This window comes from Crotalus tigris, unplaced genomic scaffold (genome assembly GCF_016545835.1).
Source record: "Crotalus tigris isolate CLP2741 ecotype Arizona unplaced genomic scaffold, ASM1654583v1 scf7180000021196.354758, whole genome shotgun sequence".
In the NCBI taxonomy this organism is placed as follows: domain Eukaryota; kingdom Metazoa; phylum Chordata; class Lepidosauria; order Squamata; family Viperidae; genus Crotalus; species Crotalus tigris.
This window is the reverse complement of record NW_024098392.1, coordinates 65,513-136,363: the sequence shown is the minus strand read 5'-3', so window position 1 is coordinate 136,363 and position 70,851 is coordinate 65,513. Positions and strand designations below refer to the sequence as shown.

At 43.8% G+C, this 70,851-nt stretch overlaps 4 protein-coding genes across 4 annotated transcripts in view; 3 read left to right on the top strand and 1 right to left on the bottom strand.

The window, feature by feature from the left end:
* The window catches only part of LOC120320174 (2-acylglycerol O-acyltransferase 2-A-like), a 24,850-nt gene extending 16,641 nt beyond the window's left edge, over nucleotides 1–8,209 (bottom strand). Inside the window, exon 1 of the mRNA XM_039369692.1 lies at nucleotides 7,861–8,209. Coding sequence (XP_039225626.1) covers nucleotides 7,861–7,954 — 94 coding nt within the window. The 5' untranslated portion in view covers nucleotides 7,955–8,209. The remainder of the gene's footprint in view (nucleotides 1–7,860) is intronic.
* Nucleotides 8,210–18,225: 10,016 nt separating this feature from the next.
* On the top strand, nucleotides 18,226–29,100 carry LOC120320173 (2-acylglycerol O-acyltransferase 2-A-like). The gene is made up of 6 exons (XM_039369691.1): nucleotides 18,226–18,391; nucleotides 19,207–19,385; nucleotides 23,786–23,990; nucleotides 25,913–26,087; nucleotides 26,430–26,629; nucleotides 28,365–29,100. The coding sequence occupies exons 1-6, from the start codon at nucleotides 18,298–18,300 to the stop codon at nucleotides 28,517–28,519; spliced, it is 1,008 nt and encodes a 335-aa protein (XP_039225625.1). The 5' UTR covers nucleotides 18,226–18,297; the 3' UTR covers nucleotides 28,520–29,100.
* A 2,900-nt stretch (nucleotides 29,101–32,000) lies between these two features.
* Nucleotides 32,001–46,414, top strand: LOC120320175 (2-acylglycerol O-acyltransferase 2-A-like). Its single transcript, XM_039369693.1, has 6 exons — nucleotides 32,001–32,232; nucleotides 34,641–34,819; nucleotides 41,821–42,025; nucleotides 43,059–43,233; nucleotides 43,578–43,777; nucleotides 45,630–46,414. The coding sequence occupies exons 1-6, from the start codon at nucleotides 32,139–32,141 to the stop codon at nucleotides 45,782–45,784; spliced, it is 1,008 nt and encodes a 335-aa protein (XP_039225627.1). The 5' UTR covers nucleotides 32,001–32,138; the 3' UTR covers nucleotides 45,785–46,414.
* Nucleotides 46,415–50,165: 3,751 nt separating this feature from the next.
* LOC120320167 (2-acylglycerol O-acyltransferase 2-A-like) lies at nucleotides 50,166–63,965 on the top strand. Its single transcript, XM_039369685.1, has 6 exons — nucleotides 50,166–50,259; nucleotides 52,780–52,958; nucleotides 59,983–60,187; nucleotides 61,221–61,395; nucleotides 61,740–61,939; nucleotides 63,796–63,965. Exons 1-6 carry the CDS (start codon nucleotides 50,166–50,168, stop codon nucleotides 63,948–63,950), a joined length of 1,008 nt encoding a protein of 335 aa, XP_039225619.1. The 3' UTR covers nucleotides 63,951–63,965.
* Nucleotides 63,966–70,851: the final 6,886 nt, after the last annotated feature.

Here is a 70,851-nt window from a genome sequence, read left to right as displayed (position 1 = left end):
CTCAAGGTTGACTCAGCCTTCCATCCTTCCGAGGTAGGTAAAATGAGGACCCAGATTGTTGGGGGCAATGTAAATATATATATATATTGCTTACTGGTGTACACCGCTTAGAGAGTGCTTGCACTTAAAGCGGTATATAAGTCTCATAAATAAATTAAGTGAATCTGGCTTCCCAAATTGACTTTGCTTATCAGAAGATTGCAAAAGGGGATCACGTGATCTCCCCAAGATGTTGCAATGAACCAGTTGCCAAGCGTCTGAATTTTGATCAGCTGACCGGGGGACTGCTGCGAAGTTGTCAGCTTGAAAAAACAGTCATAAGTAAGGTGAGCAACTTTTTTACAATGAAAAGGAGGACACAAATAAATTGAAGAAAAAATATTGTAAATAAAAGAAACATTTTATTCATTGCAACAATAATGCAGACTACTTGCACCTGCAAAGTTTGCCAGCCGGGTGTTTTGGCATGCTGAGCAGCAATTCCTATTGGCTTTCAAAAGCCAATAGCGGGAGTAGCAGAGCTCATGCAAAAGTTGAAAAAAAAACCATCAAAAAAATGTGCCGGAATGCTGTTCTGAGCATTCTATGAGGGAAAAAAAAAGCCCTGCAGATTAGTCTTCAAATATCGAAAAGGAGGACATGAAGGAGGACACTTTTTGAGGGAGGACAGAACTTACAAAAGGAGGACTATCCTCCGTAAAGGAGGATGGTTGGTCACCTTATCATAAGTCACTTTTTTCCAGTGCCCTTGTGACATTGGCCACTAAATGAATTGTTGTAAGTCGAGGCCAACAAAAAAGAAAGGCAGATCCCTGCCTGAAGGAGCTTGCAAAATGGATCCCTGTCCATGTCAGAGTCTTTTTTCTGCAAAATGTACCCCTAAGTTTTGCTGCGCAATGTAGCGACCGGTGAAGATTTTCCTGGCAACCCCTTAAAACAGGGGTCCCCAACCCCCGGTCTATGTGTTGGTAGAAATTCTAGCCCACTGAATAACACCAAACAGCAAGTTGAAATTAGACAGAGATTTATTGGCTACAAGGGTTTGCAAAGCGTGGTGGACTCCAAATAAATATTTGAGCCACACCTAGTCACAGCAAAAACACACATTATATACATTCTATCCCTACGCCTTGGCCCCTCCTCTGAGGTTACAATCTTATCAGGATCGCCTAAACAAAATACATTATCCCTGCCCCTTACTATTTTGCTTCACCTATTCCCTTATATGTACTTTATCATGAAATCCTATAGCTCAGTGTGGAAATCCTATAGCCTACGTGCAGAACTCTTCCAAGGTACGTGTACATGTAGAAATTGTGTAGAAATCTTGCAGTCTACGTGTAGAAATTTTTGTGAAGAAATCTTTCTGTCTGCGTGTAGAAATTTTACAGAGTATGTGTCATTTAACTTTACTTTTTATTCTAAAATTTTATTCCTAACAGATCCACCCTTTTTCTTTTCATACTTAATAAAATTTAGAATCTTCTTAAATTCATTTCAATCTCTTCTTTGTGTTTATTCTCTGTTATGTCTACTTTGTCTTTGATTTCCTTAAAAGCTAACAGTGTCTGTATCTTTTCCTCCCGTTTGATGCCATTCATTATACTTGTTACAGTTGTATGGACTAAATTTTTAATCATAGGAATTAGGCAGGGCAAACACATTAGTCCTAATAATATTATGCCCACCGTGAATAATGCTTGTTTCCAATTGCGAAAGATTCCTCCCAAAAATCCACCTTCATCTAAAAGACCAGTCCAAGTCTGGACTGGAACATGTACAAGTTGTCTCATTTCAGTGGTTAATTGCTTCACTTCTGCACCTGTTTCATCTATTTGTAAGCAAAAATTCGTTAAATTAAACTTCCCACATACCCCTCCTTCCTTAGCTAATATATCTTTTCTTTCTTTATAGTAATATAAGTTAATGGATCTGTTCCTGTTCCGTCTATCCCAAATCCATAACTTACTATATCAGAATGTGATTTCCAACTCCATCATATTAGTTCCATATATTCTTTTAAATTTGGTAATACCATTACATCCTGGATAACCTCCTCCAGTGTAATCACACACACAACTCCACCCTGAACATTTAATAGATCCCCCCACAAAGTAACCATTGATTGGGGTTTCCATGTGCAAAGTTCAAATTAGTGGAACAAATATATTTATGATTTTGTTTATAGGCTGAGATCCAACTAGAGTCTCCACACTTTGTGGCGAGATAAGATAAACTTAATACTGTGCATGCATCAAATTGTATCAAAGCTTTTTCTGTCCCTTTTTCTAATATTTTAGTAGAATTAATGTATTAATCTTTCTTCACCTTCAGGTCTCTGTCTCACTCCTACTTTAGCTAAACCCACATATATACTGAAATTCAAATATGTTGGCATCGATGGATCATAGCATTGTATCTCTTTTTGTCTCTTCCCTTACAAACTGAATATTGTGTTTTATTTAATTGACATATAGATTGAAATATACACCCCTTTGGTGGCATTGGTAATGCAGGCTTCACATCCTTCTGCTTCTGTTGCTCTTCTATATCACTCCCTAGAGAGGGAGAGATATACAGCCAGGGACAAATATTCACATTTTATATTAATTTATATTAATTATATTTTATATTAATCTTCTTCTAAACTGTGATATTTTATAAAGGCTTCTCGTTGTTCTTCCTGGACTAATTGGATTGAAGGAATATCTTTTAGAGTATATCTTACCACTCCAGTCAATGTCTCAGTATATTCTTCAAAAGGTTTCAATTTCTTTTCAATGAGTACTATATCGTATGGTCCAAAATGTTCTTCACATCCAGTACATCTTACACAGTCAATACAATGGAAACAACAACAATCAACATGGCATTTAAAGCACAGTACCAACACATTTAAACAGGAATTTTACAAAGTATCAATTTAAACGAGTTGTCACCCGGAACACAGGTCCACTGTCCTTTTGGTTCAGCTACTGGTCCCTTCACTCGTGTATAATGAGCCCACCCTTTTTCTTTCATCCGAACTGCAGTTTCAGAGGTCAGCAACACATGGAATGGTTCTTCCCACTTAGGTTGCAATTTCTCCTCCTTCCACATTCGGATCAGGATCCACTGTCCCACCTCAAACTTGTGGACAGGAAATTCCAAAGGGGGTGTTTGGATCAGCAAGCCTTGTTTCCTGCAATGATCAAGATACTGCGACAGTTTATGCACATAATGTCTTATTACTTTATCCCTTGTTACTAAAGAGTCCATGGAGATGTTTCCAGGCATAAATGACACACCATACAACTCATAAGGAGACAATCCTAAATCTTTCTGTGGTTGTGTTCTTATTTGCAACAATACTAAAGGTAAACATTTTATCCAAGTCATTTGAGTTTCATATTGTGGAATTTCCCACTTGAGGTAATTTAAAATCAACTTGAATACATTGAAATAGCCTCACCATTAGATGTTATAGAACAGTGGTTCTCAACCTGTGGGTCGGGACCCCATTTGGGGTCGAACGACCATTTCATGGGGGTCGCCAAACCATGCTGTCCACCATTTTGTTCCCTTTTCTCTAGCTGTCCTACTCCCTCTTATTGGTGGCCACACCCACTTGGGGGTCACCACAACATGGGGAACTGTATTATGGGGTCACGGCATTAGAAAGGTTGAGAACCACTGTTATAGAACATTATATATATTTGTCTACATATCATACTTATCGTATAACCAACCATATATTAACCATAGAAAAGTATCAATTATCCCTCCCCTAGCCATTCCTTTGTCCGTATGTATTTACAAACAGATTACTTAGTAAAGAGCCAACAAAGGAGCGCTCACCAAACTCTGCTTGAGTTTGTTTGCATACAAATCTTTATTCAAAACAACATAGCTCATTTATAATCCCAATTTTTTTTTCCTCAACTCCTTCATTTTAAACAAGGGTTGAATTATAATTCCTTCAATTCTCTTAGGTATTATTATTTTTTTTTTATCAGTGTGTCCTGCACAGAGATAAAAACATAAAAAAAAATAAATAAAACAACAACAACAAAAAGCAACTCCACAAAATAAATAAATAAACAAGCTTAATAAAATATTCTGAGTTACTGAAATAGTTTTGTATCAACTCTTTGGTTTTAATATAATTTTTGTCAAATTCCAATTTAATCAGATTCCATTCAGATGGAAACAAATTTCCATTAAATAGGTTAAATCATTTATAAATCTAAACAAATCAATTCAAAGTCATTTCTATTGGTTAATGGTTATATAGGTGTATTCCAGTTCTCATATTTCATTTATTTAAAAAAAATAACCTCATTTCTTACTGCAAGAATGGGTATTAAATTTCACATCCAGCTCACCTTCCTCAAACCAGAATTCTAAGCAGAAAAAAAAAGTTAAAAAGATCAGACCCCCCTTTTCTTTTCTGTCTTTCTCGCTCTTAAAGCAACACAGCCGGCTGGGGGTGGGAGGAAAGAGACAGGAAAAGAAGAAGAAATTATGCAACAATTTCACCACTAACAAAATAGTTTTCTCTTCACATGCATTTTCCATTTCACTTTTACAGTAACAAAAAAAAAAAAAAAATCTGCAGCTTACTGTTTCTTTCACAGTCTGGGATGGGGGAGAAATTCACACACACACACACACACACACACACACACACACACACACACACACACACAGGATCAGCATAACCACACATTCATTTCCATTCAAACTGCTTGTATAAGCACTTTCATATAGAGATATTTCATTTCATACTTTCTCCTGACAAACAAATAACTATTATTATAATTTCAAGGAACTGTTCAAAAGCCAATGAGCTCCTTTCCTCTCCCAATTTCCTTTGCTCTTAGAGCTTGCCTATTAACTTTCTTGCAAAATGAGACATCCGGCCGTTATGGTTTCACAACAGTGAAAACTCTCCTGTAGCCATACCTTTCAGAAACACGTCTTCTAAAACCCTCATGGAGTGTTTGGATTACTTCACGTGTTATGGCTTTATTCAACACCTGCTATCCATCAGGTAATATCCATTTTCCTTTTGTTTTATTACTTGGTTTATTGTGGCAACCATCATTTTATTCTGTTGCCTAAATTTCTCTACATATACCTTTGCACATATACCTTTTGTGCTGTCTTCAACAAGTCATCTATACTTTTCCCTGTCCATCCCTCCAACTTTTGTAACTTTTTACTTATATCCGGCCAAGATTTTACCACAAATTGTATTTTTACCAGAAGAGTATTTGCTGGGTCATCTGGATCAGTTCCAGAATACTTCCTCATTCCGTCTTTCAGTCTTTGGAGGAATGTAGCTGGAGATTCTTCTTTTTCTTGTTCTATCATTAAAGCTTTACTCATGTTCTGTGCTTTTGGGACAGCTTCTTTTATTCCTCTTATTAATAATACTCTCATATCTTCCATGTTTTGTCTATCTGCAACATTATTATTATCCCAATTTGGTCTTACTACAGGAAACTTTACATCTGCCAAAATTGCCCCCTGTGCTTGGGGATTATGTTCCCTAGTCCAGACCAAATGAGCTGCTCTTTGAATTAACTGTCTTTCTTCTGCTGTAAATAACGTGCTCTGTATCACTCCTAATTCATCCCATGTGTATATGTTTGCTCCTAACAACAGATCCACTTGCTCTGCTACCTCTATTGGATCTTCTATCATGCTTTTCATTTCTTTCTTAAAGGCGCGTAATTCAGATGCCTTTAAAGGCTCATGTACAAAACTGATATGGGCCTGTCCTTGGCCATCTACTCCATTGGGTACTTCTCTTAAAGCAGTGGTTCTCAACCTTTCTAATGCCGCGACCCCATAATACAGTTCCTCATGTTGTGGTGACCCCCAACCACTTATACATCACTGGATGCCAGGGGCGTGGCCAAAGAAAAGGGGGAAAATGGCGGACAGCCTTGTTTGGCGACCCCCCGTGAAATGGTCGTTCGACCCCAAATGGGGTCCCGACCCACAGGTTGAGAACCACTGTCTTAAAGGAAAAGCCTGTAGTGGTTTATCCTTAAAGGGAAAATTCTTTATATCTTTCTTCAATTGTTCCAATTCTTTTACTAATATCTTATAGGGTCCACCTCTCACAGCTCCCTGGGCTTGTGTTACAGGAGCTGGTAGGGGTGGTGGAATAGGTATTTGTACATTTGTTGGTTGTGGTAGATTAGTATTATAAGGTGGGGGTAAATATTTCATGGATTTTTCATCATCTTCTTCCTCCTCTATTTCATTCTTCTCTTCTTCTTGTAAATATATTGAAGTTACTTTATGAGGGCTAGGGCCACTCATAGTCAAGGTGACCCATTTACCTGGGTTCCAAATTAAAGCATAGTCTAACTCATTGACTAATGATTTACATGTTTTCCTTGACACATACTCATATAAATTCTGACAAGCAAAATAGTCATTTGTTCCTAATCTAGGCCACTCTACTTTTTCATCTTCCCACCAGACAAAACAACACAAATTGACCATATCTTCCTTGGTTATGTCTAATTTACTAATTATTTCATTATACGGAGGTTTTCCCCAATTACTCAACAAAATCCCTAATGGACTTTCTTTATCTATATTCAATTTGGAGTTTCTTCTTATTTTTCTCAAACACTTCTTTCCTGGAGTACTCCCTGTGTTGCCCATACTGGTTTACCGTCCTGTGTATTCTAATTGAGACTTCACGTAAATTCCTTAATTCACTCCCCCCTGATCCCCCTAGATATGCACTCGCATATCAGAGGTCCACTTTCGCTAAGTGGATACTTGGGATGTCACACACACACTGTCTCAAATTCACACAGGCCTACCCAGTCTTCCCACCGACTGCCTAGGCAGTGTATACTGGCCACCCCAGAACACTTACCTAGGTCCGTGCACGGAGTTGCCCAGTTCCCGGAAGTCAGCAACACACACACCGGTTCAATTTGTATCTCTGTCTAATATCAACTGTATGGGTTCACCGAGGAAAGCGTTGCTGCTCCTTTACCAACAAGATGAGATAGACTGTCGAAATCAACAGGGCATGCCTTCCACCTCACCTTCTGGATCTGGTGCAGACAAACGATCCCGGTCTCGAGCCCCATGTTGGGCACCAAAACTGTTGGTAGAAATTCTAGCCCACTGAATAACACCAAACAGCAAGTTGAAATTAGACAGAGATTTATTGGCTACAACGGTTTGCAAAGCGTGGTGGACTCCAAATAAATATTTGAGCCACACCTGGTCACAGCAAAAACACACATTATATACATTCTATCCCGACGCCTTGGCCCCTCCTCTGAGGTTACAATCTTATCAGGATCGCCTAAACAAAATACATTATCCCTGCCCCTTACTATTTTGCTTCACCTATTCCCTTATATGTACTTTATCATGAAATCCTATAGCTCAGTGTGGAAATCCTATAGCCTACGTGCAGAACTCTTCCAAGGTACGTGTACATGTAGAAATTGTGTAGAAATCTTGCAGTCTACCTGTAGAAATTTTTGTGAAGAAATCTTTCTGTCTGCGTGTAGAAATTTTACAGAGTATGTGTCATTTAACTTTACTTTTTATTCTAAAATTTTATTCCTAACATATGGACCGGTACCAGACTGCGGCATGCCAGCAAAAGGTCTCCACAAACAAGAAAAGCCCCATCCGCGGGATGCAGGCAGCACACAAAACCACACACCCTCCGGTCCATGGAAAAACCTCTTTCCACGGAATCGGTCCCTGGTGCCCAAAAGGTTGGGGACCTCTGCCTTAAAAGACAGCCCCCTCCCTTCCTTCCCCCCCAGCAACCTCCATATCTTTAAAAAGTCCCCTTAATTAGGAATAACCTTTTTTTTTTTTTACCCATGCACAAAAAACAGAAGAGCCATTGAAGCACCGAAGCCGTCTGAAGCCGTCTCTCCCACGGGATGTGGCGAGGAGCAAATTCAATCTTCATCCTAGCAGCCGAGCCCGTTCCACCCTCTTTGGACTGAAGACGCTGACCCAACGTTGTGGTGCTGGTTGCGGGAGGAAGGGGCAAAGTCTGTGGCCTCTGCCGGCCCAGGAGGAACACGGTGCTGGGTGCAATTACAGTAATTAATGTGGAAATCTGGAGGAAACTCAGCCCCTTTTGGCACTCTGGACCGGTTCAGTGTGTAGGGCTGGGTCATAAATTCTTGCTTCTCTGTTATGTCTCAGCCACCTCACCCAAAAGCAGCAGAAACGTTCAAGAGAAGTTGGAAGGGACCCATCTTCCTTCTGGTGCACCTTCTCCTCTTGGGAAAGACGCCAATGGAGCATTGGAAAGCACGCTGCATCCCTCTTCGTGGGTTTATGAGATTTTTTTATTATAAGTAATACAAAGTGGCAAACATGCATAATATTCCCTCTTCCTTCCCCCTGATAACAACGACCCTGTGAGGTGGGATAGGCTGGGAGACAGAAGGACTAGCTCAAAGTCTCCCAATTGGCTTTCATATCTCCTCAGGCAGGACTAGAACTCACCTTCTCCTGGTGGCTGGCTGAAATCACCCAGCTGGCTTCCATGCCTAAGGCTGTACTAGAACTCCCAGTCTCCTGGTGATTGGCCAAAGTCATCCAGCCAGCTTCCATGCCTAAGGCAGGACTAGAACTCCCTGACTCCCAATTTCTAGACCAGCCCCTTAACCACTAGACCAGACTCTTATGGCCTACTGGGATGCGTCACCCATTTAAGGAGTCATTCCTGGGTTAAAGTCTTCTGCTGAGTCGGCTCTCCCATTTTTCCAATGCTTCTTCCCGCCGTATGGTCAGAATCCTCAAATAATTTAAAATATTTGAATGCTGGTTTGAGAGCCTGCCTTATTAGGGGGACGGCAGAAACGCTGAAGCCAATATTTTTCCATTCGGCGTGTCTTTCTGCCACGAGGGACTGTTCCAGGTTTCCTGGTTTCCCAATCCGAAGACATCCAGCAGTGATGGGTGAAAGGCCATTCCTTGCACTCTGCAGAGAGAGAATTGTGCAAGGAGAGGTGGGGCTTTTACATACCCAGACACCCCTTAGTCCTACCTAAAAACGAAAACAAAACCCACCCACAGCAAACCTTTGCCATGTTTATTTCCTTCTTTACCTTTATTATTTATTATTTATTACCTTCTTTACCTAGAATTAAGGAGAAACTTCCTGACAGTCAGAACAATTAACCAGTGGAACCACCTGCCTCCAGAAACGGTGAATGCTCCAACACTGGAAGTTTTTAAGAAGAGACTGGACAGCCATTTGTCCGAAATGGTATAGGGTTTCCTGCCTGAGCAGGGGGTTGGACTAGATGACCTCCAAGGTCCCTTCCAACTTTATTATTATTATTATTATGGATCATCGTACAGTCAGCCAGATGTTCAGACTGGATTTGGCATTTTGTCTACCTATCGAGTCCTTACCCAGGACCTGGGATAGGCAGATGTGGATGTTTGATGGTATTACAGATATCGTCGCAGGATGGAAACAGTTCCTAGTAAGGCCGCCTTTTGCAATTGACTAATAGCGAATTTTTCAATGCCAATGGTATTCAAGTGGTGCTCCAGTTGTTTTGGGATTGCACCCAAGGAGCCTATGACTATTGGTACTACCCTTGCTTGCTTTTGCCATAGTCTTTCTATTTCTATTTGTAGGTCTTTGTATTTTGTTAACTTCTCCAGTTCTTTCTCGTCTATTCTGCTGTCTCCAGGCACTGCCACATGACTGGATAATCAAGTGCCTAGAAATAACAGGATTCAGTAGAAACATCAGAAAATTTGTGCAAAGATCGATGGCACGATGGAAGACACAGTTGCAGATCAATGGTGAGAGACTGGGAGAGGTTAATATCAAGAGAGGAATATTTCAAGGAGATTCATTATCACCATTACTATTTGTTATTGCACTGTTTCCTCTGTCAACAATACTGAATAACTCAGGACATGGCTATCAAACATCAAAAACATCTACCAGACTATCCCATCTCCTTTACATGGATGATCTGAAGCTGTATGGAAAAACATCATCTGAAATAGAATCGCTGCTCAACACTGTCCATATATATAGCCAAGATATTGTAATGGAGTTTGGCTTGGACAAATGTGCCACACTTGCTATCAAACAAGGAAAAATAGTGAAAACTGAAGGAATCAAGATGCCCCGCGAAAATAACATTAAGAGTCTGGATGAGGAAGAGTACTACAAATACTTGGGTATCCTTCAAGCTGACAACATCAAGCACACTGAAGTCAAGAAAAAGATTAGAGGTGAATACATCAAGAGAGTGAAGAAGATCTTAAAGTCCAAACTCAATGGAGGAAATACCAAAAAGGCAATCAACACCTGGGCAATCCCAGTCATTAGGTACACAGCTGGAATAGTGGACTGGACTCAAGCAGAACTAAAAGCAATGGATAGGCAGACCAGAAAAATAATGACAATGAATCACACCCTTCATCCACGCAGTGACATTGATAGACTTTATCTACCAAGGCAAATAGGTGGGCGTGGAATGCTACAAGTACATCAGATGGTTGAAGAAGAAGAAATGGCTTTGGAAGAATATCTGAAGAACAATGATGAAGATGCACTGAAATTAGTATATCAGGAAGGCTTACTGACTACTGGAGAGAAAAAACTGGCCTACAAGAAAGACCAAATGAAGAACAGAATAGAGGCATGGGAAGACAAAGCACTACATGGCCAGTACATTAGAAAAATAGCTGGGAAGGCAGATAATAAAAAGACTATTATTATTATTATTATTATTATTATTATTATTATTATTGTTGTTGTTGTTGTTGTTGTTGTTGTTGTTGTTGTTGTTGTTGTTGTTCTCTGCCCAATAGAGAATCAGAATGTTAGAAAAATTAATGTCCTTGACTTACAACCATTCGTTTACTGATTGACCAAAGTTACAACGGCACTGAAGTGACTTATGACCATTTTCCACACGTGACAATATTTTCAACAACCCCATGGTCACGTGATCAAAATTCGACCGCTTGGCCACTGACTCTTTTTTTTTTTGTAAAAATTTTTATTTTAAATTTTACAATACATAACAATCTTACAAATACTTCAGATAAAAAATAAAACAAATTGATACACACCACATTCGGTCTTGCCCGCCCATTTCCCCCCAAACCGCATCCCACCTCAAACCAACTTACTTCTTTCCCTCTTTTTCTTCACTCACCCCCCCCCCCTTCTCCTTCACCTCCACCTTCCTACCTACTTCTCACCTTCTTCTCCTCCCTCTTGATGCGGTCCAGGGGAAATGCCCGAGCAGCTCCTCTCTCAAAATTAAAACATTAATATTATATACAATAAGACTATTTCTACTTTATCTGAACTACTTAAACTTCAACCCATCCACCCCCCTCCCCCCACCCCCTCCCCCCCGACTTCCCAGAGCAAAATACAGGATTATGCAAACATATTAATCTATTTAAGTTTACTAATTATACAATGAACAAAATCATAAAAACCCTTAACTCTCTTCAAACTTTAACATCGTAAGTTTATAAACAAAATCATTACTCATAAAATAAGTGAAACTTTGTAGTTCCATATTTCTTCTGAACATATTCTATCCATCTTCTCCATACGTTAAAATATCTCTTGTGAATGGTCCTTTAAATAAGCAGAAATTTTAGCCATTTCTGCTAAATTAGAAACCTTAAATACCCATTCTTCTAAAGAAGGCAGAGTATCCTTCTTCCAATATTGACCCACCAGTAATCTTGCTGCTGTTATTAAATTCAACATTAAAATAGTTTCTTTAACATTAAAATCCACAAAAATTCCCAAAAGAAACAGTTGGGGAGTAAACTTAATCTTCCTTTTAAAAACCTTTTGAATGTTCCACCAAATCATAATCCAGAAGGCTTTAATAACTTTACAAGTCCACCAAACATGAAAATAGGTTGCATCCAAGCAACCACATCTCCAACATTTAGGTTGCAGGTTCGGGTACATACAGGACAGCTTTTTAGGATCCAGATGCCATCTATAAAACATTTTATAAAAATTTTCCCTCAAATTCTGGGCCTGCGTAAATTTAACATTTCTAGTCCATAAGTCCAACGAGATCGGTTCTTGAATATTCTGGGCCCATTTAATCATACAATCTTTAACTAACTCTGTTTCTGAATCCAATTTTATTAACTCATTATAAATTCTTTTAAGCTACTAACTATTATTTATGATGGTTTCGGAGTCCCCAGGGGTCACGTGGTCCCCATTTTGCGACCTTCTCACCAGCAAAATCAAGGGGAAAACCAGATTCACTGCAGAACCGTGTTACTAACTTAATAACTGCAAAGGTTCACAACAATTTTGGCAAGAAAAGTCCTAAAATGGGGCAAAATTCACTCAGCACCTGTTTCATTGAGCAACAGGAATTTTGAGCTCAATTGTGGTCTTATGTCGAGGACTACATCTATTGTAAAGCAAGAGAAGAATGGGGTGTGGTGTGGGGTGTGGGGTCCCCCAGCCTGTCCCTCGCACAACTTGGAAAAAGACACTGGAAGGATAAGCCAACAGCTAGCAAGTCTTCGTTCCAGTGTGGCTGTGACTGAACTGTCGCCATGCGTGCCTGGCTGAGGAATTCTGGGAGTTGAAGTCCACAAGTCATAAAAGGGCCATATTTGAAGACCCCTGCTGTATGATGAACGGAACAGCTGAGGCAACGAGCTATGTCTAGCTAGGAAGCCCCTTTGTGCACATCCTATCTATCACTATCTAATTTTCTGTTAACCAAAGCTCTGCTCCTATAGTTATTTCTGTATTTCTTCTGCTTGCGGTTCAGGTTAGCTAGCAACTTCGGCTTTTCTTATTTGTATATATGCTGGAATTGGGTCTGTCTAGTTTAATGAAGAGAAGGATGAGGAGGGACATGATAGCAGTGTCCCAATATCTCAGGGGCTGCCCCAAAGAAGAGGGAGTCAATCTATTCTCCAAAACACCCGAAGGCAGGACAAGAAGCAATGGATGGAAACTAATCAAGGAGAGAAACAACCTGGAACTAAGGAGAAACTTCCTGACAGTTAGAACAATTAACCAGTGGAACAACCTGCCTCCAGAAGCGGTGAATGCGCCAACACTGGAAGTTTTTAAGAAGAGACTGGACAGCCATTTGTCCGAGATGGTATAGGGTTTCCTGCCTGAGCAGGGGGTTGGACTAGATCAGTGGTTCTCAACATATTAATGCCACGACCCCAACCGGTCGTAAGTCGAGAACTACTCAACTGATCGTAAGTCGAGGACTACCCAACCGGTCGTAAGTTGAGGACTTTCCCTGCCCGGGAGCGCCGCACATGCATGGTGCTGCCCCCTGCACTGGCCGAGGCATAGCTGGGAAGGGGCAGCGACGGTGCAGGCCGACCACTGGCTGGGCCACCAGCTGGCCCAGCCCAAGGGAGGTAAGCCATCCGCCGGGCCCCACGCACGCCAGCAACCCTCCCTGCGCCCGCTGGCCTCCCACCTCCCACCCCTGGCCCTCTTTTACTTACATTTTTAGTAGTTGCTCAGCAGGGAGGGGTGGAAGCTTCCAGACAGCTCGCCTTCGCTGCAGACAACTTGCAGCACCGTTTGCAGAATGGGACTTTTGGCGGGCTCAGCAGGGCAGAGACAGAGAGTCTGTTCTATTGGCTTTCAAAAGCCAACAGAATAAAAGGGAGTAGCACAGCTAAGGAAAAGGGGGGGAAAAATGGCAGACTGCGTTGTTTGGCGACCCCCGTGAAATGGTCGTTCGACCCCAAATGGGGTCGCGACCCACAGGTTGAGAACCGCTGGACTAGATGACCTCCAAGGTCCCTTCCAACTTTACTATTATTATTATTATTATTAATTAACTTGTCTGACTTTATGACTTTCAGATGGCTTCTTCTATGAACCTTTAGATTCATTAGATTCATTAGAAATTTCTGATTAATAATCTACTCCTTTCAGCAGTACAGGCAGTCCTCGACTTACAGCTATTCGTTTAGTGACCGTTCAAAATTACAACCACCCTGAAAAGAGTAACTTAGGACCCTTTCTCAAACTTATGGCAGTTGCAGCCTCCCCTGTGGGTCACGTGATCAAAATTCAGAGGCTTGGCAACTGGCATGTACTTTTGACGGTTGCAGTGTCCCGGCGTCACCTGATCCCTTTTTGCAGCCTCCTGACAAGCAAAATCAGTTAGGGGGAAGCCAGGTTCATTTCACAACTGTCTTACTAATTTAAAAAGGGCAGTGATTCACTGAACAAAATCATTTAGCCCCCGGTCTCACTTAGCAACAGAATTTGTGGGCTCCATTGCAGTCGTAAGTTGAGGATTACCTAAGAGAGGGATCTCGGAGTCCTAGTGGGCAATCACCTAAATAGGAGCCAGCCGTGTGCTGCAGCCACCGAAAAAGCCAACATAGTGCTGGGCTGCATTAACAGAGGGATAGAATCAAGATCAAGTGAAGTGTTAATACCGTTTTACAAGGCCACACTTGGAATACGGCATCCAGTTTTGGTCACCATGATGTATTGCTGAATGAGACAGTTGTTAAGTGAGTTTTGCCCCATTTTACGACCTGTCTTGCCACACTTCGGGGAATCACTGCGTTTGTTAAGTTAGCAACACGGTTGTGAAGTGGCTTCCCCATTGACTTTACTTGTCACAACAGGGGATTGTGTGACGGCCGGGGACACTGAAACCGTCATAAATATGAGTCGGTTGCCAACCCTCTAAATTTGGATCCCGTGACTATGGGGATCCTGCAACCATCGTAAGGGTGAAAAACGGTCCTAAGTCCCTTTTGTAAAGTGCCACTGTAACTTGGAACGGTCACGAAATGCTCTGGGAAACAAATGAATTGTTTGGATTTCCCGCCTTTGTGCCTTTGGCTCCATTGCTTTGGGGTGTTTCTGCCTCCCAGCCTTTCCAGGCTCAGCTCCTTCTTCCAATCTGTAAAAAACGTCACGTGAGTCAACCTTCAGACTTTGTGATGTGGGTGCAATCGGCTTTTCTTATCCGATAATGCCGGAGTCAGAACTTGACCGCGATCACCACTTGCCATCAAAGGAGATGGCTATAAACCAGCTAATCAGACCGTTGGTGCAACTTGCACACTTGCCTGGAGGGATAAGAGTGTTCTTTCCTTATCAGGTGTTGTTCTTGCGGTGGGAAGCTGTGCTGGAGGGAGGGAGAGTGCGTGGAGAAGGAAAGGTTGAGTAATTCTTCTCACTGTCTGGAAATTTCTCCTTAGTTCCAGGTTGAATCTCTCCTTGATCAGTTTCCATCCGTTATTCCTTGTCCTGCCTTCAGGTGTTTTAGAGAATAGCTTGACTCCCTCTTCTTTGGGGCAACCCTTGAGATATTGGAAGACTGCTATCATGCCCCCCCTCGTCCTTCTCTTCATTAAACTGGACATATCCAATTCCTGCAACCGCTCTTCATGTGTTTTAGCCTCCAGTCCCCTGATCATCTTTGTTGCTCTTCTCTGCACTCTTTCCAGAGTCTCAACATCTGTTTTGTATCGTGGTGACTCTACTCCAGCCACATGTTGTTGGCATAGTCACCTCATCATCTCCAACAGGGCAACTATGGGCTCTGGGATCATCAGCCGATCCCCCCTTGGGCACTCTGGTTTTCAGTTCAGTTGTGTTTTAATTTTTAAACACAATTGCAAATGACACTTTGAGACTAGTTCAGTGGTGGCGAACCTATGGCACGGGTGCCAGAGGCGGCACTCAGAGCCCTCTCTGTGGGCACGCACGCTGTCGCCCCAGTCCTAGGTCTTCAGCTGGGTTTTATAAAACCTTTTCGCTTTAGGCCTCCGCCGCCGTGTGCAAAAAAAAAAAAAAAAGGTTCAATCAATCAGTCAATTTCAACTTCTCGCGGGAAAAAAAAGATCTTGCAGAGTTGGAATTGATTGACTGAACTTTTTAGTCCCACCCAGTCTGCCATTACCACAGCCACACCCACCCAATGGGCCACACCCACCCAGTGGGCCACGCCTACCCGGGACTCGACGATGCATAAGTGGGTTTTGGGTTGCAGTTTGGACACTCGGTCTCTAAAAGGTTCACCATCACTGGACTAGGAAGCTAATGACCAACCTCCAAGTTAGGCTAGACAGAGCTCGTTGCCTCAGCTGTTCCATTCATAGTACAGCAGGGGTCTTCAAACCTGGACCTTTTATGGCTTGTGGACTTAACTCCCAGAATTCCTCAGTCAGGCATGCTGGCTGAGGAATTCTGGGAGTTGAAGTCCACACCTCTTAAAATGGCCGAGATTGAGAAACACCGGTATAGCTCTTTCTAAGTTAGCATTATTTCCCCTCACAATATGTCAGGGGTCTTCAAACTTGGTCCTTTTATGACTTGTGGACTTCAACTCCCAGAATTCCTCAGCCAGGCACGCGTGGCGACAGTTCAGTCACAGCCACACTGGAGCGAAGACTTGCTAGCTGTTGGTTCGTCCCTCCGGTGTCTTTCTCCAAGCTGTGCGAGGGACAGGCTGGGGGACCCCACGCCCCACACCACACCCCATTCTTCTCTTGCTTTACAGTACATGTAGCCCTCGACATAAGACCACAATTGAGCTCAAAATTCCTGTTGTTCAATGAGACGGTTGCTAAGTGAATTTTGCCCCATTTTAGGACTTTTCTTGCGAAAATTGTTGTGAACCTTTGCAGTTATTAAGTTTGTAACACAGTTCTGCAGTGAATCTGGTTTTCCCCTTGACTTTGCTGGTCAGAAGGTTGCAAAATGGGGACCACGTGACCCCTGGGGACTCCGAAACCGTTATAAATAAGAGTCAGTGGCCAAGTGGTTGAATTTTGATCACGTGACCACGGGGTTGCTGCCACTATTGTCATGTGTGGAAAACGGTCATAAGTCACTTCAGCCATTGTAACTTTGGTCAGTCAGTAAACGAACGGTTGTAAGTCAAGGACACTAATTTTTCTAACATTCTGATTCTCTATCGGGCAGAGAACGTTAATAATAATAATAATAGTAATAAAGTTGGAAGGGACCTTGGAGGTCCAACCCCCTGCTCAGGCATGAAACCCTATTCCGTGTCAGACAAACGGCTGTCCAGTCTCTTCTTAAAAACTTCCAGTGTTGGAGCATTCACCGCTTCTGGAGGCAGGTAGTTCCACTGCTTAATTGTTCTAACTGTCAGGAAGTTTCTCCTTAATTCTAGGTAAAGAAGGTAATAAATAATAAAGATAAAGAAGGAAATAAACGTGGCAAAGGTTTCATGTGGGTGGGTTGGTTTTTTCTTTTTAGTAAAGACTAAGTGGTGTCTGGGTGTGTAAAAGCCCCACCTCTCCTTGCACAATTCTCTCTCTGCAGAGTGCAAGGAATGGCCTTTCACCCATCACCGCTGGACGTCTTCGAATTGGGAAACGAGGCAATCTGGAACATTCCCTCGTGGCAGAAAGACACGCCGGATGGAAAAAAATCGGCTTCAGCGTTTCTGCAGTCCCCCTAATAAGGCAGGCTCTCAAACCAGCATTCAAATATTTTAAATTATTCGAGGATTCTGACCATACGGCGGGAAGAAGCATTGGAAAAACGGGAGAGCCAGCACAGCAGAAGACTCTAACCCAGGAATGGCTCCTTAAATGGGTGACGCATCCCAGCAGGGCATAAGAGTCTGGTCTAGTGGTTAAGGGGCTGGTCTAGAAACTGGGAGTCAGGGAGTTCTAGTCCTGACTTAGGCATGAAAGCTGGCTGGGTGACTTTGGCCAGTCACCAGAAGGTGAGTTCTAGTCCTGCCTTAGGAGATATGAAAGCCAATTGGGAGACTTTGAGCTAGTCCTCTGTCTCCCAGCCTATCCCACCTCACAGGGTCGTTGTTTCGGGGGGGGAAGGAATATTCATGTTTACCATTTTGTATTACTTATAAACTAATAAAGCTGGGTTAAAAAACAATCTCATAAACCCACGCAGAGGGGTGCAGCGTGCTTTCCAATGCACCATTGGCGTCTTTCCCAAGAGGAGAAGGTGCACCAGAAGGAAGATGGGTCCCTTCCAACTTCTCTTAAACGTTTCTGCTGCTTTGGGGTGAGGTGGCTGAGACGTAACAGAGAAGCAAGGATTTATGACCCAGCCCTACACACTGAACCGGTTCAGAGTGCCAAAAGGGGCCGGGTTTCCTCCAGATTTCCACATTAATTACTGTAATTGCACCCAGCACCGTGTTCCTCCTGGGCGGGCAGAGGACACAGACTTTGCCCCTTCCTCCCGCAACCAGCACCACAACGTTGGGTCAGCGTCTTCAGTCCGAAGAGGGTGGAACGGGCTCGGCTGCTAGGATGAAGATTGAATTCGCTCCTCGCCACATCCCGTGGGAGAGACGGCTTCAGACGGCTTCGGTGCTTCAATGGGTCTTCACTTTTTTGTGCATGGGTAAAAATAAAAGATGGTTATTCCTAATTAAGGGGACTTTTTCCAGGATATGGAGGTTGCTGGCAGGGGGGAAAGGAAGGGAGGGGGATGTGAGATCGTGGAGTCTTAGTGGACCATCACTTAAATATGAGCCAGCCATGTGTTGCAGCTGCCAAAAAGGCCAAACGCTTTCCTACAGTACATTAACAGAGGGATAAAATCAAGATTATGTGAAGTGTTAACACTACTTTACAATGCCTTGGTAAGGCCACACTTGGAATACTGCATCCACTTTTTGGTCGCCACGATGTAAAAAGGATGTTGAGACTCTAGAAAGAGTACAGAGAAGAGCAACAAAGATGATTAGGGGACTGGAGGCTAAAACATAGAAGGAACGGCTGCTGGAATTAGGTATGTCTAGTTTAACAAAGAGAAGGACGAGGGGGGACATGATAGCAGTGTTCCAATATTTGAGGGGCTGCCACAAAGAAGTGGGAGTCAACCTATTTTCCAAAGCACCAGAAGGAAGACAGGGAGCAACGTATGGAAACTGAACAAAGGGAGAAGCAACCTTGAACTAAGGAGAAATTTGCTGAGAGTAAGAACAATCAGGCAGCGAAATGGCTTCTGTCGAGAAATTGTGGGTGCTCCAACACTGGAGGTTTTTAAGAAGAGACCGGACAGTCACTTGTCTGAAATGGAATAGGGTTTCCTGCTTGAGCAGGGGGCTGGACTAGAAGACCTCCAAGGTCCCTTCCAGCTCTGTTATTCCCGATTAGGGAAATGAATGCGTTAACATGAAAGACCCCTAACAATTCTCCCTTTTCTTCCTCCAGCTCAGTGCTCCATCGCCCTCTTCATCCTCCTCCTCTTCACACGCTTCTGGCTGATCAGCGCCCTCTATGCTGCCTGGTGGGCGTTTGACTGGGACACCCCGAGCAAAGGTGGGCGGAGCTCCCACCGGATGCGGAATTCGGTCGTCTGGCGATACATGAAAGATTATTTCCCGGTCTCGGTACGTGTCCCCCTAGAGGGAAGGAGTATAATGGCATGGGAGAAAGACCTTGGGAGACGGGGACAAAGAGATGCTGCTTAGGGAACGAGCGGATAAGAGGCAGCAGAGCCTCCAGCTGCATAATGGGTGGAGAAAGAGGCTGTCAAGGAGATGACGGGAGTTTTATACAAGCCGTCCTTGACTTACAACCATTCAGTTAGTGACCGTTTGAGGTTACAACGGGCTTGAAAAAAAGTGACTGATGAGTGCTTTTCACAGAGGTTGCAGCATCCCTGAGCTGATCAGATTGAAATTCAGATGCTTGGCAACTGGCATGTACTTAGGACGGTTGCAGTGTTTCCTTTTGCAACCTTCTGACAAGCAATGTCCGTGGGGAAGCCAGATTCACTTAACAACCGCGTTACTAAATTAACAGCTGCAGGGATTCACCTGACCACTGTGGCAAGAAAGGTCACAAAATGGGATAAAACTCACTGAATTACTGTCGTTTAATGGATAAATGATGATTGTATTTTAGGATTACGATCATGATTTATCGCTTGTTGCTTGCATGTGCACTGAGAGATGATGCAGCAGAGACAAATTCCTTGTGTTTCCCATTACACTTGGCCAATAAAAAAATTCTCTTCTCTTCTCTTCTCTTCTCTTCTCTTCTCTTCTCTTCTCTTCTCTTCTCTTCTCTTCTCTCCTCTCCTCTCCTCTCTTCTCTTCTTTCCTCCTCCTCCTCCTCCTCCTCCTCCTCCTCCTCCTCCTCCTCCTCCATCTCCTCTTTCCTTCCCTTCCCTTCCCTTCCATGCCATGCCATGCCATTCCATCACATTCTATTCCATTCCATTCTTTCTCATTATTCTGTATTCTATTCTATTCTGTTCCGTTCTGTTCTGTTCCAACACTGGAAGTTTTCAAAAAGAGATTGGACAGTCATTTGTCTGAAATGGTATAGGGCAAGGGTGTCAAACTGAATTTCATTGAGGGCTACATCAGCATTGTGGTTGCCCTTGGGGGGCCAGGTGGGTGTGGCTAGGGTAGGTGCGGATGTAGTGGGTGTGGCCTACTGGATGGGCATGGCCAGCTCTACATTGTTCGCGTCAAGGGTGCCTGTGGGGGCCTGGGTAGGAGTGGGACAGATCTGAGGGTCTCTGGCAGAAGGGGGTGGGACCGGGGCAAGCGCCAAGGCATGGTCCATTTCTTCACTCATCACAAAGGGGGGCACCTCCCCAACACGCACTCAGGGGCCGGGGCCAACACAGCAGGGGCTGGTTCCTCGCTGTTCCCAGACGGCCTTGTGGAGCTAAGACTGAATGCGTTTCAGCATAGATGGCCACCACAAAAATTGTACATTGGCTCCCGGCCGGCCTGGGCCAGGGCCAAGGCAGAGGGGGCCGTTCCCTCACTGTTTCCAGGATGGCTTCGCGGGCCACATGAAACCACTTTGCAGGCCACATCCAGCCCCCGGGCCTTGTGTTTGTCATGTCTGGCATAGGGTTTCCTGCCTGAGCAGGGGGGTTGGACTAGATGACCTGCAAGGTCCCTTCCAGCTCTATTATTCTATTCTGTTCTGTTCTGTTCTGTTCTATTTCTATTTCAATCCATATTTTCTATTCTATTCTATTCTATTCTATTCTATTCTATTCTATTCTATTCTATTCTATTCTATTCTATTCTATTCTATTCTATTCCTTATTCTTGCTTAGAATAAGGCTGAGGAATTCTGGGAGTTGAAGTCCACAAGTCATAAAAGGGCCAAGTTTGAAGACCTCTGCCATAAAAAGGAAGTAGTTGGTGATAGCAGCCTTGACCTTAATTAGCTTTTCAGTACAGGCAAAGTAGCCAGGTGCTGCCCCCTGGTGGCACAGTATGAAAAAAATCAGGAGTTTGGATGTCGTTTTTCCAGAGTAGGAAATTGTACAAATCAACAAAACAAACAACAATAGCTGCAAGGACCAATTCAGGCAGTTGTGAAGAGCCGAGACTGACCTGGAGTGACAAATCAATAAACGGGAAAGTTATGCTCATGAAAAGTTTTGCTGTTGGATACAGTAAATCGGGGGTATTCAAGCTTGGCAGCTTTAAGACTTGTGGACTTCAACTCCCAGAATTCCTGAGCCAGTATGGAGAACGATGGCCCCTTCATGACTCGGGGACTTCAACTCCCACAATTCCTGAGCCAGCATGGGGGAACTATGGCCCCTTCATGACTGGTGGACTTCAATTCCCAGAATTCCTCAGCCAGCATGCCTGGCTGAGGAATTCTGGGAATTGAAGTCTACAAGTCTTAAAGTTGCCAAGTTTGACGACCCCTGCAGTAAATGTTTAATTTCTCATGCTTGTAATATAGCTAGACTTAAAACAGTTCATTTAGTGTCCGTTTGAAGTTACAATGGCACTGGAAAAAAAAATGACTTATGATCATTTTTCACACTTATGACCGTTGCAGCCTCCCCATGGTCACGTGATCCAGACTGGTGCCATCTTCCTGTCAACATAACCCAGGTTGTTCCCACTTGACTGGGTTCAAAAGCCTCTTTGTGGCTGAGGGAAGAGGGCTAAAGAGAGATTTTTTTTAAAAAGAGAGATTGCTGGGGGTTCGTTTTCTCATACAATTATCTTTCTTTGACGTGGTTCTTTGGCCTACAGCCAAACAGGTGTTGCAGGCATTTGAAATACAACAAAGAGCTTTCTTTTTGGCCTGGGGTTTAAGATAGATAGATAGATAGATAGATAGATAGATAGATAGATAGATAGATAGATAGATAGATAGATAGATAGATAGATACAGACAGATAATTAGATAGATATAGATAGATAGATAGATAGATAGATAGATACAGATAGATAGATACAGATAGATAGATAGATAGATAAATAGATAGAGATAGATAGATAGATAGATAGATAGATAGATAGATAGAGATAGATAGACAGACAGACAGATATAGGGATACAGATAGATAGATATATAGTGATAGAGAGATAGAAAGATAGATAGATAGATAGATACAGACAGATAATTAGATAGAGATAGATAGATAGATAGATAGACAGACAGATAGATAGATAGATACAGATAGATAGATATATAGAGATAGATAGATAGATAAATAGATAGACAGATATAGGGACACAGATAGATATATAGCGATAGAGAGATAGAAAGATAGATAGATAGATAGATATGATATGATATATAATAGAGAAATAGAGATAGAAAGATAGATAGATAAACAGGTGAGAGAGAAAGAGACATAGATGGAAGAGAGAGAGAGAAGAGAGTGAATGAGAAAGAGAGAGGTGGGAGAGAGAGAGAGCGATAACCCTATTTCTAAAGAATTAACTTTGTGAGGATAAATGGGGGAACATGATGTACCCAACCAGGCCAGTTCATAGCCATGAGCTCCATAACAGCCTCATTAATCAGAAGGAACTGGGAAGACGCCCACTGTGAGTGGTTAGTAAACAGCTGGGATCTGCCTGCGCCTGATGCGCCTGGTGATAAATTGAATGCAGCGAGCAGAAGACGCCTGGAAGTTGAGGAAGAGAAAAGCCGTTAGGTTATTTAACAGTGTGCTCAGATCAATGAGTGTGGCGGGGGGGGGGGGAAATGGCAGGTGTGCTTTGAGAAACAAGGCGAACGGTCATTTTAGCCTCATAGAATGTAAGAGTCAGAAGGGACCTCAGAGGTCATACAATCCAGCCCACTATAACCCATCCTTTCACCGTCTTTCTTGCAAAAGAGAGCTGAGACAGCACAAGAGAGCCAGTTTGGCCTAGTGGTTAAGGCATCAGGCTAGAAAGCAGGAGATCAGAAGTTCTAGTCCCACCTTAGGCATGAAAGCCAGCTAGGTACTTTGAGCCAATCACCAGGAGACGCTGAGTTCTAGTCCTGCCTTAGGCATTGTTGAAAGAAAAATCTTCTTTCAGGGTCTAGTCCAAGCCGGGAATAAATAAAATGGAGGCTGCCATTCAAAGAAGGTTCTTGTTAATTGAAGAGCAGAAGTACAACAGCATGTGGCTCTGAGGCAGCTGACCACATGTTGCTGGGGGTGGTGGGTTTTATACCTTCTTGGGCTTTTGTGTTTGGACTTGTTCTTGTTCCCGTGGCATGAACTTTGACCTGAGGTTCAGTGGTGTCCTTTTGGCATCCTGATGGTGGTGGGTTAATCCTATTACATCCTAACAGTCATGTCTTGCTTCTCTGGGGCTGTGGCTGATGGCTATGTCCTGTGTTGGATTTTTGGGTGAGGGGTTGCTGGTTCTAGCGTTCTCTCTCTCTCTCTCTCTCTCTCTCTCTCTCTCTTTCTCTTTCTCTCTCTCTCTCTCTCTCCCTCCCTCCCTCCCCCCCTCTCTCTCATAAATAAATAAGAAATGGACAGGTATCCTAAATGCCTTTGGTCTTCCAGCTGGTGAAGACGGCAGATTTGGATCCATCCAAGAACTATATCTTCGGCTTCCATCCTCACGGTATCTTGGTGGCTGGCGCTACCATTAATTTCTGCACAGAAGCCACCGGCTTTTCCAAACACTTCCCAGGCTTGAAGCCTCACATGATGATGTTGAATATTTGGTTCCGAGCCCCCTTTTTCCGGGATTACTTGATGAGTGGAGGTAAGCTGACTTAGAAGGGATTTCTGATTCATTGGGAAACTTTTGGAAGACCAAAATCAATCAATCAATCAGAATAGAGCTAGAAGGGACCCTGGAGGTCTTCTAGTCCAGCCCCCTGCTCAAGCAGGAGACCCTATACCATTTAAGACAAATGGCTCTCCAGTCTATTCTTAAAAACCTCCTGGAGGCAGGTAGTTCCACTGGTTAATTGTTCTCACTATCAGGAAGTTTCTCCTTAGTTCTAGGTTGCTTTTCTCCTTGGTTAGTTTCCATCCGTTGCTTCTTGTCTTGCCTTCAGGCCCTTTGGAGAATAGCTTGACTCCTTCTTCTTTGGGGCAGCCCCTGAGATACTGGAACATAGAGCCGAGGTGGCGCAGCAGTTAGAGTGCAGTACTGCAGGCCACTTTAGCTGACGGTGTTCAGCAGGCCAGCGGTTCAAATCTCACCGGCTCAAGGTTGACTCAGCCTTCCATCCTTCCGAGGTAGGTAAAATGAGGACCCAGATTGTTGGGGGCAATGTAAATATATATATACATTGCTTACTGGTGTACACCGCTTAGAGAGTGCTTGCACTTAAAGCGGTATATAAGTCTCATAAATAAAGAAATAAATAAATAAATAAACAACAAACAAACATGGCTATCATGTCCCCCCCCCCAGTCCTTCTTTTCCCTAGACTGGCCATACTCATGAATCCTGAATCCATTCTTCATATGTTTTTCTTTCTAGGCCAGTGATGGCGAACCTTTTAGAGGCCGAGTGCCCAAACTGCAACCCCAGATCCATTTAAGTATCAACGGGTGCCGGGTGTGTGTGGCCCATTGGCTGGGTGTGGCCAATTGGGGGGGTGGCCCATTGGCTGGGCATGGCTGCAGTGGTATCGACAGACTGGGTGGGACTAAAAAGTTCAATCAATCAATTCCAACTTTGAGAGATCTTTTTTTCCCTGCGAGAAGTTGAAATTAACTGATTGATTGAACCTTTTTTTTTTTTTTTTTTGCACACAGCGGTGGAGGCCTAAAGCAAAAAGGTTTAGAAAACCCAGCTGAAGGCCTAGGACTGGGGCAACGGCACGCATGCCCACAGAGAGGGCTCTGAGTGCTGCCTCTGGCACCCGTGCCATAGGTTCGCCACCACAGTTCTAGGCCTTTAATCATCTTAGTTGCTCTTCTCTGTACTTTTTCCCAAAGTCTCAACATCTTTTTTGTAATGTGGTGTCCAAAACTGGATGCAGCATTCCCGCTGGGGCCTTACGAAGGCTTTATAAAGCGGTGCTAATAGTTCACCTGATTTTGATTCTATGCCTCCGTATGCACAACCCAGGATTGTATTAGCTTTTTCGGCTGCCGTCGCGCACAGTCGGTTCATGTTTAAGTGATCGTTCACTAGGACTTCAAGGACACTGAGCTTCTTGAAAGCTTTTTCCCATTGAGGGAATGCTGCAGATCCTTTGGGAATTTTGCCAGATTTTGCACTGGCGGAAAGGTGAATTGGTTTTCATGCCATTTACAGGTTGCCCTCGACTCCTTGCGATTCGCTTAACAAATGTGTCAAAAAGGTCATCAAATCACTTAACAACTGCCTGTCTTAGCAATGGAAATTTGGGGGCTCAGTTGTGGTCATAAGTTGAGGACTGGTGATCTGGATGGAGAAGAAGGAGGAAATTGAGTGGCTTGCCTCCAGAAGCAGTGAGTGCTCCAACACTGGAGGTTTTCAAGAAGAAACTGGACAGCCATTTGTCTGAAATGGTATGGTCTCCCACTTGAGCAGGGGGGTTGGACTAAATGAGCTCCAAGGTCCCTTCCAGCTCTGTTATTCTCTGTTAAGGCTATTTAATGTGTGTGTGTGTGTGCGTGTGTGCGTGTGTGTGTGTGTTGTACAGGGCTTTAATGTTCTTCTTTATCCTGCTTTGCTTCACCCAGGTTTAATTCCCTCGGACAAGGAATCTGCTTCCTATGTCTTGAGTAAGAAGGAAGGGGGGAATATCGTAGTCATAGCTGTGGGAGGGGCCAAGGAAGCCCTAGATGCCCATCCTGGAGCTTATACCCTCTTGTTAGAGAACCGCAAGGGCTTCGTTCGGCTGGCCATAGAGAACGGGTAAGTGGAAACAGCTTCTGGGGGGGTCCTGATCTTCTTGTACAATGTACATCACATGTAGTAGTGGGATTCAGCCGCTTTGCACCACTTCGGCAGAACCGGTCGCTAATTTTTTTGTTGCTCAGGCCCAGAGTGGACTTCCAGAAGCGGCATCAATGTAGAGAACTGGTTGTTCACCTATTTGATTCCCACCACTGATCACATGAATTATTATTGTGTTTCCCTTCAACGTGCAAAGTTGAGAAACAGTGCTCGAATCCATTATTTGCAGCCACCCAGCCTTCCTCGGTTATCTCAACCTGTTTGATTCCATCTCTCCTTCTGATTCTTCTCGGTTCCTAGCACGCCACTTGTCCCTGTGTTTTCTTTCGGAGAGAATGAGCTGTATGATCAGGTCGAAAACCCCAAAGGATCCTGGCTGAGGTGGACACAAGAGCGTTTGCAAAAGATCATGGGTATCTCCCTGCCTCTCTTCCATGCCAGAGGGGTCTTTCAGTACACCTTTGGGTTTATTCCATACCGGAAGCCAATCTTCACCGTGGGTAAGTCCATGTTTCTTCCATGGCGTCCAGAAATGAGAGGCAGGTGAAACAAGGAAGGCGAGTTGGCAAAGAAAGAAAGCTAGAATAAGGCTGAAGAAAATTGGGGTTTTGACTTATTAGTGAGAATTAAAATAGAACATACTCAAATAGACAAGCTGTGTACTTTGAATACTAGATTTTGTCATGAGCTGAGATAAAGAAAACTTTGGTCATTTAAAACTTGGAAGTACAGGCTTCCGGTTCCAGATCACGGTGCCTGCAGACGTGTGGAGAGAGCTCTCTCTCCGCCGCCTGGTTTCCCTTCGCCGAAAGACCCTGGAAAGGGTCGAAAGTCACCCTGGAGGGGCGACCAGCACTGAGGAGGAGCTTTGCTAGATCGCAGAAGGGCGGGAGCCCTTCCGTTTGACCCAAAGGAGTTCCTTTGGCTCGATGAAGATTGGCCACTAACATGGCCAATCCCTTAGCTGTTCCAGCCGAAAGCTAAAAGCACTACTAAGCACAACGAAGCACCTTGGAAGATCTGGGCGAGACCCTTACTTTCCTCTCTTTTACCCTAACCATTCTCCTATAAAAGTGTTTGCATACTCTGGGAATCTGAGTTTTGGAAAGTAAAGAAAATAACCAAATAACTGGATTTTTATTTCTCGGATACTTTGGGGTCCTAAAAGTTCCTATTATAGAGACTTATCATTCTATCTATTTATTAACTTTGAAAAATATCCTTCTGCTGTTTTTTGGTTAATTGGATTAAAGCATAATTATTGTCTGGAAAAAATTTTATAGCCTACTGGGGACACCTTATGGTAAAGCCTGGCACTGCAACTGAATTATTCTGATTGTGAGGCTTGCTGATATCCTAGATTTGACCTTCACATTATCAAAAGAAAAGATAAAGAATTGGAAACAACTAGGTGATGAAAACAACTTCTAGAAATTGTGAAGGTGGACACTGACTGACTCTTTCTAAATATAGCCTCCACTAAAAGACTATCTCTAATCACCATAGAAATGGAGAAACCTTACCCACAACTTAACTATAAACTTATACTTGAAAATTTTTTTGAAGCAACTGAGCTAATGAACTCCAGAGCGAAAGCCAAAGATGTTATCTCCAAACTATAAACTGAACTCCAGACTCCAATTGATCAACTTACAATCCAAAAAACAACAGAAGAGGAACAACCCAACATTAAAGAGATTCTGTACAACAATATACATTCTATTGAGGACTTTGATAATCAAATACTGACTTCAATTAAAATACCTGTAACTCCTAAAGTAATAGGAACTGAACAACAAATACAACATAGTGAGAACCTTGACAACTTAGACAAGCAAACAACGACAACACTGGATATGACCTTTTATTTTACTCAGATGAAACTGGAGGAGGAAGAAGAAGACCAGACTGAATTGATGACAACCATTTTAAACCAAACATAGAGATTTGATTTATTAGAGCAACAACGTAATAACTACAAAAGGGCCAGTTCCTTTGAAAAATTGATAACTGGATATTCTCCCTTGATTCAAACAGCATGTGTGGGAATGAAGGGAGACACATCTGAGGATTCAAAGGCACTGGTATGGAAGCTGACTTGGCACAAAAAGAAAGCCAGAGTTAGATTTAAAAATGGGATTTAAAATCTCACTCAGTGGGTTAAGCAGATTTTTAGAGATAAATTAAATTAAATTAAATTATTAAACTATTATTTCTCCTGTTTGATCCCTCCAGTGGGAAAACCCATTCAGGTGGGGAAGAAGCACAATCCCAGCCAAGACGAAGTTGATGAGCTCCATAAGAGATACCTGGAGGCGCTCTGCATGCTGTTTGAGGAGCATAAATTGAAGTACAACGTGCCAGAAGACACGCATCTCTCTTTCGTATGAGACACGAAAAACCACAAACTTTGACACCGGCGACAAAGATCTGAAAACATCGAAGCCGCAAGAGACAAGCAAATCTTCCATGGAGATATATTCCTTTTGGGGCCAATGGACAAATCATTGGAAAAAATAAAACCTCACAGGTTGAAATGAGGGTCTTTGGTGCTCTCTGAGCTTGGTGGTTTTCTTGCAAATATTTCATTACCCAACTAGGGAACATCGTCAGTGCTAATAGTGGGTGGGGCTGATGATATTACCTAGTTTGGTAATGAAGCATTTGGAAGAAAACCACTAAGCTTTGAAAGCACCTAGCAACCCACAATTTAAGTCTGAACTATAGATATTCTCGTCTATCAGTTACCAATGCACACATAACAACACTGGACCCAGCATGAGTAACAAGGTTATTGTAACCAGAGCTGATAAGGATTTGGTGTGCTGGAGAATGGGAGGGGAAGCCCCGTGCTTCAAGCTAATTGGGGAATGTGATTTATGACGGCTAATTGGAGGAGGGAATTGTGCTTGGATACTACGTGTTCAGGGGAGGGGAATTTACTTTTTGGCTTGATTATGCAATGCCGATGCTATGCTACTCAAAATAAAGATTCTTTAAGGTAAACAATGCCTCGTAGTTCTTTGAAGAGTTTCATCTGTTGGAACTGTGACCAAAGGATGGCAGAATCAATGGAACTGGCAGAGAAGGGAAAAATTGGCAGCTTTGGTTTTATCAGGGTGAGCAATGTGGCCCCTTAACGACCTGTGGACTTCAACTCCCAGAATTCCTGAGCCAGCCATGCTGAGGGGAAAGGGAGAGGTTTCCAAGCGGAGCCATGCTGGCTCAGGAATTCTGGGAGTTGAAGTCCGCCAGTCATAAAAGAGCCAAGGTTGCCTACCTACCCCTGGTCTTGCTGAATGTCATTTATTTACTTTATTTGAACTTTATTTATTTTTATTTATTTGAACTTTAGCTGCAATTAGTCTGGAGAGGGGGCTCAAGGGAGCTGTGGATTTTGTGTGTGGCTGGAGAGGGTGGGGGGAACCCCCCCCCCAGGGCTGATTGCTTGCTCTCTCAAGCAATCTTGATGCCTTTGCGGTCTGTCTTGCAGTCAGATTCTTTAGGCTAATTCATCCTAATTTTATAATCATAATGAATACTGATTCCCAAGGTCCCTTTTTTTCTCCCTCCTTGCGTGAAGAAGGGAAATTTGGCTGGAAACACGATTCCATCTTTCTATAGAAGGGGTCGACCTATTTTTCCAAAGCGTCTGAAGGCCGGACAAGAAGCAACGGATGGAAACTCATCAAGGAGAGAAGCAACCTAGAACTAAGGAGAAATTTCCTGACAGGGAGAAGAATTTAAGAAGAGATTGGACAATGATACAACAACAACAACAACAACAATAACATAAAGTGTGAAGATACCTTGGAGGTTATTTAGTCCAATTCCCTGCTCAGGAATACTATTTCAGACAAATGGCTGTCCAGTCTCTTCTTAAAAACTTCCAGTGTTGGAGCATTCACTGCTTCTGGAGGCAAGCAGTTCCACTGGTTAATTGTTCTAACTGTCAAGAAAATTCCTCCTTAATTCCAGGTTGCTTCTTCCCTTGATTAGTTTCCATCTATTGCTTCTTGTCCTGCCTTCAGGAGCTTTGGAGAATACCTTGACTCGCTCTTCTTTGGGGCAGCCCCTGAGATACTGGAACACTGCTATCATGTCCCCCCTCATCCTTCTCTTCATTAAACTGCACATCCCAAATTCCAGCAACCGTTCCTTATATGTTTTAGCCTCCAGTCCCCTAATCATCTTTGTTGCTCTTCTCTGCCCTCTTTCTAGAGTCTCTACATCTTTTTTACATCGTGGTGACCAAAACTGGATGCCGTATTCCAAGTGTGGCCTTAACAAGGCCTTGTAAAGTGGTATTAATACTTCACGTGATCTTGATTCTATCCCTCTGTTAATGCAGCCCAACACTGAGTTGGCCTTTTTGGCATCTGCGGCACACTGCTGGCTCCTATTTAAGTGATTGTCCACTGGGACTCTGAGGTCCTTCTCACAGTTGCTACTGTTGAGCAAGTTACCCCCTATACTATACCTGCACATTTCGCTTTTCTTGTCTAAATGTAGAACCTTTACTTTTTTCACCACTGAATTTCATTTTGTTAGATAGCGCCCACTGTTCAAGTCTGTCCAGATCCTCCTGTATCAGCTTGTCTTCTGTAGTGTTGGCTATTCCTGCTAGCTTGGTGTTGTCCATCTATCCCCTCATCCAAATCGTTGATGAAGATGTTGAAGAGCACTGGGCCCACAACAGAGCCCTGGGGCACCCCATTACACACTTCCCTCCATGTAGATGCGGTGACCACGGGGATGATGCAACTATTGTCATGTGTGAAAAATGGTCATAAGTCGCTTTGGTGCTGTTGTAACTTTGGATGGTCAGTAAACGAACTGTTGTAAGTCAAGGACGTTAATTTTTCTAATCCGGTTCTCCATCGGGCAGAGAACATCCTTCTGCAAGGTAAGGAAGGAAATAAATGTGGCAAAGGTTTCATGTGGGTGGGTTGTTGTTGTTTTTTTAGTAAGGACTAAGTGGTGTGGTGTGTAAAAGCCCCACCTCTCCTTGCACAATTCTCTCTGCAGAGTGCACGGAACGGCCTTTCACCCATCAATGCTGGATGTCTTCAGATTGGGAAACCAGGCAATCTGGAACATTCCCTCGTGGCAGAAAGACACGCCAGATGGAAAAAAATCGGCTTCAGAGTTTCTGCCGTCCCCCTAATAAGGCAGGCTCTCAAACCAGCATTCAAATATTTTAAATTATTTAAGGATTCTGACCATATGGCGGGAAGAAGCATTGGAAAAACGGGAGAGCCAGCACAGCAGAAGACTCTAACCCAGAAATGGCTCCTTAAATGGGTGACGCATCCCAGCAGGGCATAAGAGTCTGGTCTAGTGGTTAAGGGGCTGGTCTAGAAATTGGGAGTCAGGGAGTTCTAGTCCTGCCTTAGGCATGGAAGCCTGCTGGGTGACTTCAGCCAGTCACCAGGAGAAGGTGAGTTCTAGTCCTGCCTTAGGAGATATGAAAGCCAATTGGGAGACTTTGAGCTAGTCCTTCTGTCTCCCAGCCTATCCCACCTCACAGGGTCGTTGTTATCTGGGGGGGGAAGGAAGAAGGAATATTATGCATGTTGCCACTTTGTATTACTTATAAACTAATAAAGCTGGGTTAAAAAACAATCTCATAAACCCACGCAGAAGGGTGCAGCATGCTTTCCAATGCTCCATTGGCGTCTTTCCCAAGAGGAGGAGGTGCACCAGAAGGAAGATGGGTCCCTTCCAACATCTCTTGAACGTTTCTGCTGCTTTGGGGTGAGGTGGCTGAGACGTAACAGAGAAGCAAGGATTTATGACCCAGCCCTACACACTGAACCGGTTCAGAGTGCCAAAAGGGGCCGGGTTTCCTCCAGATTTCCACATTAATTACTGTAATTGCACCCAGCACCGTGTTCCTCCTGGGCGGGCAGAGGCCACAGACTTTGCCCCTTCCTCCCGCAACCAGCACCACAACGTTGGGTCAGCGTCTTCAGTCCGAAGAGGGTGGAAACGGGCTCGGCTGCTAGGATGAAGATTGAATTCGCTCCTCTCCACATCCCGTGGGAGAGACGGCTTCAGACGGCTTCCGTGCTTCAATGGTTCTTCTGTTTTTTTTGCATGGGTAAAAAAAAAAGATGGTTATTCCTAATTAAGGGGACTTTTTCAGGATATGGAGGTTGCTGGGGGGGGGAGGAAGGGAGGGGGCTGTCTTTTAAGGCAGAGGCCCCCAACCTTTTGGGCACCAGGGACTGATTCCGTGGAGAGATGTTTTTCCATTGAACAGAGGGTGTATGGTTTTGTGTGCTGCTTGTATCCCGCGGATAGGGCTTTGCTTGTTTGTGTGGACCTGTTGCTGGCATGCCGCGGTCCAATACCGGTCCATAGACCGGGGGTTGGGGACCCCTGTTTTAAGGGGTTGCCAGAAAAATCTCCACCTGTGGCTGCATTGCGCATCAAAACCGAGGGGTACATTTTGCAGAAATAAGACTCTGAGATGGACAGGGATCTGTTTTGCAAGCTCCTTCAGGCAGGGATCTGCCTTTCTTTTTTGTTGGCCTCGACTTACAACAATTCATTTAGTGACCAACGTCACAAGGGCACTGGAAAAAAGTGTCATGACTGTTTTTTCAAGCTGATAAGCGTCGCAGCAGGTGTCCCACGGTCAGGTGATCAAAATTCAGACACTTGGCAACTGGTTCATATTTATGACGGTCGCGGCGTCCTGGGGGGGGGGTGTCACGTGATCCCCTTTTGCGATCTTCTGACAAGCAAAGTCAATTTGGGAAGCTGGATTCACTTAACAACCATGTTACTAACTTAACTGCAGTAGTTCATTTGTGGCAAGAAAGGAATAAAACAGGGCAAAATTCACTTCATAGCACTCTCACTTAACGACAGGAATTTTGAGTTCAATTGGGTTCGTAAGCCAAGGACTACCTTTATAACATATCCTGGATGAAACAATCAAGGAGAGAAGCAATTTGGAACTAAGGAGAAATTTCCTGACAGTGAGAACAATTAATCAGCGGAATGACTTTTCTCTGGAAAATTGCCCCTTCATGACTTGCAGACTTCAACTCCCAGAACTCCTCAGCCAACATGGGGGAACTATGGCCCCTTCATGACTTGTGGACTTCAACTTCATCTTAAACAATCCTAAAGCAACACCTCCTCCCTCCCCCTTACTCTAATGGCAAGTTGGAACGAAGAGGCCTGTAGCTGCCAAAGTTTCATTCTTGACACACAGCTAAGGGGAAATCCTGTCCTTGGGAAAGTCATGCCCTTGTCTCCTCACGTCTGGACTACTGCAACGTGCTCTACATGGGGCTACCCTTGAAAACTATTCGGAGACTACAGTTGGTCCAGAATGCAGCCGCGCGAGTGATAGTGGGTGCTCCTCGATACACCCACGTTACACCTATCCTCCGTGAGCTGCACTGGTTGCCTATTGGTCTCCGCATCCAATTCAAGGTGTTGGTTATTACCTTTAAAGCCCTATGTGGCTCAGGGCCAGGCTATTTGCGAGACAGCCTACTACCTCATAGTTCCCTTCGTCCGGTTAGATCCCACAGGCTGGGCCTCCTTCAGGTCCCGTCGGCCAAGCAGTGCCATTTGGCGGGGCCGCGGAGGAGGGCTTTCTCTGTGATGGTGCCCACGTCTTGGAACCAGCTCCCCCCGGAGATTAGGACCGCTTCCACCCTGTTAGTTTTCCATAAGCTGCTTAAGACCTGGCTTTCCCGGCAGGTCTGGGGTTTATAAAACCTTACCCCTGGATGACTGTTATTGTACTGTTTGTTTTGTTATGTTTAATGGTGTTTTTATTGTTAGCCGCCCAGAGTCCTCCGGGAGTGGGGTGGCTTATAAATTTTAAAAATGAAAATAAAAAAAATAAAAAAATAAAGTGTACAAATTTCTCTTCCAGGAACACCGTGGAGAATTTTGATAGGTTACCATGCTGCTTTTATTTTGAAATAGAGCACTGAAATATTTTTCCATCGGAAAATGAACAGGGATCGGTTTGGAAGCGTAGATCAAGTGGGCACTTCTTGTCCCCAAATCTCTGCTATCTGTTGTGGAGGGAGATTCTCTCCTCCAGGTCATCACTGTCCCAAAGATGCTTTTTCAAGAGGCAACTGGACTTTCTTGTTTTTCCTGTGAAGACCTTTCACTTCTCCTCCAAGAAGCTTCTTCAGTTCTGACTGGATGGTGGGGAATGGAAGGATTTATACTCCTTGCAGAAAAACTGGTCATTTGCATCCTTTTTAGAGAGTCGTTGAGGCCACTTGGAGGTTTATCTATGTCTTCAGGGTCACCTGAGTGGTGCAAATGGGTGGGGAGCCTTCTTGGAGCTGCTGAAAGGACTGTGCTATAGACTGGAGAGAGATAGAATCCCACCACTGGTTCCCCTGTTCAAGCAGGGGGCTGGACTAGAAGACCTCCAAGGTCCCTTCCAGCTCTGTTATGCCCGATTAGGGAACCGAACGTGTTAACGTGAAAGACCCCTAACAATTCTCCCTTTTCTTCCTCCAGCTCAGTGCTCCATCGCCCTCTTCATCCTCCTCCTCTTCACACGCTTCTGGCTGATCAGCGCCCTCTATGCTGTCTGGTGGGCGTTGGACTGGGACACCCCGAGCAAAGGTGGGCGGCGCTCCCACCGGATGCAGAATTCGGTCGTCTGGCGATACATGAAAGATTATTTCCCGGTCTCGGTACGTGTCCCCCTAGAGGGAAGGAGTATAATGGCATGGGAGGAAGACCTTGGGAGACGGGGACAAAGAGATGCTGCTTAGGGAACGAGCGGATAAGAGGCAGCAGAGCCTCCAGCTGCATAATGGGTGGAGAAAGAGGCTGTCAAGGAGATGACGGGAGATTTATACAAGCCGTCCTTGACTTACAACCATTCAGTTAGTGACCGTTTGAGGTTACAACGGGCCTGAAAAAAGTGACCGATGAGTGCTTTTCACAGAGGCTGCAGCATCCCTGAGCTGGTCTGATTGAAATTCAGATGCTTGGCAACTGGCATGTACTTAGGACGGTTGCAGCGTTTCCTTTTGCAACCTTCTGACAAGCAACGTCCATGGGGAAGCCAGATTCACTTAACAACCACATTGCTAACTTAACAACTGCAGTGATTCACCTAATCTCTGTGGCAAGAAAGGTCACAAAATGGGGTAAAACTCACTGAATCACTGTCATTTAACGGATAAATGATGATTGTATTTTATGATTACGATCATGATTTATTGCTTGTTACTTGCATGTGCACTGAGAGATGATGCAGCAGAGACAAATTCCTTGTGTGTCCCATCACACTTGGCCAATAAAGAATTCTCTTCTCTTCTCTCTTCTCTTCTCTTCTCCTTCTCCTTCTCCTCCTCCTCCATCTCCTCTTCCCTTCCCTTTCCTCCCATGCCATGCCACCCCATGCCACCCCATGCCATCCCATGCCATCCCATGCCATGCCATGCCATGCCATCCCATCCCATCCCATCCCATTCTTTCCCATTATTCTGTATTCTATTCTATTCTGTTCTGTTCCAATACTGGAAGCTTTTAAGAAGAGATTGGGCAGCCATTTATCTGAAATGGTATAGGGTTACCTGCCTGAGCAGGGGGTTGGACTAGATGACCTCCAAGGTCCCTTCCAGCTCTATTATTATTATTATGGATCATCGCACAGTCAGCCAGATGTTCAGACTGGATTTGGCATTTTGTCTACCTATCGAGTCCTTACCCAGGACCTGGGATAGGCAGATGTGGATGTTTGATGGTATTACAGATATCGTCGCAGGATGGAAGCAGTTCCTAATAAGGCCGCCTTTTGCAATTGACTAATAGCGAATTTGTCAATGCCAATGGTGTTCAAGTGGTGCTCCAGTTGTTTTGGGATTGCACCCAAGGAGCCTATGACTATTGGTACTACCCTTGCTTGCTTTTGCCACAGTCTTTCTATTTCTATTTGTAGGTCTTTGTATTTTGTTATCTTCTCCAGTTCTTTCTCTTCTATTCTGCTATCTCCAGGCACTGCCACGTCCACTATCCAGACTTTTTTGTCTTTCTTATCGACAATTGTTAAGTCTGGGGTGTTATGTTGCAGGTGCTTGTCTGTTTGAATTCTGAAGTCCCAGAGCAGTTTAATTTTATCATTTTCTATGACTTTCTCTATTTTATGATCCCACCAGTTTTTGCTTACAGGCAAATGATATTTTTTGCAGATCTTCCAATGCACCATTGTTGCTACTTTGTCATGCCGCTGCTTGTAGTCAGTCTGTGCAATCTTCTTGCAACAGCTTACCAGTGGTCCACTGTTTCTTCAGCTTCTTTGCATAGGCGGCACTTACTGTCTGTTGCTGTCTTCTCAATTTTGACTTTGTATGCATTTGTCCTTAAGGCTTGGTCTTGTGCAGCCAGAATTAGTCCCTCGGTCTCTTTCTTCAATTTTCCTGCTCTTAGCCATTGCCAGGTTTTATTATTATCTGCTTTCCCAGCTATTTTTTTCATGTATTGGCCATGTAGTGCTTTGTCTTCCCATGCCTCTATTCTGTTCTTCATTTGGTCTTTCTTGTAGGCCAGTTTGGTCTCTCCAGTAGTCAGTAAGCCTTCCTGATATACTAATTTCAGTGCATCTTCATCATTGTTCTTCAGATATTCTTCCAAAGCCATTTTTTCTTCTTCAACCATCTGATGTACTTGTAGCATTCCACGCCCACCTATTTGCCTTGGTAGATAAAGTCTATCAATGTCACTGCGTGGATGAAGGGCATGATTCATTGTCATTATTTTTCTGGTCTGCCTATCCATTGCTTTTAGTTCTGCTTGAGTCCAGTCCACTATTCCAGCTGTGTACCTAATGACTGGGATTGCCCAGGTGTTGATTGCCTTTATGGTATTTCCTCCATTGAGTTTGGACTTTAAGATCTTCTTCACTCTCTTGATGTATTCACTTCTAATCTTTTTCTTGACTTCAGTGTGCTTGATGTTGTCAGCTTGAAGGATACCCAAGTATTTGTAGTACTCTTCCTCATCCAGATTCTTAATGTTATTTTCGTGGGGCATCTTGATTCCTTCAGTTTTCATTATTTTTCCTTGTTTGATAGTAAGTGTGGCACATTTGTCCAAGCCAAACTCCATTACAATATCTTGGCTATATATACGGACAGTGTTGAGCAGCGATTCTATTTCAGATGATGTTTTTTCCATACAGCTTCAGATCATCCATATAAAGGAGGTGGGATAGTCTGGCAGATGTTTTTGATGTTTGATAGCCATGTCCTGAGTTATTCAGTATTGTTGACAGAGGAAACAGTGCAATAACAAATAGTAATGGTGATAATGAATCTCCTTGAAATATTCCTCTCTTGATATTAACTCTCCCAGCCTCTCACCATTGATCTGCAACTGTGTCTTCCATTGTGCCATCGATCTTTGCACAAATTTTCTGATGTTTCTACTGACTCCTGTTATTTCTAGGCACTTTATTATCCAATCATGTGGCAGAGAGTCAAATGCCTTTTTGTAGTCAATCCATGCCACATTCAGGTTGGTCTTCCTTCTCTTGCAGTTTTCCAAGATCATTTTGTCTATTAGGAGTTGATCTTTTGTTCCTCTGCTATTGGGGCGGTTTCCTTTCTGCTCAGGTGGAAAGAGATTGTTTTCAACTAGATGCTGTTGCACTGCATCAGCTACTACACCAGTTAGTAATTTGAAAGTTGTTGGTAAGCAGGTAATTTGCCTGTAGTTACCTGGTGTTGCCCCTTTTGCTGGATTTTTCATTATTAGGTAGGTTTTCCCAGTTGTTAGCCACTTTTCAATTTCTCCTCCTTGTAGTATATTGTTGAACTGTTTGGCAATGAGTGGGTGTATAACAGTTAGATGTTTCAACCAAAACACATGCAGTTCATCTTCACCTGGTGCTGACCAATTTTTGATTTTCTTTGCTCTTTTTTCTACCATTTTTTGTTATTACTAGTTCTTTCATTTCAACTTCTGTTTTATTTGCCTCCACCTCTTTTAACCAAGCCGCATCCTTGTTGTATTTCTTTGGGTTATCCCATATCTGCTTCCAGAACTGTTTCTTCCTTGTCAGGTACTGACTGATTCCTTGCAGTTTCTCCATTGATGGATTGGTAGAAACATTTCTGATTGGATTGAAATTGGAGGTTCTGCCTATAGTTTGCAATTCGAGTTTCATATCTACTGATTTTCCTGGCTATAGCTGTTATTTGTTGCTTTATTATTTCCAGTGCTTCCTTGATCTTCCTTGTTTCTAAGTGGTATTTCTTGATTAGGTATTCTTTGGTCTTCTTGTTCTTCAGCTTCTTTTCTTTCATCTGTTCTAGCTTGCTTGCATGTGATCTTAACTTGCTGATCTTATTTTCTAGTCTAACCTTCCATTTTTCTGGTGCACTGTTTGTTTGTTTTTCTTCTTTGTTGATTTTGCATCCCAGGTATTCAGTTATAATTGCAGCTGTGCTGTACATTAGTTGGTTTGTTTCTTGCAGTGAATTGGTGCTTATACTTGCTATTGCAGTATTTGCATCTTTTAATGCTTGTGCTAGCTGTTTCTTTGAAACAAGCTTCAATGCAGGCAGCCTTATTCTGTTGTTTTTGTGCTGTTCTAGATGCTCAGTTATTCTTTGTTTCAATTCTTTTATTTCTTTAGTTAGAGGGTTTTGTTCTTCCTGAGGAAGAGGTGCCTGGTTTCCAAATGAGAACAGTTGTATATCTCTACTGGATTCTTTCACTGCCAACTCCCCCTGGTTTGCCTCTACATTCTGAATTACTTCTGGTAAGGCTTTGATTTCTTTGCCCTGGGTAAACCTTTGCAGTTCATCCAATTCTGTTTCTGTGAATACTTTATTTCGTATTATAAATCGGCGTTGATCTGCTAGTCTCTGTTCTGTTATTTCTGATTCTGGATGTTGTTCTTTCCAGAACTGGTGCATTCGTTTTAGATATCCTCGTCTTGTATTATTATTATTATTATTATTATTATTATTATTATTATTATTATTATTATTATATTATTATTATTATTATTATTATTTTTAATCGCAGTCAGCCAGATGTTCAGACTGGATTTGGCATTTTGTCTACCTATCGAGTCCTTACCCAGGACCTGCAATAGGCAGATGTGGATGTTTGATGGTATTACAGATATCGTCATGGGAATGCTGCTATGTGAACAAAATGTGATAGAGATAGATAGATACAGGGCTTTTTTTTATCATAGAACGCCCCAAACAGAGTTCTGGTACATTTTTTGGATAGAACCTTGTAGGGTAGGCATGGTAGGTGAGTGTGTGAGTTCCGGCACCTTTTTTTTTTTAGATAGATAGATAGATAGATAGATAGATAGATAGATAGATAGATAGATAGACGGACAGATAGATATAGAGACATGCATACATACAGACAGACAGACAGATATAAAGACAGACAGACAGACAGACAGACAGATAGATAGATAGACGGTATAGGGTTTCCTGCCTGAGCAGGGGGTTGAACTAGAAGACCTCCAAGGTCCCTTCCAGCTCTATTATTCTGTTCTATTAGGTTATTTAACAGCTCAGATGAATGAGTGTGGCAGGGGGAAAAATGGCAGGTGTGCTTTGAGAAACAAGGCAAGGGGTCATCTTAGCCTCATAGAATGTAAGAGTCAGAAGGGACCTCAGAGGTCATACAATCCAGCCCAGTATAACCCCACTTTGCATCTTAAGAAGACAGAACTCTTGGAATAATTCTTCCAACAGGCATCCTTTATTAAGAGAAAATGGTTGCAGGCGTTCTTGACAGGACTTGGGGTCCAAGCTCTCCCATTCAAGGTTTTAAGGGGTTTCCCAGTAGCCCCACCCAATCACCCCCTACTTCCAGCGACAGTCTCAGGCATTACACTCCCACCCCCTTTTCCTTACTGCCGGCTGGATGGAGACTTCAGAGAAAACTACATGAAAGGTAATGATCCCCTTTGTTATGATTAGGCCTTTTAGTGCTATCCACATTCAGTTCCTTTGAAGTTGTACTGAAGGAAGTGAGGGCCATAAAGCCCCTTTGTTCACCCCCTTCCCTTCATCGTATGACAGAATCTCGAGAAGGCAGAAATGGGGTTTTTTTTAGTTGATAACTAGAGATGAAATATAATTGGCTTCTGACACACCGTCTTTCTTACAAAAGAGAGCTGAGACAGCATAAGAGAGCCAGTTTGGTCTAGCGGTTAAGTCATCAGGCTAGAAAGCAGGAGATCAGGAGTTCTAGTCCCACCTTAGGCACGAAAGCCGGCTGCATACTTTGGGCCAATCACCAGGAGATGCTGAGTTCTAGTCCTGCCTTAGGTATTGTTGAAAGAAATATCTTCATCAGGGTCCCATCCACGACGGGAATAAATAAAATGGAGGCTGCCTTTGAAAGAAGGTTCTTGTTTATTGAAGAGCAGAACCACAATAGCATGTGGCTCTGGGGCAACTGACCACATGTTGCTGGGAATGGTGGGTTTTTATACCTTCTTGGGCTTTTGTTCCCGTGGCATGAACTTTGACCTGAGGTTCAGAGGTGCCCTTTTGGCATCCTGATGGTGGTGGGTTAATCCTATTACGTCCTAATGGTCATGTCCTGCTTCCCTGGGGTTGTGGCTGATGGCTATGTCCTGTGTTGGATTTTTGGGTGAGGGGTTGCTGGTTCTAGGGGTCTTTTTCTAATCCCATCATCTCCAAGCTTCCTGGCTCCGGTCTTTCTGAAAGTATTATCAAATCTGCATTTCTACAGAGCTGGTTTCTGCTTGGGGCAGAGAGACTTGGGGGGGAGTTGTTTCTGCCTGAGACAGTGATGGCGAACCTTTTAGAGACCGAGTGCCCAAAAACTGGCCCAGCCCCCGCTCCACCCCCTGCCCTGCCGATGCTCCACCCCCACACTGTCCCCCACCCTGCCTGCCTACAGGGCCACTCACCGCCTACAAGACCCACCAGCAGCGCCATGGCGGCCACGCATCTGCCCGCGCCCCGCAGCATCAACTGTGCGTGATGGGGCGTAAGGGCAGAGTCTTGTCTACACTGCCTGGCTGCCATGTCCTTGGCTGCGCTGCTCCGCATGGGCCATGCTCAGGGGCGACTCCTCCAGGGGGGCTGCTAGTGAGGGGGTTGTGGGGGGAGGCGAGGCTGGGGCAATGGCACGTATCCCCACAGAGAGGGCTCCGAGTGCTGCCTTTGGCACACGTGCTATAGGTTCGCCACCACTGGCCTAAGATTTTCTCCATTATTCCTTTGGGGAAATATAATATTCTGCCTTTTTAATATTCCCCCAAATGGCTGGGTGGGTGAATTTGCCCCCCCCTCTCTCCCTCCCTCCCTCCCTCCCTCTCTCTTCCTTCCTCCCACCCTTCCTCTCTCTGTCTCTCTTTCTCAGGGTTGTTGTTGTGGGGAAAATAGGAGGAGGAAAGTGGGGTTGGATATGTTCACCACCTTGAGTTATTTGCTAAAAATAAAGAAATTGGATTGGATTGGATTGGATTGAGCTGAATCCTTTATTTGGCCAAGTGTGATTAGACACACAAGCAAATTGTCCCCAGTGCAGAAGCACTCAGTGACATGCAAAGCAACAGAATCCTTATCATCATCATAACATCAGTAAAAGTGGGGGGGAAGTAATTAAGGCAGGATATAAATAAAATAAATAAATAAGAAATGGACAAGTATGCTAAATGCCTTTGATCTTCCAGCTGGTGAAGACGGCAGATTTGGATCCATCCAAGAACTACGTCTTCGGCTGTCATCCTCACGGCATCTTCCCGGCTGGTGGCTTCATTAATTTCGGCACCGAAGCCACCGCCTTTTCCAAACACTTCCCAGGTCTGAAGCCTCACCTGATGATGTTGAGTATGTTGTTTCGAGTCCCCTTTTTCCGGGATTACGTGATGAGTTTAGGTAAGCCGACTTGGAAGGGATTTCTGATTCATTGGGAAACTTTTGGAAGAGCCAAATCAATCAGTCAATCAGAATAGAGCTGGAAGGGACCCTGGAGGTCTTCTAGTCCAGCCCCATGCTCAAGCAGGAGACCCTATATACCATGTCAGATAGATGGCTGTCCAGTCTTTTCTTAAAAACCTCCAGTGATGGAGCACCCACAATTTCTGGAGGAAAGTCGTTCCACTGGTTGATTGTTCTCACTGTCAGGAAGTTTCTCCTTAATTCCAGGTTGCTTTTCTCCTTGATTAGTTTCCATCCATTGCTTCTTGTCTTGTCTTCTGGTGCCTTGGAAAATAAATTGACCCCCTCCTCCTTGTAGCAGCCCCTCAAGTACTGCAATGCTGCTGTCATGTCCCCCCCCCCAGTCCTTCTTTTCCCTAGACTAGCCATGCCCAAGTCCTGCATCCGTTCTTCACACTTACGACCCTTGCAGCATCCCCATGCGTCATGTGATCAAAATTCAGATGCTTGGCAACTGACTTATATTTACGACGGTTGCATTGTCCCAGGGTCCCTTTTGCGACCTACCCAGCCAAGCCCAGTCAAAGGGGGAAGCCAAATTGGAGCCCCTCAGAACTGCAGTGATTCGCTTAACAAATGTGGCAAAAAGGTCATCAAACCACTTAACAACTGCCTGGCTTAGAAATGGAAATTTGGGGGCTCAGTTGAGGTCATACGTTGAGGACTCTCTGTATTGGTGACCTGGATGGACAAGAAGGAGGAAATTGTGTGTCTTCCCTCCAGAAGTTGCGGGCGCTCCAACACTGGAGGTTTTCAAGAAGAGATTGGACAGCCATTTGTCTGAAATAGTAGGGTCCCCCGCTTGAGCAGAGGGATGGACTAGAAGACCTCCAAGGTCCCTTCCACTCTGTTATTCCCTGTTAAGGCTATTTAATGGCTCTGTGTGTGTGTGTGTGTGTGTGTGTGTGTGTGTGTGTGTGTGTTGTATGGGGCTTTAATGTTCTTCTTTTTCCTGCTTTGCTTCACCCAGGTTTTATTTCCTCGGACAAGGAATCTGTTTCCTACGTCTTGAGAAAGAAGGAAGGTGGGAATATCGTAATGATAGTTGTGGGAGGGGCCAAGGAAACCCTACACGCCCGTCCCGGAGCTTACACCCTGGTGTTAGAGAACCGCAAGGGCTTCGTTCGGCTGGCCATAGAGAACGGGTAAGTAGGAACAGCTTCTGGGGGGTGGTCCTGATCATCTTGTACAATGTACATGACATGCAGTGGTGGGATTCAGCTGGTTCGCACCACTTTGGCAGAACTGGTCGCTAATTTTTTGTGGCCCAGTCCCAGAAAGGACTTCCGGAAGGGGCATCCATGTAGAGAACCGGTTGTTCACCTATTTGAATCCCACCATTGATCAGATGAAGTATTCCCGTGTTTCTCTTCAACATGCAAAGCTTGAGAAACAGTGCTCAAATCCATTATTTGCAGCCACCCAGACTTCCTTGGTTATCTCAACCTGTTTGGTTCCATCTCTCCTTCTGGTTCCTCTCGGTTCCTAGCACGCCAATCGTCCCCGTGTTCTCTTTCGGAGAGAATGAGCTGTATGATCAGGTTGAAAACCCCAAAGGACCCTGGGTGAGGTGGACACAAGACTGTTTGCAGAAGATCATGGGATTCTCCCTGCCTCTCTTCTACGCCAGAGGGATCTTCCAGTACACCTTTGGGTTTATTCCATACCGGAAGCCACTCTTCACCGTGGGTGAGTCTGTGTTTCTTCTGTGGCATCCAGAAATGAGAGGCAGGTAAAACAAGGAAGGCGAGTTGGCAAAGAAAGAAAGTTAGAATAAGGCTGAAGAAAATGGGGTTTTTGACTTATTAGTGAGAATTAAAATAGAACATACTCAAATAGACAAGCTGTGTACTTTGAATACTAGATTTTGTCATGAGCTGAGATAAAGAAAACTTTGGTCATTTAAAATTTGGAAGTATAAATATTAAAAGTTAAATTTGAATATTGGTTTGCTTATAAAGGTTGAATGTAAAAATAATTAAGATATATGTAAGCTAAAACTCTGTTGATAAATGTAATAAATATGTTTTTACTTAGCTGCTATAATAAAAATTACTAGCTTAAATATGAGATAGTAGACACCAAGAGAAAAAGAAGTATTTAATGTTGACATAAGAGAAATTTTGATTACTAAATTTAAGACATTTGGAAATTAATAGAAAATAAGAATGTTATACTGTATTATTAATTAGTTGATGTAAGATGGTGAGAAATAAAATATATTCAAATGGATAAGACGTGTATCCTGAACATTAGCTTTTGGGATGAATTGGGATAAAGGGAACTGTGGTTATTTAAAACTTGGAAAGTATAAACATTAAATGTTAAATTTAAATATTAATGGGAAATTAAAAATTGGGAAAAAATAATTAGGACATTGATAGTCTATAAAGATTGAATGTTAAAATAACTAGGATAGGTATAAACTAAAAATATTGATAAATGTAAGAAAGTTATTTTTATTTACTTGATATAATAAGAATTGTATTAGTTTAAACATGAGACAGTAAACACAAAGGGGAAAAGAGAGGAAATATTTAATGTAATAGTTTGAGACGTGTACTAAAGATATTTGTGTGTTATTGAATTATCGATTAATTCAGCCGCCATGTTGCTTTTTAAATATTTAAATGCAAAACTAGAAAATCAATAAAACTTTAAAAAAAACAAAAAAACGAAGGATCTGCTGGACGCATTCTTCCTGCTTTGAGGATTGTTTGAGGTTTCCTCTTATTAGCCTTCCAAGAGAGGAAACACAACCGGATATGCTAAGGCGATGTTAAAGAAAGTCCTCGACTTATGACAATTGGGCCCGACATTTCTGTGGCTGGGACATTTGTTCAGTGAGCGTTGGCCCATTTTACAACATTTCTTACCACCCTCTTTAAGTGGATCACTGCAATTGTTAAGTTAAATCCCACGGTTGTTAAGTGGATCTGGCTTCCCCTTTGACTCTGCGTGTCAGAAGGTCGCAAAAAAAGGGATCACGTGTCACCCCGGGACGCTGCAACTGTCATAAGTACATGCCAGTTGCCAAGCCTCTGAATGTGGACCAGGTGACCGTGGGGAGGCTGCAACGGTCATAAGTGTGAAAAATGGTCCTAAGTCCCTTTTTTTAGTGCCGTTGTTAACTTTGAACGGTCACTAAACAAACTGTGTTTAGGCAGGACTATCTGTGTTTAGGCAGGACTATCTGTAGTGCATTTTAAACAATATCTGTAAATTGCCCTATGGTGAAATGGGTGGCACGCAAGTTTAAATAAAATAAAATAATAAAATGAAGTAATAAAATAAAATAAAGTCAAGTCAAATAAAATAAAGAATAGAGTAGAATAGAATAGAATAAAATAAAATCAAGTCAAATAAAGGAATAGAATAATAGAATAATAATAGAATGCAATAAAATAAAATCAAGTCAAATAAAGGAATAGAATAATAATAGAAAAATAATAGAATACAATAGAATAGTAATAGAATAGAATAGATAAATTAAATTAAATTAAATTATTAAGCTATTATTTCTCCTGTTTGATCCCTCCAGTGGGAAAACCCATTCAGGTGGGGAAGAAGCACAATCCCAGCCAAGACGAAGTTGATGAGCTCCATAAGAGATACCTGGAGGCGCTCTGCATGCTGTTTGAGGAGCATAAATTGAAGTACAACGTGCCAGAAGACACGCATCTCTCTTTCGTATGAGACACGAAAAACCACAAACTTTGGCACCAACGACAAAGATCTGAAAACATCGAAGCCGCAAGAGACAAGCGACTCTTCCATGGAGATATATTCCTTTTGGGGCCAATGGACAAATCGATGGAAAAAATAAAACCTCACAGGTTGAAACGAGGGTCTTTGGTGCTCTCTGAGCTTGGTGGTTTTCTTGCAAATATTTCATTACCCAACTAGGGAACATCGTCAGTGCTAATAGTGGGTGGGGCTGATGATATTACCTAGTTTGGCAATGAAACGTCTGGAAGAAAACCACTAAGCTTTCAAAGCACCAAGCAACCCACAATTTAACCCTGAGCTATAGATATTCTCGTCTATCAGTTACCAAATTATCCCAATGCACACATAACAACACTAGACCCAGCATGAGTAACAAGGTTATTGTAACCAGAGCTGATAAGGATTTGGTGTGCTGGAGAACGGGAGGGGAAGCCCGTGCTTCAAGCTAATTGGGGAATGTGATTTATGACGGCTAATTGGAGGAGGGAATTGTGCTTGGATACTATGTGCTCAGGGGAGGGGAATTTAGGTTTTGGCTTCGATTATTTTAGCGCCGATGCTATGCTATTCAAAATAAAGATTTGTTAAGGTAAACAATGCCTCGAAGTTCTTTGAAGAATTTCATCTGTCGGAACCATGACAAAAAGATGGTGGAATCAATGGAATTGGCAGAGATGGGGAAAATTGGTAGTTTTGGTTTTATCAGGGTGAGCAATGTGGCCCCTGTACGACCTGTGGACTTCAACTCCCAGAATTCCCGAGCCAGCCAGGAAATTCTGGCTCAGGAATTCTGGGAGTTGAAGTTTACAGGTCGTAAAGGGGCTATAGTTGACCCACCCCTGGATTAGAGAAAAGATTCATTTTAATGCTGATTGGACTTTCTGCGTGAAACAGGGGGGGAAATGAAATTACGAAATATGCATTTGATGATTAGATAGAATAGAAGACAAAAATGAAAGCTATGTTGTAAATTTAGATTAAGAGGTTCATGGAAGCTGATACTTATGTGTTGTGGAAAAAAAGTTGGATTTTTTTGGGGGGGTATATTTCTGTATAGTTCTGCACTTTTGTCTTTGTAATCTCTTGCGTTCTTTGCTCCCCCACCCGCTTTTCTCTCTTAATTATTGGTTCCTGTTAATTTTTATCTCGCTCATTTAAAACAGGGGTCTTCAAACTTGGCCCTTTTATAACTTGTGGACTTCAACTCCCAGAATTCCTCAGCCAGTGTGCCTCAAGATGTATGGACTTCAGCTCCCAGAAGTCCATGTGGTATCGCTTCAAGAATATTGGGAGTTGAAGTCCACATATCTTCAAGTTACCAGGTTGAAAAACACCGGTCTAATTGTTTGAAGATCATGGCTTCTACCTTTGTAATATTTGATTACAGGATCAATAATTTGGATTATTAATTAATTTAATTTAGAATACTGCAGACTTTTAAAATGAATGAACTAGTTATGTGGTAACCGCCAAAGGAAGCAAGGTTATTATCCATTGATAGGATTAAGTGAATGGTCCTAACTTAATGAATACTGATTCCCAAGGTCCCTTTTTTTCTCCTGCCTTGCGTGAAGAAGGAAATTTGGCTGGAAACACGATTCCATCTTTCTATAGAAGGGGTCGACCTATTTTTCCACAGCACCTGAAGGCAGGACAAGAAGCAACGAATGAAAACCCATCAAGGAGAGAAGCAACCTGGAACTCAGGAGAAATTTCCTGACAGGGAGAAGAATTAACCAGAAGAGATTGGACAATTACATCATCATCACCATCATCATCATCATCATTATCATCATCATCGAAGAAAGAGACCGAGGGACTAATTCTGGCTGCACAAGACCAAGCCTTAAGGACAAATGCATACAAAGTCAAAATTGAGAAGACAGCAACAGACAGTAAGTGCCGCCTATGCAAAGAAGCTGAAGAAACAGTGGACCACTTGGTAAGCTGTTGCAAGAAGATCGCACAGACTGACTACAAGCAGCGGCATGACAAAGTAGCAACAATAGTGCATTGCAAGATCTGCAAGAAATATCATTTGCCTGTAAGCAAGAACTGATGGGATCATAAAATAGAGAAAGTGATAGAAAATGATAAAATTAAACTGCTCTGGGACTTCAGAATTCAAACAGACAAGCACCTGCAGCATAACACCCCAGAGTTAACAATTGTCGATAAGAAAGACAAAAAAGTCTGGATAGTGGACGTGGCAGTGCCTGGAGACAGCAGAATAGACAAGAAAGAACTGGAGAAGATAACAAAATACAAAGACCTACAAATAGAAATAGAAAGAGTGTGGCAAAGGCAAGCAAGAGTAGTTCCAATAGTAATAGGCAACTTGGGTGCAATTCCAAAACAACTGGAGCACAACTTGAACACCATTGGCATTGACAAATTCGCCATTAGTCAATTGCAAAAGGCAGCCTTACTAGGAACTGCTTCCATCCTGCGACGATATCTGCAATAACATCAAACATCCACATCTGCCTATCCCAGGTCCTAGGTAAGGACTTGATAGGTAGACAAAATGCCAAATCCAGTCTGAACATCTGGCTGACTGTGCGATGACCCATTATAATAATAAAGTTGGAAGGGACATTGGAGGTCATCTAGTCCAACCCCTGCTCAGACAGGAAACCCTATAACAGTGGTGGTGAACCTTTTAGAGACCGAGTGCCCCAAAACTTTTTGGGCAGTTGCAACATTACTGCTGGCTCATCTTTAAATGATTGTCCACTAGGACTCCTAGATCCCTCTCACAGTTCCTACTGTAGAGCAAGGTATCTCCTATACTATACCCCTGCACATTTGGTTTATGTTACCTAAATGTAGAACCTTACTTTTTTCACCATTGATATTTTATTTTGTTAGATAGCGCCCAGTGTTCAAGTCTGTCCAGATCCTCCTGTATCCTAAGCCTGTCTTCTGGAGTGTTGGCTATTCCTGCCAGCTTCGTGTCGTCTGCAAATTTGATCCGTTCCCCATCTATCCCCTCGTCCAGATCGTTGATGAAGATGTTGAAGAGCACTGGGCCCAGAACAGAGCCCTGGGGCACCGCACTACACACTTCCCTCCATGTAGATGCGGTGACCACGGGGATGATGCAACTATTGTCATGTGTGAAAAACGGTCATAAGTCGCTTCAGTGCCGTTGTAACTTTGGACGGTCAGTAAACGAACTGCTGTAAGTCAAGGACATTAATTTTTCTAGTCTGGTTCTCCATCGGGCAGAGAACATCCTTCTGCAAGGTAAGGAAGGAAATAAACATGGCAAAGGTTTCATGTGGGTGGCTTTTTTTTTTTTTAGTTAGGACTAAGTGGTGTCTGGGTGTGTAAAAGCCCTGCCTCTCCTTGCACAATTCTGCAGAGTGCAAGTAACGGCCTTTCACCCATCACTGCTGGATGTCTTCAGATTGGGAAATCAGGCAATCTGGAACATTCCCTCGTGGAAGAAAGACACACCAGATGGAAAAAATCGGCTTCAGAGTTTCTGCCATCCCCCTAATAAGGCAGGCTCTCAAACCAGCATTCAAATATTTTAAATTATTTGAGGATTCTGACCATACGGCGGGAAGAAGCACTGGAAAAATGGGAGAGCCGGCTCAGCAGAAGACTCTAACCCAGGAATGGCTCCTTAAATGGGTGACGGATCCCAATAGGCCATAAGAGTCTGGACTAGAGGTTAAGGGGCTGGTCTAGAAATTGGGAGTCAGGGGGTTCTAGTCCTGCCTTAGGCATGAAAGCTGGCTGGGTAACTTCGGCCAGGCACCAGTAGAAGGTGAGTTCTAGTCCTGCCTGAGGAGATATGAAAGCCAATTGGGAGACTTTGAGCTAGTCCTTCTGTCTCCCAGCCTATCCCACCTCACAGAGTCGTTGTTATCTGGGGGGGGGGAAGGAAGAAGGAATATTATACATGTTGCCACTTTGTATTACTTATAAACTAATAAAGCCGGCTTAAAAAACAATCTCATAAACCCACGAAGAGGGGTGCAGCGTGCTTTCCAATGCTCCATTGGCGTCTTTCCCAAGAGGAGGAGGTGCACCAGAAGGAAGATGGGTCCCTTCCAACTTCTCTTGAACGTTTCTACTGCTTTTGGGTGAGGTGGCTGAGACGTAACACAGAAGCAAGTATTTATGACCCAGCCCTACACACTGAACCGGTCCAGAGTGCCAAAAGGGGCTGAGTTTCCTCCAGATTTCCACATTAATTACTGTAATTGCACCCAGCACCGTGTTCCTCCTGGGCCAGCAGAGGCCACAGACTTTGCCCCTTCCTCCTGCAACCAGCACCACAACGTTCGGCCAGCGTCTTCAGTCCGAAGAGGGTGGAACGGGCTCGGCTGCTAGGATGAAGATTGAATTCGCTCCTCTCTACATCCCGTGGGAGAGACGGCTTCAGACGGCTTCGGTGCTTCAATGGGTCTTCTGTTTTTTTTGCATGGGTAAAAAAAAAAAAGATGGTTATTCCCAATTAGGGGACGTTTTGAAGGATATGGAGGTCACTGGGGGGGGGAAGGAAGGGAGGGGGCTGTCTTTTAAGGCAGAGGTCCCCAACCTTTTGGGCACCAGGGACTGATTCCGTGGAGAGAGGTTTTTCCGTGGACCGGAGGGTGTGTGTTCTTGTGTGCTGCCTATATTCCACGGATGGGGCTTTTCTTGTTTGTGAGGACCTGTTGCTCGCATGTCATGGCCTGGTACCGGTCCACAGACCGGGGGTTGGGGACCCCTGTTTTAAGGGGTTGCCAGGAAAATCTCCACCGGTGGCTGCATTGCGCATCAAAACCGAGGGGTACATTTTGCAGAAATAAGACTCTGAGATGGACAGGGATCCGTTTTTCAAGCTCCTTCAGGCAGGGATCTGCCTTTCTTTTTTTGCTGGCCTCGACTTACAACAATTCATTTAGTGACCAACGTCACAAGGGCACTGGAAAAAAGTGTCATGACTGTTTTTTCAAGCTGACAAGCGTCGCAGCAGTCCCACGGTCAGCTGATCAAAATTCAGACGCTTGGCAACTGGTTCATATTTAGGACGGTCGCAGCGTCCTGGGGGTGTGTCACATGATCCCCTTTTGCGATCTTCTGACAAGCAAAGTCAATTTGGGAAGCTGGATTCACTGAACAACCATGTGACTAACTTAACTGCAGTGGTTCATTTGTGGCAAGAAAGGAGTAAAACGGCAAAATTCACTTTATAGCACTCTCACTTAGCGACAGGAATTTTGAGTTCAATAGGGGTCGTAAGCCAAGGAATACTTTTATAACATATCCTGGATGAAACTAATCAAGGAGAGAAGCAATTTGGAACTAAGGAGAAATTTCCTGACAGTGAGAACTGTCAGGAATGACTTTTCTCTGGAAATTTGCCCCTTCATGATTTGCAGACTTCAACTCCCAGAATTCCTCAGCCAACATGGGGGAACTATGGCCTTTTTATGACTCGGGGACTTCAACTCCCACAATTCCTGAGCCAGCTTGGGGAACTATGATCCCTTCATGCCTCGTGGACTAACTCCCAGAACTCCTCAGCCAACATGGGGGAACTATGGCCCCTTCCTGACTTGTGGACTTCAACTTCATCTTAAACAATCCTAAAGCAACACCTCCTCCCTCCCCCTTACTCTAATGGCAAGTTGGAACGAAGAGGCCTGTAGCTGCCAAAGTTTCATTCTTGACACACAGCTAAGGGGAAATCCTGTCCTTGGGAAAGTCATGCCCTTGTCTCCTCACGTCTGGACTACTGCAACGCGCTCTACATGGGGCTACCCTTGAAAAGTATTCGGAGACTACAGTTGGTCCAGAATGCAGCTGCGCGAGTGATAGTGGGTGCTCCTCGATACACCCACGTTACACCTATCCTCCGTGAGCTGCACTGGTTGCCTATTGGTCTCCGCATCCAATTCAAGGTGTTGGTTATTACCTTTAAAGCCCTATGTGGCTCAGGGCCAGGCTATTTGCGAGACAGCCTACTACCTCATAGTTCCCTTCGTCCGGTTAGATCCCACAGGCTGGGCCTCCTTCAGGTCCCGTCGGCCAAGCAGTGCCATTTGGCGGGGCCGCGGAGGAGGGCTTTCTCTGTGATGGTGCCCACGTCTTGGAACCAGCTCCCCCCGGAGATTAGGACCGCTTCCACCCTGTTAGTTTTCCATAAGCTGCTTAAGACCTGGCTTTCCCGGCAGGTCTGGGGTTTATAAAACCTTACCCCTGGATGACTGTTATTGTACTGTTTGTTTTGTTATGTTTAATGGTGTTTTTATTGTTAGCCGCCCAGAGTCCTCCGGGAGTGGGGTGGCTTATAAATTTTAAAAATGAAAATAAAAAAAATAAAAAAATAAAGTGTACAAATTTCTCTTCCAGGAACACCGTGGAGAATTTTGATAGGTTACCATGCTGCTTTTATTTTGAAATAGAGCACTGAAATATTTTTCCATTGGAAAATGAACAGGGATCGGTTTGGAAGCGTAGATCAAGTGGGCACTTCTTGTCCCCAAATCTCTGCTATCTGTTGTGGAGGGAGATTCTCTCCTCCAGGTCATCACTGTCCCAAAGGTGCTTTTTCAAGAGGCAACTGGACTTTCTTGTTTTTCCTGTGAAGACCTTTCATTTCTCCTCCAAGAAGCTTCTTCAGTTCTGACTGGATGGTGGGGAATGGAAGGATTTATACTCCTTGCAGAAAAACTGGTCATTTGCCTCCTTTTTAGAGAGTCGTTGAGGCCACTTGGAGGTTTATCTATGTCTTCAGGGTCGCCTGAGTGGTGCAAATGGGTGGGGAGCCTTCTTGGAGCTGCTGAAAGGACTGTCCTATAGACTGGAGAGAGATAGAATCCCACCACTGGTTCCCCTGTTCAAGCAGGGGGCTGGACTAGAAGACCTCCAAGGTCCCTTCCAGCTCTGTTATGCCCGATTAGGGAACCGAACATGTTAACGTGAAAGACCCCTAACAATTCTCCCTTTTCTTCCTCCAGCTCAGTGCTCCATCGCCCTCTTCATCCTCCTCCTCTTCACACGCTTCTGGCTGATCAGCGCCCTCTATGCTGTCTGGTGGGCGTTGGACTGGGACACCCCGAGCAAAGGTGGGCGGCGCTCCCACCGGATGCAGAATTCGGTCGTCTGGCGATACATGAAAGATTATTTCCCGGTCTCGGTACGTGTCCCCCTAGAGGGAAGGAGTATAATGGCATGGGAGAAAGACCTTGGGAGACGGGGACGAAGAGATGCTGCTTAGGGAACGAGCGGATAAGAGGCAGCAGAGCCTCCAGCTGCATAATGGGTGGAGAAAGAGGCTGTCAAGGAGATGACGGGAGATTTATACAAGCCGTCCTTGACTTACAACCATTCAGTTAGTGACCGTTTGAGGTTACAACGGGCCTGAAAAAAGTGACCGATGAGTGCTTTTCACAGAGGCTGCAGCATCCCTGAGCTGGTCTGATTGAAATTCAGATGCTTGGCAACTGGCATGTACTTAGGACGGTTGCAGCGTTTCCTTTTGCAACCTTCTGACAAGCAACGTCCATGGGGAAGCCAGATTCACTTAACAACCACATTGCTAACTTAACAACTGCAGTGATTCACCTAATCTCTGTGGCAAGAAAGGTCACAAAATGGGGTAAAACTCACTGAATCACTGTCATTTAACGGATAAATGATGATTGTATTTTATGATTACGATCATGATTTATTGCTTGTTACTTGCATGTGCACTGAGAGATGATGCAGCAGAGACAAATTCCTTGTGTGTCCCATCACACTTGGCCAATAAAGAATTCTCTTCTCTTCTCTCTTCTCTTCTCTTCTCCTTCTCCTTCTCCTCCTCCTCCATCTCCTCTTCCCTTCCCTTTCCTCCCATGCCATGCCACCCCATGCCACCCCATGCCATCCCATGCCATCCCATGCCATGCCATGCCATGCCATCCCATCCCATCCCATCCCATTCTTTCCCATTATTCTGTATTCTATTCTATTCTGTTCTGTTCCAATACTGGAAGCTTTTAAGAAGAGATTGGGCAGCCATTTATCTGAAATGGTATAGGGTTACCTGCCTGAGCAGGGGGTTGGACTAGATGACCTCCAAGGTCCCTTCCAGCTCTATTATTATTATTATTATTTATTATGGATCATCGCACAGTCAGCCAGATGTTCAGACTGGATTTGGCATTTTGTCTACCTATCGAGTCCTTACCCAGGACCTGGGATAGGCAGATGTGGATGTTTGATGGTATTACAGGTATCGTCGCAGGATGGAAGCAGTTCCTAATAAGGCTGCCTTTTGCAATTGACTAATAGCGAATTTGTCAATGCCAATGGTGTTCAAGTGGTGCTCCAGTTGTTTTGGGATTGCACCCAAGGAGCCTATGACTATTGGTACTACCCTTGCTTGCTTTTGCCACAGTATTTCTATTTCTATTTGTAGGTCTTTGTATTTTGTTATCTTCTCCAGTTCTTTCTCTTCTATTCTGCTATCTCCAGGCACTGCCACGTCCACTATCCAGACTTTTTTGTCTTTCTTATCGACAATTGTTAAGTCTGGGGTGTTATGTTGCAGGTGCTTGTCTGTTTGAATTCTGAAGTCCCAGAGCAGTTTAATTTTATCATTTTCTATGACTTTCTCTATTTTATGATCCCACCAGTTTTTGCTTACAGGCAAATGATATTTTTTGCAGATCTTCCAATGCACCATTGTTGCTACTTTGTCATGCCGCTGCTTGTAATCAGTCTGTGCAATCTTCTTGCAACAGCTTACCAAGTGGTCCACTGTTTCTTCAGCTTCTTTGCATAGGCGGCACTTACTGTCTGTTGCTGTCTCTCAATTTTGACTTTGTATGCATTTGTCCTTAAGGCTTGGTCTTGTGCAGCCAGAATTAGTCCCTCGGTCTCTTTCTTCAATTTTCCTGCTCTTAGCCATTGCCAGGTTTTATTATTATCTGCTTTCCCAGCTATTTTTTTCATGTATTGGCCATGTAGTGCTTTGTCTTCCCATGCCTCTATTCTGTTCTTCATTTGGTCTTTCTTGTAGGCCAGTTTGGTCTCTCCAGTAGTTAGTAAGCCTTCCTGATATACTAATTTCAGTGCATCTTCATCATTGTTCTTCAGATATTCTTCCAAAGCCATTTTTTCTTCTTCAACCATCTGATGTACTTGTAGCATTCCACGCCCACCTATTTGCCTTGGTAGATAAAGTCTATCAATGTCACTGCGTGGATGAAGGGCATGATTCATTGTCATTATTTTTCTGGTCTGCCTATCCATTGCTTTTAGTTCTGCTTGAGTCCAGTCCACTATTCCAGCTGTGTACCTAATGACTGGGATTGCCCAGGTGTTGATTGCCTTTATGGTATTTCCTCCATTGAGTTTGGACTTTAAGATCTTCTTCACTCTCTTGATGTATTCACTTCTAATCTTTTTCTTGACTTCAGTGTGCTTGATGTTGTCAGCTTGAAGGATACCCAAGTATTTGTAGTACTCTTCCTCATCCAGACTCTTAATGTTATTTTCGTGGGGCATCTTGATTCCTTCAGTTTTCACTATTTTTCCTTGTTTGATAGTAAGTGTGGCACATTTGTCCAAGCCAAACTCCATTACAATATCTTGGCTATATATACGGACAGTGTTGAGCAGCGATTCTATTTCAGATGATGTTTTTCCATACAGCTTCAGATCATCCATGTAAAGGAGGTGGGATAGTCTAGCAGATGTTTTTGATGTTTGATAGCCATGTCCTGAGTTATTCAGTATTGTTGACAGAGGAAACAGTGCAATAACAAATAGTAATGGTGATAATGAATCTCCTTGAAATATTCCTCTCTTGATATTAACCTCTCCCAGCTTCTCACCATTGATCTGCAACTGTGTCTTCCATTGTGCCATCGATCTTTGCACAAATTTTCTGATGTTTCTACTGACTCCTGTTATTTCTAGGCACTTTATTATCCAATCATGTGGCAGAGAGTCAAATGCCTTTTTGTAGTCAATCCATGCCACATTCAGGTTGGTCTTCCTTCTCTTGCAGTTTTCCAAGATCATTTTGTCTATTAGGAGTTGATCTTTTGTTCCTCTGCTATTGGGGCGGTTTCCTTTCTGCTCAGGTGGAAAGAGATTGTTTTCAACTAGATGCTGTTGTACTGCATCAGCTACCACACCAGTTAGTAATTTGAAAGTTGTTGGTAAGCAGGTAATTGGCCTGTAGTTACCTGGTGTTGCCCCTTTTGCTGGATTTTTCATTATTAGGTAGGTTTTCCCAGTTGTTAGCCACTTTTCAATTTCTCCTCCTTGTAGTATATTGTTGAACTGCTTGGCAATGAGTGGGTGTATAACAGTTAGATGTTTCAACCAAAACCCATGCAGTTCATCTTCACCTGGTGCTGACCAATTTTTGATTTTCTTTGCTCTTTTTTCTACCATTTTTGTTGTTATTACTAGTTCTTTCATTTCAACTTCTGTTTTATTTGCATCCACCTCTTTTAACCAAGCCGCATCCTTGTTGTATTTCTTTGGGTTATCCCATATCTGCTTCCAGAACTGCACTGTTTCTTCCTTGTCAGGTACTGACTGATTCCTTGCAGTTTCTCCATTGATGGATTGGTAGAAACGTTTCTGATTGGATTGAAATTGGAGGTTCTGCCTATAGTTTGCAATTCGAGCTTCATATCTACTGATTTTCCTGGCTATAGCTGTTATTTGTTGCTTTATTATTTCCAGTGCTTCCTTGATCTTCCTTGTTTCTAAGTGGTATTTCTTGATTAGGTATTCTTTGGTCTTCTTGTTCTTCAGCTTCTTTTCTTTCATCTGTTCTAGCTTGCTTGCATGTGATCTTAACTTGCTGATCTTATTTTCTAGTCTAACCTTCCATTTTTGTGGTGCACTGTTTGTTTGTTTTTCTTCTTTGTTGATTTTGCATCCCAGGTATTCAGTTATAACTGCAGCTGTGCTGTACATTAGTTGGTTTGTTTCTTGCAGTGAATTGGTGCTTATACTTGCTATTGCAGTATTTGCATCTTTTAATGCTTGTGCTAGCTGTTTCTTTGAAACAAGCTTCAATGCAGGCAGCCTTATTCTGTTGTTTTTGTGCTGTTCTAGATGCTCAGTTATTCTTTGTTTCAATTCTTTTATTTCTTTAGTTAGAGGGTTTTGTTCTTCCTGAGGAAGAGGTGCCTGGTTTCCAAATGAGAACAGTTGTATATCTCTACTGGATTCTTTCACTGCCAACTCCCCCTGGTTTGCCTCTACATTCTGAATTACTTCTTGTAAGGCTTTGATTTCTTTGCCCTGGGTAAACCTTTGCAGTTCGTCCAATTCTGTTTCTGTAAATACTTTATTTCGTATTATAAATCGGCGTTGATCTGCTAGTCTCTGTTCTGTTATTTCTGATTCTGGATGTTGTTCTTTCCAGAACTGGTGCATTCGTTTTAGATATCCTCGTCTTGTTTATTATTATTATTATTATTATTATTATTATTATTATTATTATTATTATTAATATTATTATTATTATTATTATTATTTTTAATCGCAGTCAGCCAGATGTTCAGACTGGATTTGGCATTTTGTCTACCTATCGAGTCCTTACCCAGGACCTGCAATAGGCAGATGTGGATGTTTGATGGTATTACAGATATCGTCATGGGAATGCTGCTATGTGAACAAAATGTGATAGAGATAGATAGATACAGGGCTTTTTTTTATCATAGAACGCCCCAAACAGAGTTCTGGTACATTTTTTGGATAGAACCTTGTAGGGTAGGCATGGTAGGTGAGTGTGTGAGTTCCGGCACCTTTTTTTTTAGATAGATAGATAGATAGATAGATAGATAGATAGATAGATAGATAGATAGATAGATAGACGGACAGATAGATATAGAGACATGCATACATACAGACAGACAGACAGATATAAAGACAGACAGACAGACAGACAGACAGATAGATAGATAGACGGTATAGGGTTTCCTGCCTGAGCAGGGGGTTGAACTAGAAGACCTCCAAGGTCCCTTCCAGCTCTATTATTCTGTTCTATTAGGTTATTTAACAGCTCAGATGAATGAGTGTGGCAGGGGGAAAAATGGCAGGTGTGCTTTGAGAAACAAGGCAAGGGGTCATCTTAGCCTCATAGAATGTAAGAGTCAGAAGGGACCTCAGAGGTCATACAATCCAGCCCAGTATAACCCCACTTTGCATCTTAAGAAGACAGAACTCTTGGAATAATTCTTCCAACAGGCATCCTTTATTAAGAGAAAATGGTTGCAGGCGTTCTTGACAGGACTTGGGGTCCAAGCTCTCCCATTCAAGGTTTTAAGGGGTTTCCCAGTAGCCCCACCCAATCACCCCCTACTTCCAGCGACAGTCTCAGGCATTACACTCCCACCCCCTTTTCCTTACTGCCGGCTGGATGGAGACTTCAGAGAAAACTACATGAAAGGTAATGATCCCCTTTGTTATGATTAGGCCTTTTAGTGCTATCCACATTCAGTTCCTTTGAAGTTGTACTGAAGGAAGTGAGGGCCATAAAGCCCCTTTGTTCACCCCCTTCCCTTCATCGTATGACAGAATCTCGAGAAGGCAGAAATGGGGTTTTTTTTAGTTGATAACTAGAGATGAAATATAATTGGCTTCTGACACACCGTCTTTCTTACAAAAGAGAGCTGAGACAGCATAAGAGAGCCAGTTTGGTCTAGCGGTTAAGTCATCAGGCTAGAAAGCAGGAGATCAGGAGTTCTAGTCCCACCTTAGGCACGAAAGCCGGCTGCATACTTTGGGCCAATCACCAGGAGATGCTGAGTTCTAGTCCTGCCTTAGGTATTGTTGAAAGAAATATCTTCATCAGGGTCCCATCCACGACGGGAATAAATAAAATGGAGGCTGCCTTTGAAAGAAGGTTCTTGTTTATTGAAGAGCAGAACCACAATAGCATGTGGCTCTGGGGCAACTGACCACATGTTGCTGGGAATGGTGGGTTTTTATACCTTCTTGGGCTTTTGTTCCCGTGGCATGAACTTTGACCTGAGGTTCAGAGGTGCCCTTTTGGCATCCTGATGGTGGTGGGTTAATCCTATTACGTCCTAATGGTCATGTCCTGCTTCCCTGGGGTTGTGGCTGATGGCTATGTCCTGTGTTGGATTTTTGGGTGAGGGGTTGCTGGTTCTAGGGGTCTTTTTCTAATCCCATCATCTCCAAGCTTCCTGGCTCCGGTCTTTCTGAAAGGATTATCAAATCTGCATTTCTACAGAGCTGGTTTCTGCTTGGGGCAGAGAGACTTGGGGGGGAGTTGTTTCTGCCTGAGACAGTGATGGCGAACCTTTTAGAGACCGAGTGCCCAAAAACTGGCCCAGCCCCCGCTCCACCCCCTGCCCTGCCGATGCTCCACCCCCACACTGTCCCCCACCCTGCCTGCCTACAGGGCCACTCACCGCCTACAAGACCCACCAGCAGCGCCATGGCGGCCACGCATCTGCCCGCGCCCCGCAGCATCAACTGTGCGTGATGGGGCGTAAGGGCAGAGTCTTGTCTACACTGCCTGGCTGCCATGTCCTTGGCTGCGCTGCTCCGCATGGGCCATGCTCAGGGGCGACTCCTCCAGGGGGGCTGCTAGTGAGGGGGTTGTGGGGGGAGGCGAGGCTGGGGCAATGGCACGTATCCCCACAGAGAGGGCTCCGAGTGCTGCCTTTGGCACACGTGCTATAGGTTCGCCACCACTGGCCTAAGATTTTCTCCATTATTCCTTTGGGGAAATATAATATTCTGCCTTTTTAATATTCCCCCAAATGGCTGGGTGGGTGAATTTGCCCCCCCCTCTCTCCCTCCCTCCCTCCCTCCCTCTCTCTTCCTTCCTCCCACCCTTCCTCTCTCTGTCTCTCTTTCTCAGGGTTGTTGTTGTGGGGAAAATAGGAGGAGGAAAGTGGGGTTGGATATGTTCACCACCTTGAGTTATTTGCTAAAAATAAAGAAATTGGATTGGATTGGATTGGATTGAGCTGAATCCTTTATTTGGCCAAGTGTGATTAGACACACAAGCAAATTGTCCCCAGTGCAGAAGCACTCAGTGACATGCAAAGCAACAGAATCCTTATCATCATCATAACATCAGTAAAAGTGGGGGGGAAGTAATTAAGGCAGGATATAAATAAAATAAATAAATAAGAAATGGACAAGTATGCTAAATGCCTTTGATCTTCCAGCTGGTGAAGACGGCAGATTTGGATCCATCCAAGAACTACGTCTTCGGCTGTCATCCTCACGGCATCTTCCCGGCTGGTGGCTTCATTAATTTCGGCACCGAAGCCACCGCCTTTTCCAAACACTTCCCAGGTCTGAAGCCTCACCTGATGATGTTGAGTATGTTGTTTCGAGTCCCCTTTTTCCGGGATTACGTGATGAGTTTAGGTAAGCCGACTTGGAAGGGATTTCTGATTCATTGGGAAACTTTTGGAAGAGCCAAATCAATCAGTCAATCAGAATAGAGCTGGAAGGGACCCTGGAGGTCTTCTAGTCCAGCCCCATGCTCAAGCAGGAGACCCTATATACCATGTCAGATAGATGGCTGTCCAGTCTTTTCTTAAAAACCTCCAGTGATGGAGCACCCACAATTTCTGGAGGAAAGTCGTTCCACTGGTTGATTGTTCTCACTGTCAGGAAGTTTCTCCTTAATTCCAGGTTGCTTTTCTCCTTGATTAGTTTCCATCCATTGCTTCTTGTCTTGTCTTCTGGTGCCTTGGAAAATAAATTGACCCCCTCCTCCTTGTAGCAGCCCCTCAAGTACTGCAATGCTGCTGTCATGTCCCCCCCCCAAGTCCTTCTTTTCCCTAGACTAGCCATGCCCAAGTCCTGCATCCGTTCTTCACACTTACGACCCTTGCAGCATCCCCATGCGTCATGTGATCAAAATTCAGATGCTTGGCAACTGACTTATATTTACGACGGTTGCATTGTCCCAGGGTCCCTTTTGCGACCTACCCAGCCAAGCCCAGTCAAAGGGGGAAGCCAAATTGGAGCCCCTCAGAACTGCAGTGATTCGCTTAACAAATGTGGCAAAAAGGTCATCAAACCACTTAACAACTGCCTGGCTTAGAAATGGAAATTTGGGGGCTCAGTTGAGGTCATACGTTGAGGACTCTCTGTATTGGTGACCTGGATGGACAAGAAGGAGGAAATTGTGTGTCTTCCCTCCAGAAGTTGCGGGCGCTCCAACACTGGAGGTTTTCAAGAAGAGATTGGACAGCCATTTGTCTGAAATAGTAGGGTCCCCCGCTTGAGCAGAGGGATGGACTAGAAGACCTCCAAGATCCCTTCCACTCTGTTATTCCCTGTTAAGGCTATTTAATGGCTCTGTGTGTGTGTGTGTGTGTGTGTGTGTGTGTGTGTGTGTGTGTTGTATGGGGCTTTAATGTTCTTCTTTTTCCTGCTTTGCTTCACCCAGGTTTTATTTCCTCGGACAAGGAATCTGTTTCCTACGTCTTGAGAAAGAAGGAAGGTGGGAATATCGTAATGATAGTTGTGGGAGGGGCCAAGGAAACCCTACACGCCCGTCCCGGAGCTTACACCCTGGTGTTAGAGAACCGCAAGGGCTTCGTTCGGCTGGCCATAGAGAACAGGTAAGTAGGAACAGCTTCTGGGGGGTGGTCCTGATCATCTTGTACAATGTACATGACATGCAGTGGTGGGATTCAGCTGGTTCGCACCACTTTGGCAGAACCGGTCGCTAATTTTTTGTGGCCCAGTCCCAGAAAGGACTTCCGGAAGGGGCATCCATGTAGAGAACCGGTTGTTCACCTATTTGAATCCCACCACTGATCAGATGAAGTATTCCCGTGTTTCTCTTCAACATGCAAAGCTTGAGAAACAGTGCTCAAATCCATTATTTGCAGCCACCCAGCCTTCCTTGGTTATCTCAACCTGTTTGGTTCCATCTCTCCTTCTGGTTCCTCTCGGTTCCTAGCACGCCGCTCGTCCCCGTGTTCTCTTTCGGAGAGAATGAGCTGTATGATCAGGTTGAAAACCCCAAAGGACCCTGGGTGAGGTGGACACAAGACTGTTTGCAGAAGATCATGGGATTCTCCCTGCCTCTCTTCTACGCCAGAGGGATCTTCCAGTACACCTTTGGGTTTATTCCATACCGGAAGCCACTCTTCACCGTGGGTGAGTCTGTGTTTCTTCTGTGGCATCCAGAAATGAGAGGCAGGTAAAACAAGGAAGGCGAGTTGGCAAAGAAAGAAAGTTAGAATAAGGCTGAAGAAAATGGGGTTTTTGACTTATTAGTGAGAATTAAAATAGAACATACTCAAAAAGACAAGCTGTGTACTTTGAATACTAGATTTTGTCATGAGCTGAGATAAAGAAAACTTTGGTCATTTAAAATTTGGAAGTATAAATATTAAAAGTTAAATTTGAATATTGGTTTGCTTATAAAGGTTGAATGTAAAAATAATTAAGATATATGTAAGCTAAAACTCTGTTGATAAATGTAATAAATATGCTTTTACTTAGCTGCTATAATAAAAATTACTAGCTTAAATATGAGATAGTAGACACCAAGAGAAAAAGAAGTATTTAATGTTGACATAAGAGAAATTTTGATTACTAAATTTAAGACATTTGGAAATTAATAGAAAATAAGAATGTTATACTGTATTATTAATTAGTTGATGTAAGATGGTGAGAAATAAAATATATTCAAATGGATAAGACGTGTATCCTGAACATTAGCTTTTGGGATGAATTGGGATAAAGGGAACTGTGGTTATTTAAAACTTGGAAAGTATAAACATTAAATGTTAAATTTAAATATTAATGGGAAATTAAAAATTGGGAAAAAATAATTAGGACATTGATAGTCTATAAAGATTGAATGTTAAAATAACTAGGATAGGTATAAACTAAAAATATTGATAAATGTAAGAAAGTTATTTTTATTTACTTGATATAATAAGAATTGTATTAGTTTAAACATGAGACAGTAAACACAAAGGGGAAAAGAGAGGAAATATTTAATGTAATAGTTTGAGACGTGTACTAAAGATATTTGTGTGTTATTGAATTATCGATTAATTCAGCCGCCATGTTGCTTTTTAAATATTTAAATGCAAAACTAGAAAATCAATAAAACTTTAAAAAAAACAAAAAAACGAAGGATCTGCTGGACGCATTCTTCCTGCTTTGAGGATTGTTTGAGGTTTCCTCTTATTAGCCTTCCAAGAGAGGAAACACAACCGGATATGCTAAGGCGATGTTAAAGAAAGTCCTCGACTTATGACAATTGGGCCCGACATTTCTGTGGCTGGGACATTTGTTCAGTGAGCGTTTGCCCATTTTACAACATTTCTTACCACCCTCTTTAAGTGGATCACTGCAATTGTTAAGTTAAATCCCACGGTTGTTAAGTGGATCTGGCTTCCCCTTTGACTCTGCGTGTCAGAAGGTCGCAAAAAAAGGGATCACGTGTCACCCCGGGACGCTGCAACTGTCATAAGTACATGCCAGTTGCCAAGCCTCTGAATGTGGACCAGGTGACCGTGGGGAGGCTGCAACGGTCATAAGTGTGAAAAATGGTCCTAAGTCCCTTTTTTTAGTGCCATTGTTAACTTTGAACGGTCACTAAACAAACTGTGTTTAGGCAGGACTATCTGTGTTTAGGCAGGACTATCTGTAGTGCATTTTAAACAATATCTGTAAATTGCCCTATGGTGAAATGGGTGGCACGCAGGTTTAAATAAAATAAAATAATAAAATGAAGTAATAAAATAAAATAAAGTAAGTCAAGTCAAATAAAATAAAGAATAGAGTAGAATAGAATAGAATAAAATAAAATCAAGTCAAATAAAGGAATAGAATAATAGAATAATAATAGAATGCAATAAAATAAAATCAAGTCAAATAAAGGAATAGAATAATAATAGAAAAATAATAGAATACAATAGAATAGTAATAGAATAGAATAGATAAATTAAATTAAATTAAATTATTAAACTATTATTTCTCCTGTTTGATCCCTCCAGTGGGAAAACCCATTCAGGTGGAGAAGAAACACAATCCCAGCCAAGACGAAGTTGATAAGCTCCATAAGAGATACCTGGAGGCGCTCTGCAAGCTGTTCGAGGAGCATAAACTGAAGTACAATGTGCCAGAAGACACGCATCTCTCTTTCATATGAGACAAGAAAAACCACAAACTTTGGCACCGACGACAAAGATCTGAAAACATCGAAGCTGCAAGAGACAAGCGACTCTTCCATGGAGATATATTCCTTTTGGGGCCAATGGACAAATCGATGGAAAAAATAAAACCTCACAGGTTGAAACGAGGGTCCTTGGTGCTCTCTGAGCTTGGTGGTTTTCTTGCAAATATTTCATTACCCAACTAGGGAACATCGTCAGTGCTAATAGTGGGTGGGGCTGATGATATTACCTAGTTTGGCAATGAAACGTCTGGAAGAAAACCACTAAGCTTTCAAAGCACCAAGCAACCCACAATTTAACCCTGAGCTATAGATATTCTCGTCTATCAGTTACCAAATTATCCCAATGCACACATAACAACACTAGACCCAGCATGAGTAACAAGGTTATTGTAACCAGAGCTGATAAGGATTTGGTGTGCTGGAGAACGGGAGGGGAAGCCCGTGCTTCAAGCTAATTGGGGAATGTGATTTATGACAGCTAATTGGAGGAGGGAATTGTGCTTGGATACTATGCGCTCAGGGGAGGGGAATTTAGGTTTTGGCTTCGATTATTTTAGCGCCGCTGCTATGCTATTCAAAATAAAGATTCGTTAAGGTAAACAATGCCTCGAAGTTCTTTGAAGAATTTCATCTGTCGGAACCATGACAAAAAGATGGTGGAATCAATGGAATTGGCAGAGATGGGGAAAATTGGTAGTTTTGGTTTTATCAGGGTGAGCAATGTGGCCCCTGTACGACCTGTGGACTTCAACTCCCAGAATTCCCGAGCCAGCCAGGAAATTCTGGCTCAGGAATTCTGGGAGTTGAAGTCCACAGGTCGTAAAGGGGCTATAGTTGACCCACCCCTGGATTAGAGAAAAGATTCATTTTAATGCTGATTGGACTTTCTGCATGAAACGGGGGGGGGGGGAATGAAATTACGAAATATGCATTTGATGATTAGATAGAATAGAAAACAAAAATGAAAGCTATGTTGTAAATTTAGATTAAGAGGTTCATGGAAGCTGATACTTATGTGTTGTGGAAAAAAAGTTGGATTTTTTGGGGGGGGGTATATTTCTGTATAGTTCTGCACTTTTGTCTTTGTAATCTCTTTCGTTCTTTGCTCCCCCGTTTTCTCTCTTAATTATTGGTTCCTGTTAATTTTTATCTCGCTCATTTAAAACAGGGGTCTTCAAACTTGGCCCTTTTATAACTTGTGGACTTCAACTCCCAGAATTCCTCAGCCAGTGTGCCTCAAGATGTATGGACTTCAGCTCCCAGAATTCCATGTGGTATTGCTTCAAGAATATTGGGAGTTGAAGTCCACATATCTTCAAGTTACCAGGTTGAAAAACACCGGTCTAATTGTTTGAAGATCATGGCTTCTACCTTTGTAATATTTGATTACAGGATCAATAATTTGGATTATTAATTAATTTAATTTAGAATATTGCAGACTTTTAAAATGAATGAACTAGTTATTAGTAGTAGGGGGTGAACGAACGAGTCTCATAGGACTCGATTGGTTTGAGGCCCTGGGGATACACGTCACAGGACTCAACAGTTTACAAACACTCGACCTACAGGAAGTCTGCAAAGAATTTGCAGATGTTTTCAGCCCCCAGCTGGGCACATTCAAAGGACCCCCTGTGTCCTTAAAGCTAGACCCCACTGTCACTCCCATTAGACTTAAAGCAAGAAGGGTCCCTTTTGCTTTAAAGAGTAAAATTGACACTGAGTTAGACAAACTGATTCAACAGGGAATCCTAGAACCTGTTGATTCCAGTCCTTGGGAGACCCCCATTGTCACGCCTCTAAAGGCAAATGGGTACATTCGCATTTGTGCTGACTACAAATGCACTCTGAATAAGGCATTGCAGCAACATGCCTATCCTGTTCCTGTGGTCAGTCATATTCTGGCCTCCCTCAAGGGGGGGCGCGTTTTTGCAAAGCTTGACCTAGCTCAAGCGTATCAACAGCTGCCTGTGGATGATGATGCTGCTATAGCTCAGACTATTGTGACCCACAGGGGAGCCTTTAAGGTAAAAAGGCTGCAGTTTGGAGTGAATGTCGCTCCTGGGATTTTCCAAAGCGTAATGGAAAACACACTGCGGGGCATACCGGGGGTTTGCCCCTACTTTGATGATGTCTTAATTGCAGGAGATTCCACACACATTCTAGCTGAAAGGCTAAGGGCTGTTCTGTTAAGATTCAGGAAATCAGGCCTCAAGCTCAAAAAAGACAAATGCAAGATTGGGGTGCCTTCTACTGAATTTCTGGGGTTCAAAATTGATGCTGCTGGGATTCACCCTGCTGAATCCAAACTAACTGCTATTTTAGAAGCACCTAGGCCAAAGTCCAAGGCCGAACTTCAGGCTTTCCTGGGCCTCCTGAATTTCTACAATTCTTTTCTTCCACAAAAAGCTAGTGTAGCTGAGCCTCTTCACAGGCTACTAGACAAGCAAGCAGTGTGGCAGTGGTCACAAACACATGAGGGTTGTTTTAACAAAGTCAAGGCTTTGCTCACTTCTAACAGTGTACTTGCACATTTCAACGAGTCCCTTCCTGTGTGCATCGCTTGTGATGCGTCCCCTTACGGGGTAGGAGCTGTCCTGAGCCACCTCAGGTCTGATGGAACTCAGGTTCCTGTTGCATATTACTACAGAACATTGTCTTCTGCTGAGCGCAACTACGCTCAGATAGACAGGGAGGCTCTGGCTGTTGTTGCTGGAATTAAAAAATTCCATGACTTTCTATATGGCAGGCACTTCACGGTCTTCACTGACCATAAGCCTCTGCTGGGACTGTTTACCACACATAAGCAGACTCCCCAAATCATTTCCCTTAGAATGCTTAGGTGGTCTATTTTTTTGTCTGCATATGATTTTTCTTTACTCCACAAGCCTGGAAAAGAAATGGGCCATGCTGATGGCCTCAGTAGATTGCCTCTGCCAGTAGTAAAAGCTGACCCTGCGCCAGCTGTCAACATTCTATCAATCCAAGCCTTGCCCGAGCTCCCTCTTAGTGCCAGGGATGTTGCCGCTGAAAAAGGTACAGATCACACACTTTCACGTGTCCGTTCCTGGGTTTTGTCTGGTTGGCCTGAGCACTGCCCTAGTCCTGAGTTTCAGAGTTTCTGGTCCAAACGGAACGAGCTGTCCCTTTCTCAGGGTTGTCTGCTTTGGGGAAACAGAGTTGTCATTCCCACCTCAATGAGGACTAGGGTCTTAGAATCCCTCCACGAGGGTCATCCTGGCATTGTTCGTATGAAGGCTCTTGCGCGCAGCCACTTGTGGGGGCCTGGTTTAGATAAAGATATTGAGGCTAAGGTGCATGCATGCCACCTGTGCCAACGATCTCGCCCAGAGATGCCCCAAGCTCCCGTGCATAGATGGGAGGAAACACAGTCCCCATGGTCTAGGGTGCACATGGACTACGCTGGACCCTTTCAGGGCCAGTTCTTCTTGGTCCTTGTTGACAGCCATTCGAAATGGCTTGAGGTTGTACCTGTCTCATCCACCACCACTGCAAAGACTATTCAGGTACTGAGGGGGATTTTTGCTGCACACGGGCTGCAGATGTCATTGTGTCCGACAACGGCCCTCAATTCACTTCCTCCGAATTCCAAGCTTTCTTACAGGCAAACATGATTCGTCATGCCACGTCTGCACCCTTCCACCCGTCCACCAAAGGTATGGCTGAACGTATGGTGCGCATCACAAAGGACGCATTGAAAAGACTCACCTACGGGGACTGGCATCACAGGTTGGCTAACTTTCTCCTTTCTAATCGCACCACACCGTCCACTTCTACAGGGAGAAGCCCAGCTGAACTTCGTTGGGGGCATCAACTTACTACTAAACTTGACTGGTTGCATCCGGACAGACTGCCTTCATCTACCTCACATCCTAGGGCACCTAGACAACTACTTGTGGGTGCCACGGTTTGGGCTCGCAATTACGGGCCTGGTCATACATGGGTCCCCGCTTCTATTTCCAGGGTCACAGGTCCTCTCTCCTACGAGGTAGCCCTGGACAACGGTCGTGTCCTGTGTCGGCACATCGACCAACTCCGCCCTAGGCGGGACTTTTCAGATGAGACTCCTGGGTCTTTTCCAGGGGGGGAGGGGACCCTTTGGAGCAAAGGGAAGGGCACGAGCTGCTGCCCATCTCCACTGATGGAGCCACAAACGGCCCATCCCAGGGTTCCGCGAGAGCTCCAAACAAGAATTCTATGAGCCTACCTAACTACCAGGCATCCATGCCTACTCCAGCCAGGGAGTCACCCCGGGGGCATACTCACTTTCCACACACATAACACAGCACTCCAGTCACGGAGGATACCCGGGGGCATCCCAACAAATCATTCCCCGCAAGAGAGCTGGCACACAATCCCCAAGGTTGGCCTGACCTTAGCCCAAATTCTACCGGGGGTCAAACATATAGGGAGGTGGTCGAGGAACCAAGTCCCGACTACAACACCTCTAGCCCAAATCAGGGAGTAACTGAGTTTTGGGAAAGTACAGAAACCCACACCAGCCCGGACACAGAACGGGGTTCAGGGAATGGACAACCTCCTGACAGGTCTTGGACGGACCTAGGAGGTTCAACAGAGACGCCCAGCAGTGGCTATCACTTCAAGGGGCCCGAGGGTCTACAGCTAGGCAGGCCAACCAGGTCACAAAGTGACAGAAGCCCTGGCCTGACGAGCCCGGTGGGCAAGCAAGCAGGCCAGGCATCGGGGCACAGTCCTTGGAAGGCACCAAGGCAAAATAAGGAGAACAGGCTCACATCTCCCTCCAGTCCGGGAACTCATGCTAGTAACCCAGAGCTGAGAAGGTTACAGAGAGCAAAGAAGTCTCCTAAATACTTAGAGGATTACATAACATTGCTGGCTAAACAAAAGCCAGGTAACGAGAGGAGCACTGAGAAGCAGAACACTGCATAAAATAAATGATTATATGTTGGTAGTAGTTTTAGCCCGGGGGAAAGGGGTGTTATGTGCCGAACCTTGCAAACGGCTCGGGCGTTTGCAGGCAGTCCCGGGCAGGTGCAAAGCTGCCCGGGACCAGACAGGCTGTCGCCAGGGCCGTGCGCATGCGCGGGTGCTGGTGCGGGAAAAGTATCGCATTTACCCGGGAAATGTCTATATAAGAAGCTGGGAGGTTTTGGGAGCTGCTGAAGCCATCTACTTGTAAGCTGAACGCAGAATAAAGAAAACTGAGAACTTCAACTGCTTCTCGTGTCTGCTTTCCGCCAAGGACTCAACAGATACTATGTGTTCAGGGGAGGGGAATTTACTTTTTGGCTTGATTATACAATGCCGATGCTATGCTACTCAAAATAAAGATTCTTTAAGGTAAACAATGCCTCGTAGTTCTTTGAAGAGTTTCATCTGTTGGAACCATGACCAAAGGATGGCAGAATCAATGGAACTGGCGGAGAAGGGAAAAATTGGCAGCTTTGGTTTCATCAGGGTGAGCAATGTGGCCCCTTCACGACCTGTGGACTTCAACTCCCAGAATTCCTGAGCCAGCCATGCTGAGGGGAAAGGGAGAGGTTTCCAAGCTGTGCCATGCAGTCTCAGGAATTCTGGGAGTTGAAGTCCGCCAGTCATAAAAGAGCCAAGGTTGCCTACCTACCCCTGGTCTTGCTGAATGTCATTTATTTACTTTATTTGAACTTTATTTATTTTTATTTATTTGAACTTTAGCTGCAATTAGTCTGGACAGGGGGCTCAAGGGAGCTGCAGATTTTGTGTGTGGCTGGAGAGAGTGGGGGAACCCCAGGGCTGATTGCTTGCTCTCTCAAGCAATCTTGATGCCTTTGCGGTCTGTCTTGCAGTCAGATTCTTTATGCTAATTCATCCTAATTTTATAATCATAATGAATACTGATTCCCTTTTTTTCTCCCTCCTTGCGTGAAAAAGGGAAATTTGGCTGGAAACACAATTCCATCTTTCTATAGAAGGGGTCGAACTATTTTTCCAAAGCACCTGAAGGCAGGACAAGAAGCAACGGATGGAGACTCATCAAGGAGAGAAGCAACCTAGAACTAAGGAGAAACTTCCTGACAGGGAGAAGAATTTAAGAAGAGATTGGACAATGATATAACAACAACAACAACAACAACAACAACAACAACAACAATAATAATAATAATATAAAGTGTGAAGATACCTTGGAGGTTATTTAGTCCAATTCCCTGCTCAGGAAGGAAACCCTATACTATTTCAGACAAATGGCTGTCCAGTCTCTTCTTAAAAACCTCCAGTGTTGGAGCATTCACCGCTTCTGTAGGCATGTTGCTCCATTGATTAATTGTTCTAACTGTCAAGAAAATTCCTTCTTAATTCCAGGTTGCTTCTTCCCTTGATTAGTTTCCATCCGTTGCTTCTTCTCCTGCCTTCAGGCGCTTTGGAGAATAGCTTGACTCCCTCTTCTTTGGGGCAGCCCCTGAGATACTGGAACACTGCTATCATGTCCCCCCTCATCCTTCTCTTAATTAAACTGGATATCCCAAATTCCAGCAACCGTTCCTTATATGTTTTAGCCTCCAGTCCTCTAATCATCTTTGTTGCTCTTCTCTGCACTCTTTCTAGAGTCTGAACATCTTTTTTACATCGTGGTGACCAAAACTGGATGCAGTATTCCAAGTGTGGCCTTAATAAGGCCTTGTAAAGTGGTATTAATACTTTACGTGATCTTGATTCTATCCCTCTGTTAATGCAGCCTAGCACTGTGTTGGCCTTTTTGGCAGCTGCAGCACATGGCTGGCTCCTATTTAAGGGATTGTCCACTGGGACTCTGAGATCCCTCTCACAGTTGCTACTGTTGAGCAAGTTACTCCCTATACTATATCTGCACATTTGGTTTTTCTTGTCTAAATGTAGA

Coding starts and splice junctions, on each gene's coding strand:
- LOC120320167 (XM_039369685.1), top strand. CDS start 50,166: ATGAAGATTGAATTCGCTCCTCTCTACATCCCGTGGGAGAGACGGCTT. Junction 52,959..59,982: donor AAGATTATTTCCCGGTCTCG/GTACGTGTCCCC, acceptor TTGATCTTCCAG/CTGGTGAAGACGGCAGATTT. Junction 61,940..63,795: donor GAAGCCACTCTTCACCGTGG/GTGAGTCTGTGT, acceptor TGATCCCTCCAG/TGGGAAAACCCATTCAGGTG.
- LOC120320173 (XM_039369691.1), top strand. CDS start 18,298: ATGAAGATTGAATTCGCTCCTCGCCACATCCCGTGGGAGAGACGGCTT. Junction 19,386..23,785: donor AAGATTATTTCCCGGTCTCG/GTACGTGTCCCC, acceptor TTGGTCTTCCAG/CTGGTGAAGACGGCAGATTT. Junction 23,991..25,912: donor GGATTACTTGATGAGTGGAG/GTAAGCTGACTT, acceptor TGCTTCACCCAG/GTTTAATTCCCTCGGACAAG.
- LOC120320175 (XM_039369693.1), top strand. CDS start 32,139: ATGAAGATTGAATTCGCTCCTCTCCACATCCCGTGGGAGAGACGGCTT. Junction 32,233..34,640: donor CTTCTGTTTTTTTTGCATGG/GTAAAAAAAAAA, acceptor TTCTTCCTCCAG/CTCAGTGCTCCATCGCCCTC. Junction 34,820..41,820: donor AAGATTATTTCCCGGTCTCG/GTACGTGTCCCC, acceptor TTGATCTTCCAG/CTGGTGAAGACGGCAGATTT.